Here is a 72,089-nt window from a genome sequence, read left to right as displayed (position 1 = left end):
CTGTTATGTAACAGGTATGTTATATAAGCACTGGCTTTGTTTGTTGTACAAAACAGGAAGCAGATATTGTTGAAAATTCTTGCTTATCAGCAATATGCAGACTGGCTATATGCATGAAGTTCACTCAGTCCCAGAGGATTCCTAAGCAAGCAATAGTGACTAAAGCAGGGATAAGCAATTTGAGCCACTCCATCATCATCCCACAACATTTTAACATTGGCTATGTGTGCTAGGCCTTATGGGAACTGTAGTCCAACAACATCAGAAAGGCTACAAATGCCAATCTCATATTTTTACTGATTTAATCTTGGCTTTCGATTCAATTTTAAAAAGTGTTCAAATAAACAAAGATTCAAATAAAGTATGTTTCTAAGTATGTTTCTAAGAGGCTGTGCAGACTATCCCTAAGGGGCGGCCTTCAGCCACCTCCAGCTACACTGGATCAGGGCCGTGGCAACTGCATGCCACGGCCCCAATCTGGCCTTTCCAGGGTGCAAAAAGGAGTCACAAAAAGCTTCCGTTATTACCCAATTACACATTCATTACAGTTTACGCATGGGGCAGGAATGGGAGAAGCATGCGGAGGTGTGATAATCTTCCCCCGATTGTGCTATTGCTACAATTTAATCATGTTTTAATGACACTTTCCTCCAATGTGAAAAAGTCCACAGAGGTGGAGATTCAGGGCCTGAACAGACAGGCCAAAATAAAGCTGATTCAGGTCCCTTTGGAGGTATGCTGTTTAAATGACACACACATCTTAAGAAGCCAGAAGCTGCACAAAAGCTGCATTCCAGTCCTTAGGACTGGAGCATGGTTTTGGCATGGCTTCCGGCCTCTTAGGACGCATGCAGCATTTAAACAGCACACCTCCAAAGAGACCCAAAGCAGCTTTATTATTACCTGTCTGTTCGGGCCCATAGTTTCAATTTAAAACCAGTTCAGAGTTCAGACCTAATCTAACAAAACTGCACTGTTTGTTTCTAAAGGAAATGACTACAGCTGCTAGATATTCTCAAAGAACATTCATGCAAATAATGTTTTCTGATGATGGAGTCCACCATCATCAGTAAAGTCGGGAATGTGAGGACTGAATGAGTAAGTGAGCCAGCAAGTAAATAAGACAGCGATCCTCCCATCATTCACTCACTGACTTGCTTACTCATGAGGAGATGTCCATACCTACATCATCAATAGTTAAATAAAAGGTGGCCCAAGACTGATGGAGGTGGGAGAAGAAGGAATATACTGTACATGTATTTACTGGAGTAAAAAACAAACAGTGTTGATTGGGTGAGTAAAAATCGGAAAAACACTTGGGAATAGGGGAATGAAGAGGGAGGGGTGGCCCAATCTAACCCCTCACTTCTGATCTCATAACTGAGCATATACTGAAGGGCCAGACTGCTGGAACCAGTCACCACCCCCTCCAAAACAGCCCTCTTCCCATCCCCAGTTTTACACTGAAGCCACCTCTGAGTACAGACTAAACACAGGATTATCAAGATTTTTAAAGGTTAAAATGTAAAGTTTTTTTTAATCGTACCTCTAAACTGCATTCTCTGTAAATTGCCTGCAACTTCCCTGCAAATTCTAAAGAACTTCATGTGAATTGTTCACCGTGCCTCTGGAGTGAGGTTTTTGTTTTGCTTTTGTTTTGTTTTTTTAATGGCAGTGTAGATTAGTTTCCATCTCTCACCATGAGCTATTCTGGCTAGGACAGGCTAGGACTTGCAGAACATGCTTCTCAGATCTAATTTACATTGCCCTATGTTGCTTCTCAACACTGTTTTTGCTTCGTCTGTTGTGCTTTTTGATAAATTTTTAATAATAGTATAATGTAAATTAAGAATATAATCCTAATAGCCCTATTTCAGAAATTTGTGTTTCTATGATTAAATTAGGAAACCTACATACACCCGCCCACCCCAGCCCTGCAATGCTTACCTGGAATAGCAGATCCTGATATATAATTATTAAGGTTAGATGTATACAATAGAAAACCATGCTGGCTTTGGGGAGCTGGATAAGGTGGTCCTGGATATGCTGGAGGTGCAGATCTGTTGGCTGGAAGAATAATAATAAATTTGCATTATATCTACCTTCAGAGGAACTGAAATGAATGGAACTGGTACATTATTAATAACTTACTTATGTTTCATTGATTTTTATAAGTTTAATCTATGTGGGAGTCATGTTGAATTTAACTCTTACTAATTAATGCTGAACAAAAACAACATACACAGTAACAATGTCTGAAATATTAAAAAAATAAATATTTATTTTAAACTTGTATTGTAACCTTGAATTGTACTTATAATTTGTAATTACAATTGTAATTAGGTACAATTTGTAAGTCTCCAGACTGCTCAGTTGAAGAGGGTGTCACTTTCTTAGGAATTATGGAACCAGTAGCAAATTGTCAGGTATAGATTAGATGTTCTATCATGATATGATATTTCTAGTTCTGAAACACACATACTGAATATATAGTGTGCCCTTTCCTTATGTGGGAGATCCATTCCAGACCCCCTCCCCTGCAGAAGGCAAATACTGCGTATGTTTGAGCCCCACTGAAAACAATGCAGTTGTGCAAGTGGTGCGGCATGGCATGCGCACCATTGCTCTTCCATCGCATGACTTTCAGCATAAGCTGAAAGCTGTGTATAACACGGGTGCACTCTATCACAATATTTAAGATTTAAAATCTAAATTTTATGTTATTTTTATCAAATAATGGGAGTTGCTATCTAATATTACCTGTATTATATAATTTCTTCCATGGTAAGTTGAAAGCTTAGTGCCCCACCCCCCTTTTTTATTTTAGACAAACAATAATAGCCAGGCACAAGAAAAGCTTCACTGATGTTCTACTGAAAAATATACATAATGGATACACAAAAACATAATGTTACTTACATTGCATTTTTTGGTCTTCTATTCAGTGATTTCTAAAAAGAAAATATACATATATGTTCATTTATTTATTTATGTCACAAATTTATATACCAATTAGAAAACAGACACACACACCTAATCCTTTACCAAAATGGGATACAATATGAAAACACAGTAAAATTCAAAAGTAAAATTTCTACATGTAGAAGAGGTACTAACAACACATTGAGCAAAAAAATTAGTACTGTACTGGATGTTTACCTTATGCCTAAAAGACCTAATTTGGGGTGTAGAGATTAATTTTAGTTACATCTTTAATGTTTCTTCTATTTAAGGCCAGAGAGCATGCAGAAGAATCTGAAAAATATTCTCAAACAATCAAAGTGGACAAGTGGCAAAGTAAGAAATGAGGAGAATAATATAGGAGATTATCAAATGGGAATTATCCTGTCCTTGTCCCATTCCTGTCCCATCCTTCCTGCGCAATTGTGGAAAGGATATTCAGACAATGTTGAGCAGATGCTGTCATTAACCAGTCTGAAAAGTGTGATTGACCATGATCATGCAAAAGACTTTCAGATGACGTCATACAAATTCCGTCATTAACCTGTCATTAAAGTGACATTGGCCAGAATTTTGCATTAATGGAAGTTCATGTTTTTGCAATGCTGCTTTAAGGATGGGTTAATGGCGGGATCAGCACTATGATTTGAAAGCCTTTCATGCTATCACAGTCACAGATGGGTTAATGATGGGATAAGGATGGGGGAGTGATCCCATCCCTATCCTGTTTGTGTGTGATAATCTCCTTAGTCTTGAGATGTCAAAGGCCTTGCATTCCAGTACTGACATCTTAAACTTGGCTCATTAGAATAGATGTGGCCATTCTTCTTCTTCTAATGATTTCAAATCTTTCTGTTTGTTCTCTGACATCTCTGGCAAAAATGAAAAATATTGCATTTGATTGAATTTGGGGGCCAAAGGTATCATTGGTGTCTAACACATCAAAAGCAGAAGAGCACAGAGTGCCTGAAGCTGCAAAAGGAGTAATTAAGATAGAAAAAGAGAAGGAAGCACATACTGTTCCGCTTTGGTAGGAACAGTCCCAATCTATCCTCTGTTATCTCACTATTTCAGTTGCTTTTAAAATGTCCAATTTTCTCTCTCCTTCTACTTTCCCCCTTTATGTTCTACTTTACTTCAATTGCTGCAAATTGGGGCAAGCAAATCCATACTGCCCAGAATATTCTAGTACTAGTGAATGTAGTACTCAGAAATTAAATATATTTAAAAACTACAACCAGAATTTCATTTGTTGTACAATTTCTTGGCTCCCTGGATTTTCATAGGATATTCATGTCACTAGTCAAGTTGTGTCCTATTCCATTTCTGCTTCTATGTTTTTAATATTAGGCTGCTCATTTTCATTAAATATAGGCACTGCTAACCTCCATTCTACTGCTTTCTCATATGTGCATGTTTTTGTTGTCACAAGGCATCCAAGTGTTTTTGTCTCGTATGCTAATTTTTGATGTTAACCACTCTTGAGTTGATCTCAACCCATGGTGAGTCTGTGGATGAGACATCTCCAAGACTCCCTGTCCTCCATTGCATTGCTCCGTTCATTGCACTCCTCTAAACTCATACTTGTGACCTCCTTAATAGTGTCCATCCATCTAGCATGTGGCCTTCCTTTCTTTCTCTCTTCTGGTAGGCCTTTCGTAATTAGTCACATGCACACCTTGAGCAAGTCACCTGTTGGCCCTGCAAAGATAGATTATCCCACCCCTCTTTGTCTTTTATTATATTTGTTCTTATTTACTCTAGTTCCTTGATTGTAATTTTTTAATTGGGTTGGCGGGTTGTGGGGGAATTTGTTTTAATGGTAACTGATATTTTACTCTATTGCATTGTATGGTTTTTAAGAAGTTGTAATCTGCCTTGATTCCTTGAGAAAAGGTGGGCTATAAATAAATCATATTATTATTATTATTATTATTATTATTATTATTATTATTTCTACTTTCCTCCTTTACTTTCCTCTACTTTCCTAGCATTATTGTTTTTTTCCAATGAGACATATCTTCTCATGATGTGTCCAAAGTATGACAGCCTCAGTTTTGTCATCATGGCTTCCATGGAGATTTCTGGCTTGGACAGATTTGTTTGTCTTTTTGGCTGTCACAAAATCATCAGCATTCTTCTCCAGTACAGAAACAATGCAGTTTGACACCACTTTAAGTAGCTTGATCTGATGGAATCCTGGGATTTGTAGTTTTACATTGTTGTTAGCTTTTTCTGCCAAAGTGTGCAGGTGTCTCAAAAACTACAAATCTGAGAATTCTGTAGGATGGAGCCATGCCAGTTAAAGTAGTGTCAAACTGTATTATTTCTACAGTGTAGACGAACCCAAAGTTTGTTTACATTCAATTATCAGAAATCAAAGGTGTCACTATCTCAGCTAGTCATGAAAAAAGGTTTAGTTTGTGGAGTATTTAGGATTTTGGAATTCTGGGTGAGGGAGACTCCACCTGTACATGTTGACTTACAATTCATCAGTTGATTCAATGGGTCTATTCTTGTTGAAACTACAGTGGTGCCTTATCTTACATGAGGGATCCATTCCAGATCCCCCCACATAAGCCAAAAGATTAGTATACTCGAGCCCCATTCAATATAATGGGACTCATGCTCACAGCATGGCAGAGTGCATGTGCCATGGGTGCACACCATTCATTCCTTTCTTGCGCAGCTTCAGCATAAACTGAAAGCCATGTATAGTGTGATTGCATATGGCATGGGCGCACTGTAACATGATTCCAGCCACAGTATATTTCACAAGTTTTGAGAGTCAGAAAATGTTGGAAATGATCAGAGCAAGATAAGTGTCTGCATAGCTACACTCTGCAGATTTTACTATGCTGGCTATTCTTCACTGCAGCCCATCTAGAGGGTCAATGTTATTTTAATTTATGAACAAAATGTCCTACATCTAGTGTACCCCTAGTTCTGAATTGCATGGAGCCAAACTGGAGTGATTCTGCTTTTGAAATATGTGTTCACAAAGGTGCAAGGTACTTTGGTCCATTATTTTAAGTAAAACAAATATGTTTCATTCAGTGCAGTACAATATAGCACACATTTCCTCTGTAAAGTGGCCAGGAAGCCAAGGCCTGTTTTTTTAAAAAAAAAGATAGGCCAAAGGATATTGTACTTTTGAGAACAGGAATTTGAAAAATGGAACTGTTGCCATTATATTGTGAACAATTTGGCTTATATAGAAGTCCATTAAGACAGAATGGCTTAAAAAAAACATACTGACCACAGCGGCTGCTCAGAAAATGGGCAAATGAAATATTGTGCATTAATGCTAGAAGATATAGCACTGACTCAGCTGCAGCAATTGAGTCTGACCTAGCCAGACTCAATAGCTACAAAAACCACAATCACCAATATGAAAAAAATCTGAGCTTAGTAGCAAAACATTGTATTGGAAGCTAAGGTAAAGTGCCCTTTCCCCAGTAAAATTCCAGGTAATTTTAGGAATTTTACCTATAAATAAGGGGCGGGGGTGAAGTAGTATATTCATTTTCTATTTTTCATCAAATACACACCTTTACCCCTTTCCTTGCCATCCTCACCAAATTTTCCACTGCATGGTGTGTTGCAACAGTTGAAACAGCAAGTGGTGTGAAGCATGGTAGAAAGCAACAAGAGAAGGAGAGAGGGGAGCACAGTAGGAAGAAACCACACAGCATTGGCTTAGAATGCTGAAGCACACACAGGAAATGAGAGGAAGGTCTGTGTGTGCCAAGGATAGCAGGCACAATTGTTCCTGAGTCCCCTCATTGAATGGCAGTTAAAGTGGTGTCAAACTGGATTATTTCTCCAGTGCGGATGCACCCTTTGATTACATAACAGTTTTAAACTGCACCATCCAAAAGGATACAGTGGTCCCTTCCCATACCAGAGGGATCTGTTCCGGACCCCAGTAAGGGAAATTCCACATATGCTCGAGCCCCATTAAAGATAATGGGGCTCATGCCCACGATGGCGTGTGGTGGCATGTGGTGCGTGCACCACAGATGCGCGAGCCATTACTCTTTCTAGTACACAGTGTCGCTTCTTCCGGTATAACTTTCAGCATATGCTGAAAGTCACATATATCATGCCTGCATATGGTGCAGGTGCACTGTGTTTGTAAAATTTCTGCCACACACCTTTTTATTGTCAAGTTTCTTATTGTCAGGTGTTAAAATTCACTTTGAACTACAAGCTCATGGGTTACACTTATAGCAGCTTTCCAATCACCAAACGCTCAGCTGAATTCCTAGGTATTACATTTCAGTACAATAGCAATTGTAAGATAAGATAGTAGCATGAAGTAAGTTTTAAATTTGTCCTCAGGTATGAGAACTGGTTCATATAGATGATGAATTATTTTTTCCCTTTTAAGATTCTCCATAAAAGTACAACAAATGCCCAACTTTAACCAACCTGGGAGGAAAGTACCTGTGTACTTTTCTTGTGTACTTTGCAAGTGTGAGTACATCACACTTTTAAACATTTGTAAAGCACAGTTGTAAAATTTCTGCCACACATCTTTCTTTGGCAAGGGTCCATAGAACCTCTCAAATATTTCCGTGTGCCTAAGGAGACTTTTTCAAACAGAAACACACCCTCAGCCACATATGGTAGGCACACAGGGAACAAATTTTTAAATTGAGAATGAGAACGGATATAAGTCAAGAGTGGACAGATTTGTTCAGACTAAGGAAAAGCTTTACATGGTGTGCCCAAGCCTTTGGCCATGTCTGAGATGCAGAGTGTCCAGGAATGATGTGGAGGGTATCTGGTGGTAGAGGCTGTTAAGTTAGATTCTACTACTTTGGGGTCATTCCCAATGGCGAAATTACCTGCGTTCAGATTCGGCTCTGCCCCGCTATCTCAATCGATTCCAAAAGGTTCTCACAATGAGAAGGGGGCCTGTTTGGAAACTATTTTTCCCGTTGGCACACTTGTTGTTCCCATTGGAGTTGGGGAAGATGGAGCAGCCCTTCTGCTAGTGTGCTCCCCCCCCCCTGGGTCCCTTTGGAAGATCCCAACTGACCCCCTTCCCTTCCCTTCCCTCCCCTCTTCTCCTTTTCTTTCTTCCTTCATTCCTTCATTCTTTCTCTTTCTCCCCCTCTTTTCCCTTCCTTCCTACCTTCCTGCTTTCCTTCCCTCTTCCTGCTGGGCCTCCACTGCTTCCTTTTTTTCCTCCTCCCAGCTCCCTCCCTCCCTCCCTTCCCTCTTTCCTGCCGGATTTCTGCCACATGCCTGAAGAGACAGCTCTGTGGAGATTACCACATGGGGGGTGGAGGGGAAAGAAAAAGGCATATTCCCAGGATGATCGCATGATCACACATTAGATTTTCAAACATCACACTCAATTGGGGCGTCTCCTAGGAAGAAACAGCAATTAAATTGGAACAAACTAATTATAGGACATCTAGTGAATAAGCTTCCCAATACCACGATTGAAGCATGATTGCCAGGATGTGAAAGCCAATCACGCTTCAACCACAACATTGGGAAAACAATCCAGGGATTTTAAAGGGGCAGCACCAGCTGGGCATCTTTACATTTTAAAGGGAACTGCCCGGGGATTGTTCATTTTTAAAGCAGCTGTGGGCAGCAACTAGGGACATTTAAATTTTAAAAGGCTGCAGGAAGCAACCCCAGGAATTTAATATTTAATATTTAAACCACGAATGCACACAACAATCAGTTCCAATGTAATATCAAATCATTATCTGATATGTGCAGAAAGCAATTCTGTGGGTTTTGGCTATCCAGAATCCAGACAAAATGCAGGTACTTACAGTAGGGGCCTCTAAACCAGATATCAGGTTGCAACCTACAGTCCTAGAGGAGTTTACACTCTCCTCAAAGGACTATATTCACAGTCTGGGGGTACTTTTTGATCCATCGCTTCACATGAGAAATCAGGTGAATGTGACGGTCCAGAGTGCCTGTTATCATCTTCGGCTGATACACCAGCTGAGCCCTTTCCTGGAACCTGGGAAACCTGAAACTGTAGAACATGCACTGGTAACCTCAAGACTTGATTTTTGTAATGCGCTCTACATGGAGCTACCCTTGTGCCTAGTTTGAAAACTGCAATTGGTACAGAATATGGCGGCGAGGTTGATCACTGGATCATCTAGGAGCGATTATATAACACCAATATTAATGTCACTCCACTGGCTACCTATTAGTTTTCAGGCACAGAACAACGTGTTGGTTATCACCTTTAAAGCCTTACATGGCTTGGGCCCAACGTATCACCTACGTGCATACAATCTGCCCTTCGCCCTCAGGTCCTCTGGGAGAAACTTACTGCAGCCTATAAAGACAAGATTGATTGCGACCTCTCAAAGGGCTTTTTCTGCAACCACACCCAGACTGTGGAATGGCCTGCCGGATAAGATCTGTCAAATCACCAATCTAGATGACTTCAAGAAAGCTGTAAAGACAGATCTCTTCTGGCAGGCTTTCCAAGAATAAAATACTCGGCTATGTAGTGACCCCCACATATATCTTATGACTCTGCCTACTGCTATTGTTTTAATTGTTCATGTAATTTTAACCTTAAACTGTTTAATTCTTTTTTAAAGGGATGGGGGAATATTTTGTACAGATGGTGTATTCTTTTAATATTGTAAGCCGCTTTGATTGTTTTTACAAAAAGTGAGGTAGAAATAAAGTTTTATTTTTTTTTTATCTTTTCTGTGTTAGAGCTTCACTATGTGAAAATACTGAGGGCTAAAGTGCCATTATTCCTTTCTCTTTTCACTACTGCAATTATTGCTGCATTGGCCCTGGTGTGATAATCTCCTATTAAAAGAGGAACAAAACAGTAAGTAAACCCATGAGCCAAGCTTGGCCGAACTGCTTTTCCTCTCCCTCAGCCTCAGTGAGTATTAATAAAAGGAGCAACATATCAGAACAGTGGCCAACAAGAAGAAACCAAGCAATAAGAACTCAGAGTAGCACTTGCAGCCAGGAAGAATTATTAAATAATTATCCAATAAAGCAGGGATAGGAAATATGTTATTAGACTGCAGGTCCCATTATCCCTCTTTGCTGGCTATAGTGAGATTGAGCTGCTAGGAGCTGGAGTCCAGCAACATCTGTAGAGCCACATGGTACTCAGCCAGGTGGCTGGGAGACTGCCTTCCCCTCTATTCTTGGATAACACTAATAATGCTGAAAAGGATCCGACCAAACCAAAGCAAAAGGTCAAAATACCTCTCTATAACAATGGCGCAGGACAGATCGCCCCAAAAGGGCGGATTCCCGGTGCCTGTTTTTCCGCCAGAGGGAAGCCGCAGCTGCCAAACCGCATGGCTTCCCACCAGCAGAAAAAGAACCCGTGAAAAGTGGGTTCTAAAGCTGTGGCGGTGGCACAAAGAGTGCACCACTGGTGCACTGGTTACGTAAGCACCACATGGCACCGTGTGGACACCATGGCAGCACTAATATATACAGGGTGACACCATTGTTACACCCTTGTCACGTGCTAGTGTTGTGGAGCGTGTGGGCGCTCCGCCCCCAGGCAAACCTAGCATGTGACAGGGGCCTCACAAAGGGCCCGTATGTACAGGGCCTATGATAATCACTCAGACCTCTGATTGTGACTTGTTTTAGAAATGGGTTTGGAATCATGTGGACTTCCATACATTGTTGGACTGCAGTTCCAGAATTCTTTGCCAATGGCTAAAGTGGCAAGAGCTGGAGGGATAACAGCTGGAGGACCATATGACTCCGACCCCTAGCTTAGACACACAGGGATCCCTACCTGGAACAACTGGATAATAGACCAAAATCAATAGGTACAGCTTTTTCTCAGCACCCAGTGATAGAAAGAAAACTACCTGTCCTTTTTGGCTTGAGTCTCTGTGTCACACTAGAATTAAACTGGAACAAATATATTATACATAAAAAAAGAAGTTTCCTCTTCCCTTTGCATTCATACGCCTTCCTTTGTAGCTTTCTGGGACTTTAAAAGAAAGGCAGCATTAAACGTGCAACTGATCATTTGCAAAGTGAATTGCTTTTGGATAAATACTCTTAAGGTCCAATTTCAGGGTGCTTCCGGGTGAAACTTTTAAAGTGTACGTGACTTGCCTTGTTTTCCACAAAGTTATACTGAGAAGGATGGCGGTGGAAAGAGAGGCAGGAATCTTTTACCCTTTATATCAACTCCTCCCACTTATTTTCTCTCCTGTTTCTATGATCTTTCCATACTCAAAAAATAAAAATCCATTCTGGGAAACAGAGGACTTCTTCTTTTAGTATGTTAAGGCAGAATCCTTTAGAATCACAGAATCATCGAGTTGAAAGAGACCCCAAGGGCCATCCAGCCCAACCCCTTGCCATGCAGGAATACATAATCAAAGCAGTCCTAACAGATGGCCAGTCAAGGTTTTAAAAACCTCCAAAGAAAAAGACTCCACCACTCTCCGAGGCGAGTTCCACTGTCAAACAGCTCCTACCATCAGAAAGTTCTACCTAATGTTTAGGTGGAATTTATTTTCCTGTAGTTTGAATCCATTGTGCCATGTCTGCAGCAGCAGAAAACAATCTTGTTCCATCCTCAATCTGACATCCTTTCAAATATTTAAACACAGCTATCATGTCACCTCTTAACCTTCTTTTCTCCAGGCTAAACATACCGAGCTGCCTAAGCTGCTCCTCATAGGACATGTTTTCAAGACCTTTCACCATCTTGATCACACTCCTCTGGACACACTCACACACCCACCAATCTCTGCCCCCTGTACTGTACACTATTTTCTAATCTGGTGGAGAGGACAACAGTACCTTGCTACTCGTCTCTCTGATCCTTCTTCAGTCCCCAGCTGGAGACTATTAATAGTGAATAATGACAGCGGAGTCTCTTTAGATGACTCTTTGCCTTTGCCCTGCACTAAAAAAAGCCAACACTGGAAAAAGCCAGGGGGAGGCGGGGAGGGGACAAAGACCAGCCTCCAGAGACACGCTTGGAAAGGGAAGGGCACAAAGTTGTAGCTACTGCAGCTTTATACAGTTTACGAATGCTGGAAATTGACGTCCAATAATATTTGGAAAACTACATGATTCTCACTCTTGCTCAAAAAGAGTGCAGAAATAAGTGTTTATTATAACTGTGCAGATTTTTTACTCATCTGGTTTTGCCAGTTCTTTATTTCACAATGTTATTGGTGTCCTTTGAGATAGGAAGAGAGGGGAGTATGTCATACTCATCTGCTTTTGTCTGTGGCAGGGAGGTTAACAGTGCCAAATGAAAGCCAAAAACAGGGTTTAGCTAAAAACTTAGAAGGAACTGGATGAAACAATCCATTTTAAAGAGGTATCAAAAGCATTGTATGTGTTGGACAAACATGAGAATAATATTTTAGAAGAAAGCTATTTCCAAATAATATTCGTACCAATCCAGTAAAAAACAAAAACAAAAAACCCTTTAAAAAAAAAAAAGGCAAGTCTGCTTCTGAGTAAGCAAAACCAGCCAAAAACTTTCTATTCCAAAAAGAAAGAAAAAGAAAGAAAAAGAGGAATTCCTCAACAGGAACATTTTACTTGCAATGGGAACCAGAATACTCTTTCCATGTAATTTATGAGCTTGGTGCATCTCAATTAACTGTGTGTGTGCGTGTGTGTGTGTGTGAATATTTTTGAATTGTTGAGTGGTTGAATCTATAGATGCAGAAGCTAGGAATACAGAGGGTCAGCTGTATATAGACTACTTGAACAGTCTTTGCAGGTTGCAGCAAAAAACCAGTGAAACCCTACAAATTGCAGCAAGTTGCAGCTTTAAGATTTGTATACTGTCCTTTCCTCTTGCCCGGAGTTCAGTTCACCAAAACTGGCAAATTTATAATTTGGATTTAATAGAATAACATATTGTGTTTGTATGTGTGGTTTTTAAAAAAGCTTATTTATGACTAATTTATCATCTGTTATTATATATTGTTTATTGTTTAATAATTTATTATGTATTATTATTATGTAAATAATAAATTTAACAAGGAAAATGGTGTGGAGCAAATGGTGCAATGTGGAGTCAAAATAATGGGAAGGAGAGAAAAAAACACAATTGGTACTATAAATACTATAAATTGGTACTATGCTAAAAAAAACAATAGGAGCCCTGGTGGCACAGTGGTGAAATGCCTGTACTGCAGCCACTCTCTCACAAACCATAAGGTTGCGAGTTCAATACCAGCAAAATGGCTCAAGCTCGACTCAGGCTTGCATCCTTTTGAGGTCGCTAAGATTGTTGGGGGCAATTAACTTACATTTTGTAAACCACTTAGGGAGTGCTTAAGTGCACTGATACACGGTATACAAATATACTTGCTATTGCTACTAAGGCAACCTATGTCTCACTGTGGGGCTCTTACATTTATGTCACTAGTGGGAAGGATTAGAGCTTCCTTAAAAAAACTTGGAACAGTCCTTTTAAAAAACTATATCTGCCAGTATCCTTTGGCCAGTATGGCCATGGCTAGCTAATTCTGACAGTTCTAATAATAATAATAATAATAATAATAATAATAATAATAAAACCCCAGTGTTTCCAAATTCTATTTTCCTAGTTGCCCAAGCTGTTTTTATTGGAGGAAGAAGTAATTTTTCAAGAATATTTTTCCAAAGAAGCTTCCTGTGTGTGCAATCCACCATACATTTGCAATATTGTATAAGATTCAGATTTTTAAAAAGTTACAAATGTGTTTATGTAACTACATTTTCCGATAACTTATCAGACAGTATATACAACCCAAAATATTGCTATAGCTCAGTTTAGTACAAATTCAGAACATGCTATTGATTTGTTCACATAACAATGGATGTTCACATAGGCCAACCATGTCAATGTCTTACCCAGGGCTATCAATGAAACATGCACTGGTGATGAAAAATCAGTAACAAGTACTTCAGTACCTTTTGGTGTGAATTCACCCTTTCATCTTGGCCAAAAAACCACTATCAAGACAAAAAATGTATTACAAATGTCTCTTCTCTCTCTCTCTCTGTTTCATCAAAAGTTATTGGATGCTGGAAAAATTTATGAAAGTCTATAGCTACCAGCCATCAGAACTAAACTATGGTGGGATACATACCACCCCATTCCCTGACGGATCGAGTCCTCAGCTTCCACATCGGCAGCCCCGGATGCCCCGATCCACCGCTTTTCCTGGCCTCTGGGAAGTGGCAAAATGCCGCTTCCCTGTGGCCTGGAAAGGGGTGTCCTTGGGCTTCATGCCCCAAGGACACCCCAACAGTGGCGGGGGAAGGGAGAAAGGGGCCAGTCGGCCCCTTTCTCTCTGTATCACTGGCGTGGCTGTTCAAAGGCCGCGCCAGCGTTACGCGCGGCAGAAGGAGCTCGAAAACGGAGCTCTTTCTGGCTCCACTGAAAGGGCACCACAAGGGCCCTGCAGCGGCGCCAGGATATCACGTCCACGCCCCACCATTTGGCTGTGGTGCAGCTGTGATGTCATAATGGCGGTGCCCATATAGAAAGGGCGCCGCCATTACCACAGTGCGGCTACGTACTAGGGTTGTGGGGTGTCTGGAAAGGACGCCCTGAGGTAATCCTAGTACGTATCCAGGCTGGCGCTTTGCACCGGTCTGGATACCGCCTATGATACAATTTTAGAGACAGCATAAATACGACTTACAATAAAATCTTGCAGTGTACAGCATTCCTATGAAGTCTTTGTATATCATGCCTTCTTTCTGAATATTCCATTTAATCCTTTTACCAGTTCTCCCTTTTTCCCAACCAGGCATAAACTCCACAAACTAAGGGCATTGAATATATTCAGTCCTCATTAGCCTGGTTTTTTTTTGTTTGTTTGTTTGTTTTGGGGGGGGGGAGGGAATTGATAGTTTCCCCACTGCTTGCAATGTCCCCACACACATGCAGTTCTACAAAACTTGGGCTTCTTTTAAGCATGCTGATACTCTCCTGTTCTTTTTCAGTAGCAACACTTTGACTATATAACCATAATAATTCAACACTAGAATTGACTAATTGATAGAGCTTACCCAAATACATTAGAATCTTGATTACACTGTTACTTAGTTGTTGTTGTTTTTTTAAAAAGTCTTGTATGATTAATAAATGCCCTTGTCTATATCTTTCATTTCATAAACCTAGTTACCATGAAGCTGTTGTTTTTGTTACTCACTTGCAAGTTGATACCGACTCATGGCAGCCCTGTAGATGAAACATCTCCAAGACCCCCTATCGTCCACTGCACTGATTAGGTCTTGCTAATTCATACCAGTGACCTCCCTAATAGAGTCCATCCATCTAGTGTGCAGTCTTCCTTTCTTTCTACATCCCTCCACCTTTCCTAGCATTATTGTCTCGTCTAATGAGTCATGCCTTCTCATGATGTGACCAACTTGATAATCTTGGCTTCCAGGGAGATATAGGCTTGATCTATTCAAGGACAAATTTGTTTGTCTTTTTGGCTGTCCATAGTATCCTCAGCACTCTTCTCCAGCACCACATTGCAAATGAATTGGTTTTCTTCTTATCTGCCTTCTTTAGTGTCCAGCTCTCATATCTATATGTGGTAATCGGGAATACAATGGCTTGGTTGATTCTGACTTTAGCGTTCAGTTGTATATCTTTAGAAACTTTTCTACTTCTTTCATAGCTGCCCTTCCCATTCCTAGTCTTCTTTTGATTTCTTGACTGCAGTCTCCATTCTGATCAATATTTGTTCCAATAACAAATAACAATATTAGATTCTATGGTTGCTGCAGTCTTTGGTCTCTCTCTCTCTCTCTCTTTGGTGCATGGGGATGTTGGCCACTGTTTTGTTTTCCGTTGTTGTTCACATATATAGGTTAACACGAGAGTTGATTCTGTTTGTGTGGATTGTAGCATTTTGATTGGAATATCATCTGTTCTTGGTGATTTGTTTTCCCCAATTTCTCTTATTGCAACTACCACCTCACTTTTTAGAGTCTGGGATTCATCTTCATATGGTTCTTCATCCCAAGTGTCTTTCATTTTTTAAATCTTTTTTATTTAACCCTTCTGTTTATTGCCTAGTTCTATATATTATAATTATTCCTGTTGGAAAAACCTGTATTACTGTGGTATATTTTACTGTGGTATATTTTCAACAGCAAAACATATTCAAGTGTGAGATCTGTACATGCGTGCACATGTATTTAATAAACATGTGTCAGAGAGTAACATTTCTAGATGTGCCTTTGATTGATACTGATGTTGGATTGTGGAAGTGATATAACCACTCTTCTGAGTTTCCAGTGAAAAAACATCAGTTTAGCACCAGGAAGAAATGAAGACCCTTGCCGATGAAGAAGGTACTGCCAGAGCTTTGAATTACAGTTTGGCTTACATTTCCCTGAATCCCCACTGGGCATGTTGAGTGGGACAAACTAGGAGTTATAACACCAAATATAACTTTTATAAGATCAGAGTATTGCACTAATTTGTCCTTATTGTTTTTTTAAATAAGTTTTTAATTGAAAGAAATGTAAATCAACAAAATTTAACAGAACAAAATACAATTTACAGACTGTCAGCATTCTTTAACAATGCACACATATATTTTGTTTTGTAGCATTTAAGATGTAATTCCAAAGACCAACATGAGAACCAGGTTAATCTAGATTACCTCTGTTTCTAATAATAAAAGAAAAACACAACAACAGTCTGTAATAAAGGAGTCATCATGGAGTTTATTCCTTCAGCTGTGAACCTGTTGTGCCAGTTTTTCCACTAGAGCAAAAGACCACAACTTCTAACACAAACAGTCCAAAGTGAAATTATGCAAGCTTTTCCATTTTTGAGGAATATGAGCTGTTAGAATACACACACACACACACACACACACACACACACACACACACACACTTTTTTTTACTAATACGATTTTTGTTTTCTTCCATAAACAAAGAGTTAATCCAATGTTGGGTGAAAGTGGTGTTGGGAGGGTTATATCCCCCCACCATTTCACTGAAAACCTCCATCCAAGATTTTTGGACTTTCAGATAACACCCCTACATGTGAACGAAAGTACCCATAGCATTACAGTGTCTCCAACATTTGGCAGATATTTATTTATATACAGGTTGAGTATCTCTTATCTGAAATGCTTGGGACTGGAAGTGTTTTGGATCTCCGGTTTTTTCAGATGTTGGAATATTTGCATATACATAATGAGATATACTGGAGGTGGAACCCAAGTCTAAACACAATATTCATTTATGTTTCATATACACCTTATACACATAACCTACACCTTATACACATACCCTGAAGGTAATTTTATACACAATATTTTTACTTATTTTGTGCAAGAAATGAAGTTTTTGTACACTGAACCAAGCAAACGTGTCATCAGTGGTGTCCCCACAGTTGGTGTAACTTGGTGCAGGGAGAAGTAGGGGGAGAGTGGACTGCCACTGTCTCCAGAGTGCCTTTTGCATTCTGGCATGGCTGCAGCCACGCCAGAGCCAAAAGGGAAGCTCCTGCCCACTCCCCACCAACAGCCTGGGCTGCATTTCTGTTTCCCCCCAAAATGATTTTGTTCATGAACGTATTTTGCCTCCTGGGCGGGATGAAAGTGGCCCTAGGGGAGCATATGTGAATAATGGGCCAGACTTTATGCACCTCTGATCTTAATCAATTCCCTACCTATATAGTATCCAATATAGAGATTATCACAGTGCTGATCATGTCATTATTACTATGCCTCCAACTAAAAAAAGCATTAGCAGATAATTCTGTATAAAACACTAAATTTGGCATATGATGTGCAAACCTTTTGGACAAGGAGACAACTTTATATTGAATAGGAAACCTTGAACTGCACCAGCCACGGAGATGTTATAGTGAAGGAGATGGGCAGCAAGGAGCAACCTCTGGCCACTGCAGCCACAATCAGGCGGTAATGTAGGCACTCCATGGCCCACTCTTAAAGCAGGCTGCCACCACAGTCCCAAATGGGCTTCCAGCAGAACTATTTTTTGTCATTCCTTTTTCCAGTGGCTTCAGGCCACCTTTGGTAGCCTTGTAGTAGTTTCCGGCTGCTTTGGGAGCATACATTATCTGAACACCACTCCCCTGAAGTGGCCAGAAGCCGCTTCTTTTAGCCCATCTGTTTGAGGCCATTGTCATCATTGTGGTAGTCCCCTAACAACAAAAGCAACAGCAGCAAGACCAACATTATTTTATATCCCACTTTTTGTCAAGATCTGAGATTCAAGGTGGCTTACAAAACTAAAACATGTTCATATAAAAACACAAGAAAATAAAAAATAGAATTAAAACCATTTAAACATATACTTTAAAAGGCAGAATAAAAACACTGGAAAATATTATTAAAAGCTCTAGTACCCAGACTCCAAAAGCCTGTCTTTAGGGGAAATAAGGAAGGAGAGGGAGAGACAGAGAGCTTTAATCTTCTGATCCCGAGTCCTTAACAAGGGAGCCAGTTTCCAGGTCCACACAAAAGAAGAAAATGGAAAGTATGATAAATATGGTTAGTGATAAATCTGGTAAAATATGTAGACCGATGAAAGAAAAAATTTAAAAATTTGAAGAATTTTATAAGGAATTATATCAGGCAGGAGAAAATCATTTGGATAAAATACAGAAATATGTGGAAGAAAATTGGGGGCAAAAATTAGAGGAAGAAGATAAAGAGTTACTGGAGCAACGCATTGAGAAGGTAGAGATAGTGGAGGTAATAAAGAAATTGAAAAAATGGGAAAGCTCCGGGGATGGATGGATTGGGACCAGAATATTATAAAGTGTTTGAAAAGATATCAGTCCCAAAATTGTTAGAATTATATAATGGAATAATGAACGGGGAGCAGATACCAGTATCATGGCATCAAGCATTAGTAATCTTAATACCAAAGGTAGATAAAGATGTAACAGACCCAGGATTATATAGACCCATATCATTAATAAATCAAGATGCAAAGCTTTTATCAGCAATAACAGCAAATAGATTGAATAAATGTATGTATAAATATATAGAAAAGGATCAATGTGGATTTGTGAAAGGAAGACAAATGTCCAGTTTAGTAGGTAGAGTGTTGAATAAAATACATGTAATAGGGGAGGGAAAAAAATAAGGGCAGAGATTTTGGCATTAGACATATTTAAAGTGTTTGATTGTGTGGAATGGCCAAGATTAAAAATAATTATGAAAAGATTTGGAATGGGGGATAGAATAAGAGGATTAATAGACCAATTATATCTTGATAAAGGATGTCCACTATCACTAATATTATTTTCAATTGTTATTGAGTTGTTAGCAAATGTTATAAGAAATTAAAATAGTTTAGAAGGAATAGGACTTTAAAAAAAACACCATAAAATTAGTTTATTTGCCAATGATACTTTATTAACTATTAAAAATTTATTGGAAAGATTGGGAAAAATAAAAGAACATTTAAAGATATTTGGAGAAATGACAGGGTTACAGATTAATTGGCATAAATCAGAAGTGATGATATTTAATTATACAAAAAAGAGGAATCTGAGTTTATAAAACAAAAAAGTTTAGAGATAAGATTAAAAAGTAATATAAAATATTTAGGAATAAATATAATGAAAGATTTAAATGAAATGGAAGATAAGAATTTGGTAGTACTAAGGAAAGAAGTGGAGAAAAAATTGGTAGAATATAAAAAAATCCAGTTATCCTGGTTTGGAAGAATTGCATTAATCAAGATGAAAATATTACCAAAATTAATTTTTTTATTCAGAACGATACCATTAAAAGTGTCGGAAACCAAACTGAATAAATGGCAAGAGCTAATAAATATATTCTGTAATGGAGGGAAAAGAACAAGATTAAATAAACAATTTTGGTATAAAACACAAGGAGAGGGAGGGTTAGGCCTTCCCAATATAAGAGGATATTACGAGGCTAACCAATTGAGATATGTGATAGAAGGCATGTTGGGTGGGATAGATTTAGGGTGGTTAGAAGTAGATACAGAGGAAGTAGATATGAGAATATGGAATATCTTTTTTAAGAACTTTAGTAGGAAAGAAATAAAAATTATTGGAAAGCCATTTATGAAAAAGATAATAGAAATATGGTATAGACATAAAAAGGACTTAATGAATGAAGACTCAATAATAACACCAATAATAATGGAAAAGAAATTCCCAAAGAACTTGAGAGGATTGTTAGGTAAGGAGTTAAAGGAAAGGAAATTAGACAGAATAGAAGATTGGATAGATGTAAGAATAGAAAAAGGAAATATAAAAGAAAAACTTATGGGAATAAAAATGTCATGGTTTCACTATATGCAAATAGAACAATGGATTAAAAACTGGAGGAAAAGGAATGTAGGAAAGAAAAAGTATACACAATTTGAACAAATAATTCAGAAAGGAAGAGAAATGGAAGAAAATGAGAATATAAAAGGAATTACTAGTAAAATTTATAAAATGTTGATGGAGAATAAAGGAGGAAAAATGAAAGGAAATACTTTAAAGGGACTATGGGAAGAAGAATTAGGATGTAAAATAAATGATAAGGAATGGGATAGAATTTGGGAACAAAGACACCTGAAAAATTTATCAGTTCGGATAAAAGAAAATTATTATAAGTTGATTTGGAAATGGTACCTGACTCCAGTGAGATTACATAATATTAATAAGAATAATTCAAAAAATTGTTGGAGAGGCTGTCAAGAAGTAGGGTCATATATCCATATGTGGTGGCAATGTAAATATGTACAAAATTTTGGGGGAAAAGTGCTATTAGAAATAGGTAATGTTATGAATATAAAAATAGAGAGAAAAACGAGTATAGTTTTGTTATTGTTATATAATTCAGAGAAATGGAAAAAAGAAAAAAAGATTTGGTAACAAGTTTGCTTACAGCAGCGAGATTAATAATAGCAAGGTGTTGGAAAACGAAAATAGATGTAGAAGTGAAGGATTTGTACAAAGAGGTATGGAAATTAGCTATTAATGATAAATTGACATGTAAACTGAAAGTAAAAAAAGGACTATGGAAAAGAAATGACTTTGAGGGGATTTGGAAAGAATTTGTTGAGAAAGTACTGAGAAAAGAAGATGGAAGATTACCTCCAGAAGACGAACTGAAATTTTGGATGGAATATAAGGATGGAAATGGCTCCGGGGAAGGGGAGCACTGAAGGGTATATAAAATAATTTGTTAAAATGTAATAGAATGTAATATAATGTAGAAAGATATTTGTTTATGGAAATACTATAAAAAATTAAATTAAAAAAAAAAGAACGCAAGGGAGCCAGTTTAACCTCTCTAGAAAGACAGATCCAGAGTCTGAGAGCAGCCAACAAGAGAGCCTTCTTCTGTGTTCTCCAAACATGCCTTTAAAGGGGCAGGAGAAAGTAGGAAGTCTTCTGAAAATTGCCAGCTTCATATAGGACAATATGGTTCTTCAGATAGCATGGGCCCAAACTGTGTAGAGCTTTATCATTCACAACCAGCATTTCATTCTTGCCTGAAGTCAGGCCATTGATCATCAACACTGTTGCAAAAATGAAGCAATGTTTTTCATCAGCCCCTGTTAATGTTATTTCTGCTTCTGACATCAAAGTTTCTGTTTAAAAAAAGAACATACAGGAACACAACACATCTGCTTGATTAGTCAATTGTTTATTGTTTTTGACAAGAAGCAATTACAAATCCAAACCCCATTGCAAATCCAATATGTACATCCATATAAAAAAATCAGATTAGTGAATCCCCTGCACAATCTATAGCAATGTTTTTCAGATAATTAGCACAAATACTTTTAACAGTGTTAGCAAATAAGGCTGTTTTGTGTAGAAAATATGGATCACAGTCTGAAAATAACCAGCATATTTTCACATAAGAGGTCTCACTATGCAAAGAAGCCAAGATCTGGGGTTTTCATAAAGCTGGCAATAGATAAATAATGTAAAACATCCTCTACCTCTTCTACACAACAAATGCAGAGCTTTAAGTTTCTCAGAATGTTTCTGTGTCTACGATCCAAGACAAATGTTGGCATAGTTTGGAAATGTAGTTCTGTAAATGCAATTCTTAGAGGGGCCAGGGAAAGTGTTTGTAGATGATAACCAATGAGAAAAATTTGATGAGCTGACTGAAACTAAGTCCTGGTCATATAGATCCAGTCCCTCAGCTTGTTTTTACCTCCAGGAAAGATTTTAAAAAATCTGTTATAAGGGTTTCAGAGGTTAGTAAATCTTGAACTAGCTTAGCCCAACCACTTCCTTTCTATTGTTCATTTAAGCAAAGCTTAGGGAGGTGGTCATCTGATATGCCCAAGACCCTCTTACAATATGGAAAGACTGCCATCTCAGCCCTAGCTTTATAGATACTGCACCTTTCTCTGTCCTGAGGAATGTAGCTTGAGTTCCTGGAGGTACTGTGAACAAGTACCTCAAAAACTTGTTCTGACAGACTTCTAGGTCATGCAAGTGATTGTGATTTATCCCCAGATCTCAGTACTATGTTGCATTTGAGCAGCTACTTTCCCTAAAAACACTTTCAATGATGGAATTATGAGCCTGACACATCTATAGCAGAAAATATTCAGTATGGCATGGACTGACTTATGTGCTGCAGTTTTGATGTTTTGTAGCTGAGTCTTCCAAGAGTTTTTCTCATCAAAATATACCCCCAAGTATTTAAAAGAGGGGATCTGTTCTATCTTATTTTCTTTTACATTACAATTAAATTTAGGTGATGGTTTGCCAAAGACAATCAGCTTTGATTCAACACAGTATATTCTAAGTTGTTTTATTTGACAGAAGTCAAAATGTATACTGAGGGTTTGAACAGACTGGCTGTGAAAACTGGCTTCTGGGCAGCTTGGGGCATAGTGTTTTGATGCTGAATGCCCCAGTGCCCCCAGCCATTCAGACAGGCGCGGCATCAATCTGCTCTGGAGAAATAGTGTTTTGACGCTGCACACCCCTGAAGCAGCTTGAAGCCACCCTGGGGTTGGGTCAGGGCTGCCTAAGACAGCTTTTTACTGGCCAAAATAGGAATGGATCTTTTCTGCTCCTATTTGGGCAGGTTCTGGGTGGATTGTGGCCATAGTGTGTGGTTGTCCCTTTTGGGGCGGTCTGTTTTGCCCTTTAGACTTCTTTTCAGCCCAATTTTATTCATGGATAGTAACACAATGTTGTGCACATAAATCAGGATTGCCATTTTTTCAATTCCTTATTGAGGGAGAGAAGTGATCAGGACAATTTAAGTTACAGTGTTATCAATATAAGGTTTAAACAGGAGGGGTGTTAACAAGCAGCCTTGTTCTTTTGTTGTACAAATTTCTTCCATCATCTTTCTCTCTGTACCAATCCTTATCCCCATAGTTGTGTAGAGTGTATAACTCCTGAATTAGGAGTAACAAGCCTCTTATCTATATTAGTCCCAGCAAGCTTACCCCACAAATGATTCCTATTGATTGTATCAAACACTGAGATGTCAATAAATGCAGCAAAAAGCCATTTGGAAGGCCCACTAGTGTATTTATGAATTAAATGATGTAACACAAAAATCTGATCCACTGTACTGTGACCCTTCCTACTCCTGTTTGTTCCTGATGAAGAAAATTGTTCTCCTCATCCAATTTATCAGCTTATGGAGAAGATAGTGGCTGTAAATCTTAGGGCTAGTTTTATTTATTTATTTATTTATTTATTTATTTATTTATTTCCTGCTCTTCAGCCAAAAGGCTATCAGAGCGGCATATCCAATAAATTAATTGGCTGGGGTTTTTATTTATTTCCTTTTGAAATAAAATTATGCTCTTCTTCCTCAGGGAAAATGCCTTTAGAGTTTATATACGAAAAAAGTTTGGCTAGCAGGGGCATTGGGGGGGGGGGCACCATTAAGAAATCTTCTTGTAGACCTCTGCTAGAATCTTTTCTTCACTAGGTGTTTTGACAGATAGGGCTCACTTCTTGTACTGATACTGAAGGCCACTCTGGTATTGCCATTAACAAAGCCTAATTATTACTGCTTAATCCATTACTGCTATCCATATAACATATAAAATATTGCTAAATTAAATACACCAAGTATTAGCTGGAAAGTATGCAGCTAATGTGGGAGTAAAGCCTATGTCTGATACTGAGGCGGGTTACAGACCGCCATTTAGTACGTAATGAATACGTACTAGGGTTAGGAAGGGGCGGTGCTTCCGCACCCCCCTAACCCTAGTACGTATTCTGTACGTACAATATGGCGGCAGTCGTTCCACACGGCCGCTGCCATATTTACGTATCGGACGCTGTGTGTCTGCACGTGTCGCGGCGTCTATGACATCGCGAGTCCACCCCTGGCGCCTCGCGACGTCATAGAGGCGCCGTTTAAAGAAGCTCCATTTTGGAGCTTCTTTTTTGCTCCGTAATGGAGCCGCGTGGTTTGGCTGCAGCGGCTCCCTTACGGAGCAAACAGCGGCAGCGGCAGACCGCCTCAAAGCGGCGGTCTATAACCCGCCTGAGATAAGATCTACTTTGATCTACTGATATTGAGAACATCTACTTTATTGACCGAGGTATACCGGTATCTATAAACAAACACAGGATGAATTACTCATGGCTACAATGCAGAGCCAGATGTATTATTAATAGATATAATAGTTCGGGTTTCCTTGTCTTTTACTATTTCAGCAAAATCTCACAGATGGCAAAGCTTGCACCATTTTTCTACATTAATGGAAACTACAGTCGCCCCTCCTAACTCACGAATCTGAGATCCTCAACTTTGAATATCCATGGAAGGGCAACCTGTGCTATTTCCAATGGTGTGCACACCTGGGCTGCATGCACGAGGGTGCACCCTATTCAAACCTGAGGCTTGAATATGCATAAGCCTACATTTTCATGGTGTGTGTGTGTGTGTGTCCAGAACAGATCCTCTGCAAAAATGGAGGGCCAACTGAATATCATTTAACCAATCCCCATTGAAAACTCTCATGTTGACATTATCCCATTTTCACATACATGAAGAATTCTATGCTTCATAAGGCTGAAGGAACTACTGCAGACTACTTGCATCTTCTTGCAGCTATGTTGCTATTCTTTGCTATTTTTCTGAGCCTTAGGCAGTTTTTAGAAGACTTTTTCACACCTATCTGTCATGCCACTTATATATATAGTACCCTAGCATAGTATATCATGTGAACTGGTATTCCAGGCTTAATAATCCTCATGTAAAAATGGAGAAAAGAGTTATCAAAATTAGTATTTATTTAATAAAGAAACCACAAACAGCTTGGTCATTATTGTTGACTCCAGAACATTCAAAAAACCCTCTTAAAATGGTGTTTTCCATTAGAATTCCTGGTTGGAGACTTTCAGAAGCAGCTTCCTACCGATAGGTCAGAACAAAGATAATAATAGCCTGACTCTGGAGATGGCAAAGAAAATACAAAGTGCTCTGCATGTTCACAGCACACAGCAAAATCCTGAGGAGAAATTAACTTGAGGGAAGACCTGTCAGAGGAGGCTTCCCCCTTCTCTGGGAAAAGTTCCTCATCTTCTCCATCCTAGCATAGGTAGGAGGTAGATATAGACTCCTCTGCAGCTCTTGTTGTAGCCAAAACATACCTGCATTTTTCTTGGCCTTTGTTTGGGGATGCACCTCTTGTGCATCCTCATTACATGCATATCCAGATTACTGGACATCTGAAGGTGATGCTGAAGACATGGAGGAATGAACTCTCCTGGATCTCCTAAGGTGTGAGTGCCTTCTAGTGTCCTTCTTGGAGCTTGAGTCCCCATTGGGCATGTTCTGGTGTTTTTTGTGCTCTGCATACTAACAGTACACTATTTCTGGTCTAGTATTTTGCTAAGTAAGTGCCATAGCCACCACTGCCACCACCCTCTCCTCTTCAGCCTGTTAGGCCAGAAGAGAATTCCATCAGCAGAGCTCCAGATGGAAAAGCTACCCTCCTACAATGAGACACTGGAGGAAAGTGGGTGGTTTGGTGTCACTTACCCATGAAGCCAAAACAATCTCTGCATGTATAATCAGATCTGCGATGTGAAGTATTGCTATGCACCTCTACCACCTGAACTAGCACAGAGTCTATTCCCCCTGCAATGATGGATTAACCTGCCTTCTCAGTGTGCCAAAAATTCCCACAAGGTAGGGCTGTCCATGTCACCCCCATTTCCTTGTTTGAGGACAGCTCAAGGCTCAGAGATCTATCTAACTCCCAAACATGGGCTAAAATCTCAGTGAAGATGGAAGAAGGAATTGAACCAACAAAAAGTTGGTTTTTCCTTAGAAATGAACTGTTTTCTTAGCTGGAGAGAAGCAACAACCCTATTCCTCAATATGCAAGGTAGGACAAAACTGGAGGGAGAGTCTAGCTCTCCTACTTAAGGTGGAGGGAGAAAAACACCGAACACCTTGCTTCCAGAGGAGCAAGACCTAGTTCCAGGATGTCTTTCCCACACTACAGGAAAAACTGCCTCCTTCAGATTGGCAGCCTAGATTTATCCATCCTAAAGTTTGACCCTGAGGTTAAATGCCAGGCAGACACAAGTTTCCATTAGTTTTCAGTCTGTCATTCTCCCTGTTCACAGTGTTTATATCAAAATGTTAAACAGACCTTATATCATATACATCTTTGCACAACTGACACAGGTATTTTCATCAGTTTATTATTTTTACTACTGTGTGTGTGAGTGTCAGAATGAGAGAAAAAACTAGAGAACCTTACAGATTTATCTTTCACACATTATCGGACCATATTCACTGTAAAGGAAAGTGTTATTTTATTTAAATAAAATGCTGGAAAAAACACATTTCAAGTTTGCTTTATATTATGTCTGCATATAAAAAAACACAGTTATGATCTTTGATTTAAATGTTACAAGGCACAAAGTATTATTCAACACATGGCAATGCCTGATGGCACTAGCACATGAAAGAGGAAAGAGCCACTCTATATGTATACACTTGACATATAAAAATAATAATAACAATATAAACAAATATAGAGCAGCCTTCATAAATGGGATTAAGGTGCTATAGGTGCAAGAGATGCAGCCAGATTACCAATTTTTAAAATGAAAATTTATCAGAAGCTCCATTTAAGGTAAGCAAAGACAGAATTAACACAGGGATTTCCTCTGTAGTAGTGCAAAAGACAGCTGTTACCAGACACCAGCTCGCTGTTGATGATCTTGGCTATGCTCAAAAAACATGAAATCCTATAAAGAAGGAAGCAAATGAAAAAAAATAGTAATTAAACAAAATCCAAACTAAAATGTAGATTTTTTTTCTCCATTTTAATTTTGGTGGGTTTTAACAAGAGATATCTTTAAAGGAAAGCTGTTTTAACAAGAAAACCTTTAAAGTGAGACTCATAGAACCCAGCCTACTGCAATGCCAGCAATCAGTTTCAAAACATTTCATATTCCAAAGCATGGCAGGCTTCTATATTGATTGCAGTTTACAGAGCAAAAATCTGACAAAAACGGTCAGGGCACAGCTGTGCTTACACTGTGCCAATTAAACTCAAATCCAAACCCTTGTCAACCTAGTAATGTTGGAAGTTTCTTAGGATTACTTTCACGATATCCAAACTTTGTGCAAGCATTTTGAATGTGTCCATAATCTGGAAGAAGTCTGGATTTGCCATACATTATCAGAAGTTAAATTTTATATATTTATAATTCTGTCAGGAGATTGCTCCACTCACAAATCAGAAATTTGGCTGAAGAGGGTTTGGACAGAAAATGAGCATTTCTGCTGGTAAAAGAGGTTGCACCTAATCTAAAACGCCTAATAAATTTTTGAGTTAAGACAGTATTGTCCAAATGAAACCTAGCAAATGGTTAATTCCACCATTTTAAGAATTCCATTCAATCACCATACTTTCTCTGTCCATCTATCTAATGGATCAGAAATTTAATGGATCTCTTCAATGTCTGGTTGCTGAGTAGTTTAATTTTACAGATTAGCTGATAGGATAGCAATGCAAGCAATGATTTATGCCAAAATTAAATTGCTTATTGTAATTTTAACAAATACCAGCAAACTTCCTCTGTTTTTAATTAATCAGTCAGACACTTAGGATATCTATATCACATTCTCTCTCAACCAAAAGGAGCCAGAGTCACACAGCTGCAAGTGAGGGGAGAAAAATTCAGGGGTAGCAAAGCAAGTATTTTTTTTAAAAAAATAAATAAAGCTGCTTGTGAATATTTTTTTCTGGATTTCAAGATTTCAATTTAGCCACAATAGGGGAATCCTAAACAAAAGAGAAGCAAAGGAATGGGACTTAATTCTTTGAGGTTTTTCACCTCCCAACAAAAGTAAAATTCTTTCAGTTGACTACAATTTAGCAAGTTGCACCTGTACAGTACCTGAAAGCTTTTACACATGCAAAACAGATACTTGGAGAAATTCAGTGTTCTCTAACTAAGAAAGGAACAGTCAGCTTCTCCCAAGGCAGGGACATCTGGATCGCAAGAGAAGTTACTTTTCTGTTACTAATGGGAGCTGAAATTTTATTACCTTACTTTTATTGCTCTTTGTCTCTAGTCTTCACTCGGCAAGTAAGAGGATTGGCCTCTGCCTGCACTGGAACCCCTGCCTGCACTAGAACTTTCCTTGGAGGTCTTTAAACAGAGGTTGGATGGCCATCTGTCAGGGATGCTTTGATTGAGAGTTCCTGCATGGCAGGGGGTTGGACTGAATGGCCCTTGTGATCTCTTCCAACTCTATGATTTTATGATTCGAATACCATCTTAGCTAACAAAATTGCAGAAAGAATGTAGGCCTGTGACCTTAACATTGTCACCATTTTTCTCCTGTATGATTTTTAACATCCTTGCCTGATGTCGAAGCCAGTGAAGTTTTGAAAGCTTGCATTATTTATTTTATGTTTTGGAGTTGGCCCAAAAAAAGTATCACTGCTTGTGAATTTTGGATTTTATTGTATAGGGCTGCAAGTGTTGTTCTGTAAGGAGCTACAGGTGAGGCCTATGCCTTAGGCAACTATCCATGGACAACTATTTCAGCTCGGTAAATCATAAGATTACTAATAGCACAGGTCGCAAGACCATTAAACTTACTATAAGGAAGCAAGCCCCAAGCATGACAGCTTTCATTTTAACATCGAGGTCCAGTGGGAACTGGATGCCAAAGTTGTCAGCATCTGTAAATGCCTCCTTCACAAAGCCAGTCCACTGCTTAGAGATTCTTCCCACTGTGTTCTTCTCATCTGTTGACATCACCTTTGAAGAAAGAGGGAAAGAAGGTGAGAGAGGTAGTGAGAAACAGATAAAGATGTCTTTTACAACAGTAAAGACATATATTTAATATTTATGAAGCGAATGCCAAAATATGTTACAGGTAGAAAAGGGACGTTGTACGCAAATATCTTATGTAGGGATCATATATTTTATTTATATATTTATTTTCTTGATTGTTTAATAATCTATCTTTATAACATTGGCTCTCTGGGTAGTCTACTACTCCATTAAAACATTATTTTAGTCCACGAGCGGCGGCGGCGGCAAAGGGAGGAAGCAGCGGGCCGGAGGACCCAGGAAACACCACCCTCCATGGGCGGCGGCTGAGCGGAGGAGGAGCGACGCGGGGAGGCATAAAGCCCCCGCCAACACCACCAGCCCTCCATGAGCGGCGGCGGCGGCGGCAAAGGGAGGAAGCAGCGGGCCGGAGGACCCAGGAAACACCACCCTCCACGGGCGGCGGCCGAGCGGAGGAGGAGCAACGCGGGGAGGCATAAAGCCCCCGCCAACACCACCAGCCCTCCACGAGCGGCGGCGGCGGCAAAGGGAGGAAGCAGCGGGCCAGAGGACCCAGGAAACACCACCCTCCACGGGCGGCGGCCGAGCGGAGGAGGAGCGACGCGGGGAGGCATAAAGCCCCCGCCAACACCACCAGCCCTCCACGAGCGGCGGCGGCGGCAAAGGGAGGAAGCAGCGGGCCGGAGGACCCAGGAAACACCACCCTCCACGGGCAGCGGCCGAGCGGAGGAGGAGCGACGCGGGGAGGCATAAAGCCCCCGCCAACACCACCAGCCCTCCACGAGCGGCGGCGGTGGCAAAGGGAGGAAGCAGCGGGCTGGAGGACCCAGGAAACACCACCCTCCACTAGCCTAAATTTCTTTCTTTTATTTTTTTTCTCCTTACAGGCTTCCAGTATGGACAAGTCACGGAAGTAGGAGAATTGTTATTTGATTCACTACTTCGCAGGGAAGGCTCTGGTAGGAACGGGACTGAGATTAGCCCGTCCTTAATTTCCCCAGCAAGGGGGATTAACTTTGGGATTCAACTAGGGTTTTTTTTTTCCCCTTTCTTTTAAAGAGAAAGGAAAGGACTCTAAATAGGTCCCTTCTGAAAGTGAAGGTTGGCCTGATAGAATCCTGACTTCCTTCCTATGCCACCCCTTGGGGGGAATGTAAGTTGGCTACCATATAAATAACAGTCTATAGGAACAGAAGGATATAAAAGGACAATTATTGAAGTTTTGTGTTTAGGGCTACAAGATAAAACTGAAGCTTACTAATTGGAAGAATCAAGGAATCTTGAAATTATATTGGTCTATTCTTTTCTTTTTTCATTCTCTTTCGGAGGCTTTAAAGTTAAAAGGTTCTATTAAAGACAGAGTCTGAAATATATTGTCTAATAGTTGAAGAATAGGTTGGTAAAATTTAATTGAATATAATTGAAACAGAATAGAATTAGAAACTATTATTTATGGAAACAAGGAGTTCAAAGAAAAATATTGAAAAAGAAGGGAAAATAGAGAAAATGGCATTGGTTAAAAAAGGTTTTGTACAAACACAATCTCTCCTACAGAGAAGAGGTTCGGGGGGTACAGGAGAAGACACATTGAAAGTGGTAGACCCTGTAGTAGCACTAGTGGAAGAAATTAAAAGTTTAAGGCAAGAATTAAGGGAAAATAGACAAGAAATGAAGGAAGATCTGAAAGAGTCTATTAGAGATATAAGAGAGGAAATAAAAGAAGCAAGGATAGAGATAAGGAAAGATTTAAAAAAAGAACTGGAATGTATGGGTAAAAGAATGGACAAATTTTCTTCTGAACTAAATAAGAATCAGAAAGAAATAGAAAAACTAAAAGACAAAACTAGTTTAATAGAGAAGACAACAACAGATTTATCAAAGAAACAAGAAACGCAACAAATAATAGACTGGATGAATGAACTGAGATACAGAGATAGATGTATAAAAATAAGAGGATTGAGAGAAATACCGGGTGAAAACTTGGAAAAAAGAATAGTCAAGCCATTAGCTGACTTTCTTAAAATTGAAGAGGAAATTATGAATATGGAAATTGATAAGTTATTCAGAGTCAATTCACAACAAGCAAAGGACAGGAAATTACCGAAAGATATAGTAATTTGTTTTGTAAGAACTAAATTTAAAGACCTAATTATTCAAGAAAGCTATAGTAGTAAATTAATTGTAGAAGATTCAGAACTTAAAATCTTTAAAGATATTCACCCACAAATCATGTTAGAAAGGCAGAAATATAAATCTTTAGTTCAAACATTAAATGAATTGGAAATAAATTATAGGTGGGATAGAATAGAAGGTTTATCTTTCTATTTTAAACAAAAAAGACATAAAATTGATAACATAAGTAAAGCAAATGAGATGGAAGAAAAACTAAAAAAGGAATTTGGTGATATGAGAGAAGAGAAGAGTAAGGTGAGAGTATGGAAAAACAGCTCTTACAAAAAAGAAGGAGAGAAAAATAAAGAGGAAAAGGCTGTAATTGAAGTGGAAGAAACCATTAAAGAAAGGGAGGAACTTATTGTACTGGAAGAGGAAGACATAGAAAAAAACTAAATTAAATAAATTAATATTCAGTTCAATTCGGTTATTGTAATATACTATAAGAATCTGGTGTATAATAAACTTTCTTTATCTCTGAAAAAATGGTTAAAATTATTTCATGGAATGTGAGAGGTCTAAACTCAAAATATAAGAGAAATATGATTTTTCACCGATTAGAAAAAACAAGAGCTGACATAATATGTTTACAGGAAACTAAATTAAGGCAAGGAGAAACAAAATACATTCAACATAATAAATTAGGAACTTGTTTTTCATCAACATCAAAAATCGGGGGAAAAAAGGGAGTCACTATTTATGTTAATAAGAAATTTCAGTCCAAAGAAATACTAAATGATAAACAAGGAAGATTCCTAGGAATAGAAATTAAAACACAAAATCAAATATTACTGGTAATAGGGATATATGCCCCACTGGAAGAACGAGAAACTTTTTTTGATAAATTAAACCATGAAATGTTGGGGTTAGATTATGAGAATATCATCTTACTAGGGGACTTTAATGCGGTAGTGGAACCAATAAAGGACAGGAAATCAAACAATAACAAAACAATAGGAAAAAACCAGGGAAAACTACCTAAATCTTTTTTTAAAATGATGGAGGACTTTAATTTAACTGATATTTGGAGATACAAATACCGAGATACAAGAGAATTTACATATTACTCAGGCGTTCATGACTCTTTCTCAAGAATAGATATGATCTTAACATCAAAGTCTTTATTACAGTTTATTAAATCTATGGAAATCACATCTAATTATGAATCGGACCACAACTTGATTATATTGAATACATTTGAAAAAACCAAAAAGTACTTGTGGAGATTACAGGAGGATATATTGAAGGAGGAGGAACTATTGGAGAAAGTTAAAAAAAGCCTAAAACTGTACTTTATAGAAAATAAAACGGAGGAGGTGACAGCAAAAACTATTTGGGATGCTGGTAAAGCAGTAATACGAGGAATATTTATAAAAATGCAATATGAAAGGAATAAGTTAAAGAACGAAAAAGAAAGAAGGTTGATGGAAGAGTTAAATAGAAAGGAGGAAGAGTGGAGAAGAAAAGGGGACAAAAGATTGAAATGTGAAATAGAGGATATAAAGATACAGCTTAAAATGTTAGTTACGGAAGAATTAGAAAGGAAGTTAAGAATATTAAAACAAAGACAATTTGAGTCAGGGAATAAAGCGGGGAAATTAATGGCATCCAGAATAAAAAAAGAAAAAGAAAAGAAACTAATTACAGAAATATATGAAAAGGGAGAAAAAATAACAGATTGTAACAATATAAAGAAGGCATTTACAGATTTTTATAAGAAACTATATAGAAAAGAATCAATGGAAAATAATTCAGATAAGATTCAAAAATACTTAGAAAAAAATATTAATGTAATACTGAATGAAGATCTAAAAAATCATTTAAATAAGACATTTACATCAGAGGAGATATTAGAAACCATAAAAAAGTTAAAAATGCAAAAAGCCCCAGGACCTGATGGTCTGCCGGCAATATTTTATAAAAAACTGGAAGATGTGCTGTTAGAACCTTTAAAGGATACCCTAAACGATATACATTACAATGGAATCCCAGAATCATGGAATGAAGCTTATATTTCATTGATACCCAAGGGGCAACAAGAGAAACCATCAGTGACCAACTTTAGGCCTATCACCCTAACTAACACAGATTATAAAATCTTTACATCAATCTTATCAAACAGACTAAAGAAGTGTGTAGATATGTTAATTAAAAAAGATCAAAATGGAGTCATACCAGGTAGACAAATAAAAGATAACATAAGAACTGTCTTGGATCTAATAGAATATTATGAACATAACAATGAAAGAAAATTTGCAATGATACTGATTGATGCTGAAAAAGCATTTGATAGGGTAGAGTGGTCTTTTATGTTGGAAGTATTAAAAAAAATGAACCTTGGAGATATGTTTTTGAGCTGGATTAATGCGATTTATAAAAAACAAAAAGCTCAAATTTTGGTTAATAATGATATAACGGAATATATATCAATCTCAAGAGGGACCAGACAGGGCTGTCCGCTCTCACCTCTGTTATTTATACTAACTATGGAAGTATTAAACAATAGTATTAGGAACGAATGTGACATAGATGGAGCACGGATAGGTAAATTTAATATAAAACTCAAAGCATTCGCAGACGATTTAATTGTATTCCTGGAAAATCCTAAAAAATCATTATTACAATTAATAGACAAGTTTAGTAAATATGGTGAAATGGCAGGTTTCAAGATAAATATAAATAAAACGGCAATTATAACTAAAAATATGACAGATACCGAAGAACAAGAATTAAGTAACATTTCCGGTTTCAAAGTGGTCAAAAAAGTCAAATATCTGGGTATATATCTTTCTAACAGAAACATAGAACTTTATCATAATAATTATGTAAGAGTATGGAATGAAATCAAAAGAGACTTACTGAAATGGTCAAGATATAATTTGTCATTATTGGGAAGGATGGAGATTTTGAAGATGAATGTACTACCAAAGCTCATTTTTTTATTCCAAAATTTACCCATTCTATGTAACGAATCTTGTTTCCAAAAATGGCAAAAAATCCTCACAAACTTTATTTGGCAAGGAAAGAAGGCAAGAATTAGATGGAAACTACTGACAGAGGATAAAAGAAAAGGGGGATGTAATCTACCTAATTTGAAACTCTATTATTATGCGGCATGTATTCAATGGATAGAAGAGTGGGTATTTTTGGAAAATGATGAACTATTGGAATTGGAGAGTACAAAAATGAGATTTGGTTTCCATGCTTTTCTTTGGTATGAAAAAATAAAAGCAAATATCGATTTTTCCCATCACTTCATAAGGAACTCACTATTTAAAATTTGGTTAAAAAATTAAAAAAATGTTTTATAATCAGTGGCCACTATGGATCTCAAGTCAAGAGGCATTTTACAAAAGATCTAAACAGGAAGGTAAAGGTTGGATAACATATAAGGAACTATTAAAAAAGGAAAAAGGGAAATTAATAATGAAACCCCAAAATGAAATAACACAATTGACCAACAAGAATTGGCTATTGCAAATACAACTCATGGAAAAATTTAAAATTGATAAAAAAGAACATGAATTAACAGATCAAAGAAATGAGATTGACAATATTATTTTTGATGGGAAAAAAGGGCACATATCCAAATATTACAAAATATTAAAGCAAAGAGATCTGGAGTTAGAAACAGTAAAAGAATGCATGGTTAAGTGGTCACAAGATGCAGGAATAACAATCGATATGGATTTGTGGGAAAAATCTTGGCGTGACACAAACTCTTTTACCTTATGTCAAAATTACAAAGAAAATTATATTAAAATGTATTATCGTTGGTACCTGTCCCGAAATAGGTTAAATAAAATGTACAAGGCTGGGAGTGGTACGTGTTGGAAATGTAAAAAACAAAGAGGCACCTTTTACCATCTATGGTGGGAATGTGAAGAAACAAAGAAGTTTTGGGAAAAAATACAGAAATCTATGTCAAAAATATTAGAAATTAATATACCAAAAAATCCTTTATTGTTTTTACTAAATATGACTGGTATTCTAGAGGAAAAAAAGGTAGAAATAAAATATAGACGATTAATTTTATATATGATTACGATTGCCAGAATTATATTTGCTAAATATTGGAGATCACAACTGACACCCACATTAGAGGAATGGTTAGAAAAATTAATAGAGGCAATGCAAATGGATATACTTACAGCATGAATGTGTGATTTGAAGTTGGAAGAAAGAATAAAAGAATGGGAATGTTTAGAAAAATATAAGAAATTGTATCAGGGACCAGATGCATGAAAAATATAAAAAGAAAGAAAAAGGAAGTTTATAACTTATATTAAGGAGAACATAGTATTAAAGTATAATAAAGTTTATTGCATATGTTAAAAATGACAAGGTAAATACAAAACTTCATGGAAGCCTATGTTAACAGATCAATGAGTAATCTTAACAAAGATTTTTGTTTGTATTGGAAAATTTTGTTTGTAATGTCTGTAATGTATTGTAATGTACCGTATTATTTGATGTGATTGTATTTATGTATATTTGTTGTAATAAAATAAAATTTAAAAAAAAACAACATTATTTTAAAGCACTTATTAAAAACAAGTCAGTCCAGAATTCTAAAGGCAATCTGATTCTAAACCACTGTCCTTTCTAAGCGATTTAAGAAAGAAATGACAGTTCTAAGAATGGATATTCTTAGAATAATGGATATGGATATTAAGCTCTCTTTAAAATTTCAAACGAAGGGAAAAGACTTTGCCTGCTATCTAAAAAAGCAGGGGAAGGCTGTGTCTTGCCTTACATGCACTCTGCAATCCTAAGAGGAATGGTAAGAGATACCTCAGTTTTCCCTTGATTTCCAGAACTAGTCTACTCTTCACAAATAGTGAAATAGCAATATTCACATAGCTTTCCCACAAGACTGAACATCCAAACTAAATTATATACCGCAAGTTCAAATGAAAATGTGTATACTTCTAATCTAACTCTGAAAATCTAATCAATAGATCCAGAATATCACTTAGGTGGGGGACACACATATCTACAACTGGGCTAGCATGTGCCAAGGGTGGGAGCACACTGGACCCCCTCAGCATCACACTCACTTCTGGATTAAAAGAAACATTAAAAAGGGAATCAAAACACATGAGGCATTATTGCTATGGGGAAGGGGAGCTATTGGCCGTAAGACCAGCAAGTTCATAAATTGGAACATTTTCTGTTTTTCTTGCTTGCAAAAGAAAGTCCTTACTAAAGAAAGTTCTGGGCTTAAAGGACTCCAAATACTATCCAAAACATTGTGAAACTGCTGAAGTGGGGAGGGGAAAAGCACTGGGGTCACAAAAATGATACTGGGGCTGTATTCTTCCCCACTTACACACTTGTTGTTGTTGTGAGCCTTCCAAGTCATTTTTTAAATACTTCTGACAACCATAAGGTGAACCAATCAGAAGGTTTTCTTGGCAAGATTTGTTCAGAGGGGGTTTGCCTTTGCCTCCCTCTGAGGCTGAAAGAGTTTGATTGGCCATGGTCACTTAGCACATTTCTGTGGCCGAGTAGGGACTTGAACCCTGATCTCCAAAGGTGTAGTCCAACAGTTAAAGTATTACACCATTCTGGCTCACTACCATATTTTAAGAACATTTTAAAAACATTTTAAAAAAAATATTGGATTTTACCCTATTTGTGTCTCCCGCCTCTCAATGACAGAAAATTCTTTGATCTTGTTATTGCAATTGGGGTGGGGGCACATTGGTTCTGCATAGTCCCCTCACACAAAGCATCACCATATCCCTCTGTCTGTCTGTCTATGTCTGCCTGTCCATCATTTTGTAGACAGGACATGGGAGGGGGGAGGAGCGATTATTCTGCCATGGTATTTCCTCCCTCTGGTCAGGAGTGGCTTTTTAAAAATTAAGACAGAAATTGTGGAGAAATAAAGAACAACAAGCAATGCAGGAAGTAACAATGTTCCACATATGATAATAACAAGAAGCTACAAATAATAGTTTTTTATTTTTTCCCCCATTACTGGAGAACAGAAGAGGTGGTTTGCTTAATTCCATAGGCCATGGAAAGAGTGAAAAATGTGTAGCTCTCCAAATATTGGATTTTAACTCCCATCAGTCCTCACACCATGGGCTATGTGTTGGCTAATCATTTACGGGAGTTGCATTTCAACAACATGTAGATAATCATGCATTTCCGATGCTTGTAAGAACAGAATTTAGGATTCTAGTGTTTACTTACCTCAAAATTAATATCTGCACAACAGCTGCATACTACACAGGGTCCAACAATTTTAAGTACATCCTCTCGAGCTTCATTCTGGATAGTGAATTTAGGCAAACAGGGATTCCAGATCTGTTTAATATATCCTATAGGTGTGCCTGGAGGGGCATGAACTTCAAGCTGAGAGAAAATAACAAGGCACTGCTGAGTCAGAAAGTAAGATTGTATTTCAATTTGTTTTCTTATTTGTTCAGATAATCTGCAAAAGAGACAGTCAAGCACAAAGCAATTTGCACTTGTTTTGTAGGCAGCTGAATTTTTGGAGGGGCATTGAGCCTGTTAGCTGAAAATTAGGTAAAACACAGAAGACATGATAGAGGATCTACAACTGTACTTGAGTTGTACAAAAATTAATAGAAAGGACAAGAGCAGGTCTAAAAAGATGTTCGTACTTTCAAATGATCCATGCTGTGCTATGCTGACATACATACATTCTTGAGAAGAGTGGTTCCCAACTTTTGGTCCTCCAGATGTTTTGGACTTCAACTACCAGAGGCCTGAGCTAGCTTGGCCAACTGTCAGGAATTCTGGGAACTGAAGTCCAAAATATCTGGCAGACCAAAGGTTGGGAACTACTGCTCTAGAGGCATAACTGCATAGTTCTACCCTTGAGTACAGACCCCCCCCCAATCAATCCAATCTGAAAAAGTATATTAAAATGGAAGACGACTTGTTCCCTCTCTATTGTTGCCCAATTCTGATTAGAGTTCTCAGCCCAATATTTTACATTTAGGTAAGTGTGTGTGTGTGTGTGTGTGTGTGTGGATAGATAGATAGATAGATAGATAGATAGATAGATAGATAGATACTGCAAGCAAGATAAAGGCGGAAACCTTCCTATCCCCTCCTGCTAGGATCCCAGTGCAGATTGTTTCCCCCAATACATTGTAAATACAGTGGACCCTTGTTATATGCTGGGGTTTGGTTCCAAGATCCCCCATGGAAAACAAAATCCATGGATGCTCAAGTCCCATTAAATATAATGACATAGTAAAATGGTGTCCCTTATAAAAAAATGGAAAATCAAGGTTTGATATTTGAAATTTATACATTTTTTTAACATTTTCAGACCGTGGATGCTTGAATCAGTGTATAAAAAATCTGTATATAAGAAGAGCCGACTGTATATGGAGGAAGGACCTTACAATCAAGGGTAACTTGTATTCAGTTAACGTCACACGCAGGCCAGCATTCAGTTGTAGGAGGTAGGATCGGGTGCCTTATCCTGCCTCTTGTTGAACTACAGATTCCATCATTCCTTTTCACCTGCTGTGACAGTTTGAGCTGATAAGAGTTGTAGTCCAGAAACAGGGGTTTTTCCCTCCATTATTGGAGAATAGAAGGCAGGGGTTGCTTATAGAACAGGTGAAAATTTCAATAAAAATTTACTTTTTACTAAAAAAGGACATTTTAGGGTGGGTAGTGTCACAGAGGCATTAATAAAGATATTTGAGGGAAGGAGTAAGAGCGGAACCATGTAAGGGAGACCTTCTTATTTTGCTCAGCATATTAAAGTTATAGGCAAGGCCTGCTATTATCAGGCTGGCCAAGGCATTCTGAGAATTGTAGTCCAAAAGAAGTAGGTTTCCCAAGCTGTATATGAGTAGCAAGATAAGGGTGATGGACAAAGCTAGGGGTAGTCTGGAAAAGAATAGTGAAGAGCAAGTTCAGGAACCAGAAGAGGATATGAAGCAGTGCATGGATCACATCTTGATGAGTAAGTGGGCTTTCCTAAAAAAATAAATAAAAAAAGAACTTGAGGAGCAACAAGCAATTTACCTCTTGCAAACAGCAAGGGAAGCAGCAACTAGAGCATCTGAGAGGTCTCATGAGCTCTATGACTTCCTGGCCCATATTGTCCATGATTTTTATTGTGAATGGTCGTGATGGTCCACAGCAATTGCGTGTGCAGCAGTCAGTCTCCTCAGCCGCAAAGTAAACTCTTTGCCCCAATGCATTTTTTATTTCATATTTGTTGCATGTTTCAAAGCCAGTGATGACTGAAAAGAAGAAAACAGAAAAACAGCTGTCTGTTTGACCCAAACATTCTCTCACCTATAGGCCCTTTCTCAGTATGGCTTCTCCCTAACTGCTGAAAGATAATACTTGCAGAACCACACTATGTTCTACTAGATGCCAGCCAGATTTGATAGCAAACAAATATGTTAACTATCTAATTTAACATCCGCTTTAGCTTTTAAGAAACATGTTGCTATTTAAAAGAAACATTTTTGCCAATAAACACAAAACCTCAATTTAGAACAGGCATAACATTAAATGTTTATATGGGAAGAGGGCCTGGCTTGGGTTTTAGCTGGCTCATGGAGGGAGCCTGTCTGTCAAGAGACATGGTGGTGAACCCTAAATTATGGAGAAACTCCAACCAAGAGTCCCCTATGAGTGACCATTATGTCTGCATACAGTGGCATAAAGCCACTAGACAAAAACTAGGCAGAACTTCTGGCCATAGTGTTGATTGGAAAAGTTCCTTTTTTGGACTACTATTTTTTAAACTCTCCCAAGCACCATGACTACTGGGAGTCGTGGTCCAAAAATAACTTTTACACCCTGGCCAAAAATATTAATTACTGTATATACTTGACTATAAACCAACCCTCATGTATAAGTCAAGGTTATATCTTTTGGGGCCAAAATTCTGGATTTTTCTATGTCCCATGGATACGTTGAGGGTCAGATGTAGGGAAGCAGCCCAGCAGGGGAGAGGCTGCTGGCAATCGATCACCCTTCCCAGAGTCTCCCCAGCTGGGCTTCATTGGGGAGAAGCTCCAAGGTGATCCATCCTCCTTCGTAGGCTTTCTTCTGTGGAGGAAGCCCAGCTGGAGAGAGTCTGCAGAGTGATCCATCACCTTTCCCAGCTGGGCTTTCCCCCATGGAGAAAGCCCAGCTGGGCAGAAGCTACAGAGTGATCGATCGCCCTTCCCAGCCTTTTCCCAGCTGGGCTTGCTTCCATTGAAGGGGCCCAGCTGGGCAGAAGCTACAGGGTGATCAATCGCCCTTCCCAGCCTGTCCCCAGCTGGGCTTCCCCCTGCGGAAGCAGCACAGCTGGGGGGAGGCTACAGAGCAACCCATCACCCTTCCTAAGCTCTCCAGATCTGGGCATTCCCCCATGGAGGAAGCCTAGCTGGTCAGAAGCTGCAGGGCAATCCAGTGCCTTCCCAGCCTGCCCCAACTTGGCTCACCTGTGTAGAGGAAGCCCAGCTGCGGAGAGGTCACAGAGCGATCGGCTGCCCTTCCAAGCCTGTCCCCAGCTGTGCTGTGCTTTGTAGAGGCAGCCCGGTTGGGGAGAAGCTTGGTCGAAGTACTGTATTGCCCTGTGTATAAGTCTACCCAGGATTTTAGAGTTCATTTGGGGCATACATTTCTTGACTTACAGTCGAATATATATGGTATGTGATTCCAGAGAATATTGGCTTCTTTTCTTCTGTTCCACAAATTAAATATAACCCAACTAATCACTCTTGTTCATTTCAAAATTTCTTTGAGAAAATGTACACCTTGAGTTGAGCACAATTACACTGGTGTGGCTTACAGGATGCTTCCCAGATATAAAATGCACAGAAAGCAATTGTAGCTAAAAGGTGAATAGCTGAAATAAACATGAAGAAGCATACTTTATTTAACAGGGAAGTTGAGTATATAAGGTAGGCTGAGTAAATAAAAATATATACTATTACAGTATATACATTGGGAAAAATTATAGTAAAAATTGCACATATTTCAGTGGGGGAAGAAAAAAGTGTTGGAATTTTACATGAAAAAAGAACAAAATGAAAATGCATGTATGGTTTGGAGAAAACTGAACTGGGGCTAGCAATTTTATATATTCCTATTTCCTGTGAAAAGCTAGTGTGGTCTAGTGGTTTGAGTGCTAGACTAGGACTCCAGGAAATCAGGGTTCAAACTCCTGCTCAGCCATGGTAACCCACTGGATGACCAAGGCCAAGTCACATCCCCAGATTCAGAGTAAGGCAATGGCAAATCTCCCTTTAATAAAACTTGCCATGAAAACCCTATGATAGAGATTCCATAAGTCAGAGATGACTCGAAGGCATATAACATACCCACAAAAAATTCCCTTCCATCACCAGAAAAAAAGTATAAGAATCAGGAGCATCCTATAATTCTGGGACAGGAATTTTGTTGGACTGCAGCTTCCACAATCATAGCCAACATAGTCAATGGTGAGGAATAGTGGGGGTTGCAGGTCAACAATATCTGGAAGGCCTCATTATTCCCAACCTTGTCATAAATATAACAATTATGCAGTTTTATACCTGTCTACTCAGAAAAGTTCCACTGAATTAAACTAGATTTACACCCAGATAAGAACGAATATAGGATTTTACTGTTAAAAATCCCTAATGTTTTTAAAGAAGTGATGAGAAATGTATTGTTCTTTATACATAGCTGGATAGTAACTCATATCAAACCTAGGCAGCACAGCAAATAGCAAGAGCTGTTGGAAGTTGCCAGCCAAAAAAATTTGGAAAGCTACACATTTGCCATCCCTGCTTTAAACATTAGAAGCTCAATCATTTGAAATGTTTTTTAATGTGCTAATAATATCAGGTAGAATAAGATACATACTTTCCAGAAGTTCAATCTGCTGATGAATCAATATCTGATCAACCTGTAAGAGGGTTAAAAATAGATGCATAAATTGCAAAACTGAAATGGAACAGAAACATTGTTTTACACAATTATCAAGCATTTTGTTTGCATGATTTAAAACTCTTTAACTGAGTTTTCTCTGCAAGTTCTTAATCCAATCCTGAATACATATATTTAGAAACAGCATAAACAAAACACACAAAGAAGACAAAATAAAAATCAATCTAACTCACTTCCAGGTAAATGTGTCAAAACTTGGAATTAGTAAATCCAGTTCAGTATCTGTTCAAATATGATGGCTCCAAGAGTGTCTTTACAAGTGATATATATTGTGTAAGCAGAGTTCTGGGCCTGCTTGTATGGATGCCTCCCTTCATACAGGAAAAGTCTGTGTGTGATTTTAAGTCAGTTCTGACAGCTGCTACAGCCATCCACATACAGTCTGTTCAAGCCATCCCTCGGTGTTGCCACTGCCCATATTTTCACCCTTTACTAACTGTCATCTGATTTTGAACATCTGAATACGATGACCTGATTTTTACAACTGTAAGCAATACTGTAACAACTCTTCCCATTTTATTTCTGATTGATGTATTTTGTATTATCTATGGCGGGCTACAGACCGCCGCTTTGCGGCGGTCTGCCGCCGCCGCCGCTTGCTCCATGCGAGAGCCGTAGCAGTCACACTGCGCGGCTCCCGCGCAGAGCAAAAAAGGAGCTCCAAAATGGAGCTCCTTCTTGTGGTGCCTCTGTGACGTCGCGAGGCGCTGCTGGCGCATTCGCGTCATCATAGGCGCCGCGACACGTCTGGACACTATGTGTCCGATACGTAAAGATGGCGGCGCCCATATGAACGGGGCACCGCCATCTTGTATGTATTCTATACGTACTAGGGTTAGGGGGGTGCGGAAGTACCGCCCCTTCCTAACCCTAGTACGTACAGAATATGTACTAAATGGCGGTGTGTAATCCGCCTATATATTTTATGATGTTTTTACTGCTGTAATCCTGCTTCGATCTGAAGGGAGAAGTGGGAAATATAAATAAAAATGTATTATTATTATCATCATCATCATCATCATCATACCTAATAATAAAAAAGTAGCTAGCAGCTGCAGAAAAAGCATAACTCCTGCACATCACTGATAAACTGCCATGAACTCTGACAAGTGGAGCTGTGTGAAGGGACATTCCTGTTTTAACATCTGATCCAGGATAAAGTCTTTGCACAGTTTTTGAAGGATATAATGCACTTCTAAACTTTGCAAATCTGGATGAAAAGCAACAAGCAACTCTAGTCAGGGAAATGAACCTATGTAATGCTTTTAAACACACATTTCAACCTTCACAGCTATCTTTGTGGGTAATAAATCAATCCTGAACTACTCTATTTATGGCTGGATCTATGAGATAGAGAATCCATAGATCCACCCTTCAGTACCTACAGGATTCCCAACCTCTTAGAATAAGTTCTCAGAAGAAGAATGGAAGATATGAATGATATGCTTTTCAGTTATCAGACAGGAAGAAAAATGAACATGGAAAGAGAGAGAAAGAGAGATACCTGACTTAAATACTCCAATCCAGGTGGGCAGTTGGCAGGTGGAGGTGGTGCTGGCATCCAAATAGCACCAGGAGGTCCATTTGGCTGACCCTGAACTGGGGGAGCCCCATATGCTCCTTGATAGTGCATGGCTGTATATGGTGGTTGTCCTGGGGCAACTACATACACAGAGAGAGGGAGAGAGAAATGTTGTAACAAACATTTCTAACAGCTATTAGGGACACTTAGTTCATTAATTCTGTCCACAATAGAGAGATAAGAAGATACACATACACGTATGTACACAAATGTATAGTTTGAAGTAGTTTTTCCCACCCCACTCAGTAAGATGTCGCCCCTTTCTGCCCCAGATGGAGGCCGCAGCAAACACTGTGGCCTCCGTGAGGCTTAAAAAGAACCCGCTCCCGGTGGTTTCTTTTTCCGCCGCACGTGGGGCGCCAATGGTGTGCTTGCATGCAATGCTGATGTCCATGTGGCGCTGTGCTGTTTAGGTGCTGTGCCACATGGATGTTGTCATTGTGTGCCCCGTGTAAACAGCAGCACGCCAAGATGGCAACCGTGGTGCACAGTAGGGCTTGGAAGTGTGCCGACGCTCTGCTCTCCTGAGCTCTACTTTTGGCCCCAGGCCAGCGCAAAATGCTAGTAACATATATTGGGAAAGAATTTTGTGTCCTGGATTCTTACAGCAGAGTCCTATGACTACACAAAAGTAAGGTCCATTAAGTTGAATAAGAGCAATGTATAGAAGGCTCATCTGAATCTGGTGGCCTTCCACATGTTGTTGGACTTCCACACCCAGTAGCAAGTGTTTATGAGATGTACAATCCAATGTGCAGTCACAATTTGTCTGCCTCTTATCTAAAACCTCTCCTAAGCAGCCAGTAAAATATTCTCTATGTGATTCAATCTTCAACTCTGAATCATTAAAAACGCAGAAAGTCCTATTACATTTTTTGAACCAAATTTTTTTTTAAGTGTTCAGCCGTAATGGTTAGATCCTAGGATGTCAACAAACATTTAATATAAAACATAGTCCAGATCCATACTTCCTTCTTTCTAGTCTTCTGTTTCCTACTAGAGAGATAACTCAGATATTTTGCAAATGAAATTAACTCCCTGTATTACTCTCTGTATTAGTAATGTGTCTAACTTTCCCGTTACAGCTGCGATTTTGTACTAAATAGATTACAGGTTTCTCATTAAAACATGGATGAAAGCAGACAACCAGGGAACCAAAACTCTTTTTATATAAAGTTTGTATCTTAAGAGCCTCCCTCTCCAACTAATCCAGACAACAAATGGATGTTGTCAGTAATGTAAAGAACAGGCTCAGTTTCAGGGAGTCAAAAAGGCTAAAGCAAATGTATGGATTAAGGGTGCACTGATATTTGCTCCTTCTAACAATCACAGTGGCTGGATATGTCAGTGTGCTTGTATAAAGTGCATGTATGTGTACAAACAATATGAAACCATGGCTTAGCACAGAAGCACACAATGTATCACCCTGGGGCTGCATACAGTCCTCCAAAGCTGTTTTGAGCCTCCTGGCCTCCTCCCCACCCCCCGCAAACCAAAAACATGGAAGATGAATTCCTTCTCTGGGGGATTGTTTGCCCTACACAATTACAGCACTATATTCCACTTCAAATTGCCAAAGCTACATGCTATGGTATCTTGGGCTTTTCAGTTTGGTGAAGAATTAGAGCTCTCTAGCTGAGAATTCTAAATACTACTCTCTCTAATGCAAATTCCAATATTCCATAAGATATAACCATATATAGTGATATAAACGGTGAGGTATGAAGGGGCCTTAGGTCTTCTGGTGGACCTAATCATCTCTTAAATAGTTTATATGGTCTAACATTTTCAAAATTCAATTTTTCAAAATAAGAAGTGAATTTTAAGAAATTTTCTTTTGAGTGGGGGCATTTTTGATAGCTTAAGAGATCCCCAGAGTGTCTCAGGATGAGAAAAATGGTCCATGTTGTTGTTGCTGTTGTTGTTGTTATTATTATTTTTATTAACATTTATTTATAAAGCGCTGTAAATTTACACAGCGCTGTACATACAATCTTTTTAATTAGACGGTTCCCTGCCCTCAAGCTTACAATCTAAAAAGACACTACACAAAAGGAGAAGGGAGTGGTGGAGGGGAAGGGGATGTGGTCCAGCAGTTCTTCTCAATCTCTGAGGCCTGGATCAGGGGAGATGGACTGGAGGGAGGACTTGGCTTCTTGGAGCTAGCCTGCCTCTCTCCCCCTCAAGATGGTGGCTGAAGGGAGGGCTTGTCTTTTTCCAGGAAGGCCTGGTGGAGCTAGCCTGCCTCTCTCTCCCTCAAGATGGTGGATGAAGGGAGGGCTTGTCTTCTTCCAGGAAGGCCTGGTGGAGCTAGCCTGCCTCTCTCTCCCTCAGAAAGCCCATGGACCCAACATTGTTGCCCAACAAACTGTTTTGGACTCAGTGGGGGGAAAAGATTATTGTAAAATGTATCTACAGATTTTAAAGGTAAACTTATAGAGGTTACTGATTGACAGGAGGTTATAGCTTTACAGGACACATACAAGAATGCATACACAGAGAATAAGAAACATGTGAGCTAATATTTTTCTCTATCTTTAATAGGGATTTTCAATAACAAGCCTTTAGGTGTATAAACTACACATTCAGTCAGCTCTCCTTATCCATGGATTTTTTTATCCATGTATTCAAGCATCCACGGCTTCAGAATATTTTTTTAAAAAAAGTTTAAATTCCAAGTAGCAAACCTTGATTTTCTGTTTAATGTAAAGGACACCATTTTGCTATGCCATTGTATTTAATGGGATTTTGTTATCCATGGGGTGGGGTGGGGTGTCCTGAAACCAAAACCCAGCATATAACAAGGACTCACTGTTCCTTCACTAATATACGTTCAAAAGGATTTTGAAGTCATCATTTAACCTCATTTTAGTGTTAAGATTTTACATCTAAAAGGAAACTTTTGCAACAACAACCATTATCCCTCGAGAACATTTTCTCCTCTTGGGAGCTAGAACCAAAATAATGCTGAAGAAGCCCCAGTAGTATATGTATCCTATATCCTGGAAAAACCCAATGGTATTCAGAACAGGAGATGGCTGTTCTGGTACCCACCAGACCAGTTTGGGGTTTTCCATGTCCCCCTTTGAGCCAGTCAGTGGCCTGAGCAATGGAGCAGCACCTGACCAGCAGGGATAATGGACCAACTGTGGAGCTGCTCTTGTACAAAGATATATCAGATGACTCCTTCGGCATGGTTTTAAAAGGTCCAGACTCAGGGTTTACAAGTGCAATGTCCCAATTGAACCCTGAACCAATTATTTTCTGTTGACAGAAAGTTGGTTGTATGTTGTTGTTCTCATTGAAAAACATATTTTGAGTCAGAGAAAATAAAAGTTCCTGATCTTTAGATCATCCCTACCTACAAAAATTAAGCACATTTAGAATCAAAAGAAGAAGCTGTTGTGTCATTGGGTTATAGCCATTTTCACAACCAACTTTCATTTCTTTGGTCACCTGCACAGTTTGCTTAAATAATGACCTGTTTACCTGCAAAACCTGGTCCAGGAGGATATTGGCCCGGATATTGGCCCGGTCCTGGGGCATACTGAGGATATCCATATTGTGGCTGAGGTCCAGGGTATCCAGGAGCTGAGTTCTTTGCTGAAAGAATAAAATGGTATTTCAAGCATCTGTAAAAACATCAATTCATTCTCTATGGACTAAGCCTATGTGATTCTTCAACATTTACAAGGTATTATTTCCATGAAGGTGAATGCCTACTAAAGCCATTATGAGTTTGCATTATTTCTATTTCCATATTGTTTCCATTTATGTAGACTGTAGAAAACAGCAAGTAATCTCTCTCTCTCTCTCTCTCTCTCTCTCTCTGTGTGTGTGTGTATAAAACTGAAGGGATTACAGGGTGAACAAAGTAGTTTAGCAGGAAGAGAACCTCATGGTTTCACCTCAAAAGATGTTTATCTTCACAAAGCAAAGACTTCTGTATTTTCTTGACCTTTTACAGTTTTCTACAGACATAGTTAATGTCTACGCTGATTGAGTTTTAATTTCGTTAAAAGCAAAATTGTCATTTTTCATGCCTTTTTAAAAATTGTAAAGATTTTGAGCATTGTATAGAATGGTAGTATAAGAATAACTTTGATAAACTAACAAACATTTACTCTACTGAATTAATATTCAGCTCATTAATACCCATTACAGTTTATCAACTTTTATAGAGATGTTTCAAATCAATATATGTATTTAATACAACATTAAATTTAATTTTGCAAATTTTTAAAATGGTAAAATTCATAAAGCAGTTCAATAAACATGAAGTTTATAAATCCAAATGTGTATCGTTAGGAAGAATGCAGCAACAAAAATATTTACTTGTATAAAATGTATACAGTTAAGATTAGGGAACAACCAGGTCTGAAATCCAATTTAGCAGCATAATTGGCCTGATTCAGTATAAGACACCTTCCTATAACTGCATCATATAATGCTCAAATTCAAAACGTATGATTCTCAAGATTATTGTGACCACTCACTTACACCAATGAACTAATATGTACAGTACTTATTGTCTCTGCCAAAGTCTATGAGACTTTTAGCAAAGCTTAGAAACATTATTTTTTTAAAAATCCTATAGCCAGCAAGGCAATTAGAATGGGATGAGGGTATTTGAAGAGTTGCCTAAACTGGGCAGTGGAAGTTGTGCAGCCCTGAAGATGTTAGCAGCGCTAGTCAGCACAGCCCAGGGGTTCCCAACTAGGGGGTCGTGACCCCTTGGGGGGGTTGCTCAACCCTTTCTTGGGGGTCGCCAGGTTGGGAATCCCCACTGCCTCCCGCCTCCCCTTCTCCCCGCGGGTGCTGGCACTGGCACAGGCACTGCTTGGGGAAAAGCAGATGGGGATGTGTCTGCCTCCTCTTCCCCTTCTCCCCGTGGGTGCTGGTGCTGGCATCCGCAGGGAGAAAGGGACGGGGACGGGACTCCTTCCTCCTCCTCTTATCTCTGCGGCTGCCAGACAACCACGGAGAGAGGGGTGGGGACGGGACTGCAAGCCCCAGCAGCCTTTGCAACCGGAAGTCCCAACCCTTCTCTCCCCCGGCAGCCTCCGTAATTGGTTGGGAGGCCGGGAAGGGGCAGGACTTCTGGCCACAAAGGCCGCTGGGGCTTGTAGGCGGCCAAAAGTCCTGCTCCTTCCTGGTCTTCCAACCAATCAGGGAGGCCGCGAGTGGGACTTTCGTCCTCAATGGGGGTCGCGGCCCAAGAAAGGTTGGGAACCGCTGGCATAGCCAATGACAAGGAATGCTGGGCACTGTACTTCAAGGACATGAATCCCACTCTTGTGCTAAAGCTGAAATTATGACAGGAAAAAAAAATTGCCGGCAAGCTTTGTGACACATTCTTCATTTAGTGGGACCAACCCTACCATTAGGTAAATCAAAACTATCATGGACAGCAGATTTTGAAATGAAGAAAGTACTGTAGGTGCCCCACTCATTATGTTCTGGGACTCCTAAACAAGCCTGCTAGTCTCAGTAATGTCTCGGCAATGCTGAAGACAGAATAAACTCTCAGTTTGATAAGGAATTAAAAAAGAGGGGGGGTACTATCTTGTGCTTCAACACAGCTCAAATATCACCTTCAAGTACAGCTGGTCTTAAGATTTTCTCCTGCAAGTCCTATCACTTTCCTACCATCACAAATCATTTTATATTAAATATTTCAGTTTATTTGTGGCTTTGAGGCTGCAACCCAGTATGGGAGAAAGAAAGAAAAAAGAATTGCATTGTGAAGTTGAAGGCATTCATGCCCAGAATCCATAGATGTTTGTGGGGTTTTCGAGCTATGTGGCCGTGCTCTGGAAGAATGTATTCCTGACATTTCACCAGCATCCCTGACTGGCATCTTCAGAGAATGCTGGTATGGAAGTGAGTGGGGTATTTGAAAACACTGAAATTCTGGACCATGTGTGATAGTTTTCTCTGCTTCCTACCCTATCTTAAATTTCCACTTAGGGAAAAAGACAGAAGCAGAGGAACCTAATGCCAACATGGAAAGGTTCTCTATGGTCCCACTCCACTCCTGCTGAACTGGATGGGACCTCTTGAGACCACCTTAATCCCAAAAACAAATTACTGCCACCGCCCAAGGATTAACCTGATCCACCCTAGCAATGCATTGGGGCATTGCTGGGCCTTCTACTGATAACCGACAATAAGAACAAACAATAGCCGAGCTAAGGCCATTAAAAGGAATGAACAAAGTGGCAGAGTACTGAAGAAAAAGATTTATTATGAAGTCAAGAACATTAAGAATAAGACATGGAGGACAACTGGTCCTCCAGGGACAAACTTAAAAGATAAGTTACAAAATAATAATAATCATTTCAGCCAAACAGCCACACCTGAATCCCTACCTAAAGAAAAAGCCAACAACTGAGGCTTTGCTTTCCCTTAAGCCTTCTTACTCTCACTGCCTCAACGGTATCTCTCCATCAACCAGCCAGAAGGTTCTTTTCTAACAGCCATCTGACTGGCTGGTTGCCCTCACACCAACAGTGATGCCATAATTCCTCAGATCTTACAGTAGCCCCTCCCCTTGGGAAAAATACCCTGATCAACGGAGGGACTCCCATTTATCACATCATGCCAACAACTGTCAGGTCAGAATGTACAGGGAAGCCATTCAAAACCACAAATATCTGGACAACTTCAACAGGAAAGAAGAAATCCTTAAAGTAAACCAAGGTTGGCTACCAGTCCTGAACACCAAAATCAAGACCCAGCCCATGCAAATGAAAACCGCCCAGGGTCAGGGGGATTTCCTAGCAGACAATGGATCACTAACTAAATAGATAACCTGAGACCTTGACTTCCAACAACAGAAGAATACACAGATTAACATGTAAATCACTTCCTATCAACCAAGGGTCACACAGTATGTGTGTGTGTGTGTGTGTGTGTGTGTGTGTGTGTGTGTGTGTGTATATATATATATATATATATATATATATATATATCCCACTCACTCCCATGCCAGCATTCTCTGAAGATGCCAGCCACAGATGCTGGCGAAATGTCAGGAATAAACTCTTCCAGAACACGACCACATAACCCAAAAACCGTATAAACCTAAAAATTGTATTGTTTTTCTTTGAATAATAACAAAAATATAATGATATAATCTTGATTTTACTGGCAGTGCTCCAGAATATATTATGACAGCAATGGGAATATTAGTTACAGCCTATTCAAATCCCGAATTAACAATATTCTATGTTTTATGATGTGGTCATTTAAGAAAAAGAAGAGGAAGAACTCCTTAGTTTGCTACCAGATTGTTGTTGCTATTGAGGAGGATGAAAAGTAATAAAAATTAATTACTAGATATAGCCAATACTGTATGTTAATGGTTAGAGGATTTAGAAATCAGGGCAAAAGACTATTTAGACATAGATGACTGAGCAGGTCAGAGAGGCCTTCTGTACCCATCCTCAGGCACCAGAGGGTCCTTATTAGGCAAAATAAAGAATATTTTGAAATGCTAAGCTAGGACATTGAGTTAAAGCAGGCCTCATAAGTAGGATTGCCATATCCCAGGAACTGGCGGGACAATAACGCTTTTCTGACCTTGGTCCCAGTTTTGTGTTATGGCCCGGGGGCCAGCCAGCCTCCTCATTGTTGCCTCAGTCTCTGTCTCCAAAGGCTCCTTCCCAAAGCAGCTGCAGCCAGGCTCCCAGCTCCTCCATCCCCATTGGCCAAGCAGAGGAGGGGGATGAATTTTTCCCTGCAGGCAGCCCAGCAAGCGGAGACCTGAGAGAGAGCTATGGAGGAGACAGGCAGAAGGCAGGGGTTTCTGCAAGGACTGGTAGGACTCTCTCTGAAGGGAGAGCGGGAAGGAAGGGTTTCCCCAGGGTTTGGCAAGCTTTCTTCAGGGAGGGGTTGCCATTGCCCTCCTCTGAAGCTGAGAGAGAGTGATTTAGCCCACTGGGGTTTTTTTTATGTCCAAGCAAGGGATAGAACCCTGGTCCTTTATCACTCCTCCTAATGTTCCTTAATTCTATTATTATTATTATTATTATTATTATTAACTGAAAGAGTCTGCTTCCTCAGACGCATTTAGTCTGAGGTGCTCCAAAATCCCCATGTCCCTTAATTCTATTATTATTATTATTATTAACTGAAAGAGTCTGCTTCCTCAGATGCATTTAGTCTCAGAGGTGCAACAAGATCTCTATGATATCAGGATTTATATTAATGTGGTTTTTTTTTAGATACATTAATTTTTTTGCTTTTAGTTGGTTGTGTCTGCCATTTCTTTTGAATGTCCTACATTTTGGGCTGAATTTTGTCCTACAATTTGTCCTACATTTGCCCAAATTACATCCTACATTTTTCTACATTTTGTCCCAGTTTGTTGGTAGTGAATTTTGGCAACCATACTCATAAGGGGAGATTGATGGGTACCCATGAGGGATAGAGAAATGTATGTTTGGCATCCAATGAGTGTAAAGGGGTGTTTGATTTATAATGTAACCAATTGAATGTAATTTGTAGTTTTCTTTGTTCAAAGTACTATAAAAGACTGGTTCACTTGTGAATCGAAGCTTCAGAATTTGGAAGCTTTTCCTCTGGAGACAGCTGCAGCTAAAAATAAACTCTGTTTCCTTTTCATTCGTACTTCTGGTTTCCCTGTTTTTTTATCTGAAAGGAATCTGCAGCACTATGGACCCTTTATCTGAGTGCCTCTCTCTTCAAATAATAGGCATGAAAACAGAAGCACTTAGGCAAAAAGGTTGGTTTTACTGACAGGCCTTGAAGATGCTGGACTATTTGAGGCAGGCTTTTCCTACAGATATGTTCAGCTAGAACTCTCATGATTCTGGGGCTACAATCATCCCAAACCAAGAAAAACAAGCAAATTGTTCGTAGCTGATGTGGATCAGTCCGACATATTCTGTAGGTGACTAGTTGGAGAAGGCTGTCCTAAAATATGTTCTGAAGTATCAATATAGAGGGGGGGAAATACTTACAGTCCATTTCCACTGGTCTGTGTCCAATTGTTTCTGGAAGAAAAAGGAAATTCTTTTTAGCTATAATGTATGTACTTTCACCCAGTCCTCTGCTTCATTTTCATATTTGCTAGTTAAGCAATAAACAGAAAATGGCATAGAACCCTGCCCATCCTTTTCCATGACTCCCTTTCTTCACAACATACAGTTTTATAAATCACCATGATGTCCAGAGATTCTTTTAAATATATATATATATAGATATCAATATAGATATAGTCCAAGAATGTTGGCTAGAGGATTCTGGCAGTTATGGCCTAAAAAAGCAACTTTCCTAAGATCTGATAATGAGCCTAATCACATGGAGGGTTTTGCAGCTCTGTTCCGACGTGACTGTGGGTCCAACCATGCGGATTCACACTAAAAAGTGATGTATTATCTCACGTGATTGCTTTCAATGGGGGGGGGGGTGTTGCGAGGCACTTCTGCAGGCAATCCAAAGTGACTCCTCATTTTGGTGAATTCGGTAACAAGCGAATTCACAAAAATTGCTTCTAAGCTCTCTGAATTGGTCTGGTGTGGAATGCAACTTTATTACATCCTGGTACACCCCCCCCCCCCCGCAAACCTCCAAGGTCCCACATTTCCCATGATGCTGTGCTGCAATTTTGCCCCATTTGCTTCTGGTGCCTGGAAGGGTAGATTTAGATGTAGATGACAGGAATGAAGGGAATGAAATGGAGGGTAGATTTAGGTCTAGATGACAGGGGTAGAGGGAATGAAACGGAGGGTAGATTTATATGTAGATGACAGGGGTAAAGGGAATGAAACGGAGGGTAGATTTAGATTTAGATGACAAGGGTGAAGGGAATGAAACGGAGGGTAGATTTAGATATAGATGACAGGGGTGAAGGGAATGAAATGGACAGTAGACTTAGATCTAGATGACGGGGTGAAGGGAATGAAACAGAGGGTAGGTTTAGATGTAGATGACAGGGAAGAAGGGAATGAAACGGAGGGTAGATTTAGATGTAGATGACAGGGGTGGAGGGAATGAAATGGAGGGTAGATTTAGATGTAGATGGCAGGGATGAGGGAATGAAACAGGAGGCTGGATGGAGAGATGGGAACAAAGGAGGGGGCCATCAGGAGCTCGATGCATTCAGACCCCCATTGAGCGTGCACAAGGGTACCAGTTTGAATCATTGAATCCGCATGGTATGTACCGGTGTGGTAATTCAAAATGCTCTCGCTCCGCTTTGACTCAGGAATCACCACAATTTCGTTCTTCACATGTAATAATACATCACGTAAATTGCCTTGGATTCGAAATGACCCTGCTTCCCCCTTGCTACAGAAGGGCTGCGGAAAGGCCCCAGACTGGAGTTCCAGTTTCACAAGTGATAAGGGCCAATGTCTTCCTCTTAGTTTTCTCTTGCCTGTACCAATAAATCCCAAATATCTTTATCTGACCTTGAGAAGTAGAATCTCTAAACTACCCATAGTTCTTATCAATCTTTTCTGCTTCATGATATGCTTTTCTGAAAAGGATCAAAACTAAATAACACTGAAGGACAGCTATCGAAATGAAACCAAAATACTGTACTAAAAAAACCCCAAGAACATCCAACTGCAATAAGGATTAATAAAAATGTACAATAACATGGTAATGAATAGAAACATGGTAATGAATAGATAGATAGATAGATAGATAGATAGATAGATAGATAGATAGATAGGACACAAGCTGAATGTAACAACAATTTTTAATTTAATTCCCCCCCAAAAAAAGATCCAGAATAAAAACAGAATAAAACCCATTATGAAACAAATGAAATTCAACTAGTTAGATAACAACAAAAAACTGGAATAAACAACAGAATAAAAGCAGGCAATGACTAAAGCAAGCACAAACTACATTGGGAAACAGTAATTCCACTGTTGTTGTTGTGTGCCTTCAAGTTCTTTCTGACTTACAGCAACTCTAAGGTGAACCTATCACAGGGTTTTCTTGGAAACTTATGCCATTGCCTCCCTCTGAGGCTGGAAGAGTGTGACTTGGCCAAGGTCACCCAGCAGATTTCTGTGGCCAAACAGATATTCAGATCCAGATTTCTAGAGGTACTACACCACACTGGCTCTCAGACAACAATTGCATCACCCCAAAACTGAACAAGGGGTGAAACAAACTGTCCCTGTGAGCTGGCTTTGATGCATTTCTATTTCAAACTGTCTTCTTCAGGTAGGCTGAAACCTCTTGTACAATGGTGCAATAGTTAAGATGCTTCTCTGACTATTTCAAGTTCAAGGCACAGGTACCACATGACATAGAGAGCTCCCGTCGCTAGTCTCAGCTTCTGCCAACCTAGCAGTTTGGAAGTATGTAAAAGTGCAGGTAGATAAATAGGCACCACTTTGGTGGAAAGGTAACAGCGCTCTGGGAAGTCATGCTGGCCACATGATCAGAGAGTTGTCTTTGACAACACTGGCTCTTCAGCTTAGTAACAGAGATGAGCATGACCCCCTACAGTTGGTCACAACTAGACAGTCTTATCAAGGGAAATCCTTTATCTTTACCTTTGAACATCCAAGTTATTAACACTGCAAGTCCCAAAGTGATGCATTCCCATGGCTTTTGTTTGTTTGTTTGTTCTTGAATCTGAAGACGTTCTTTGAAAATGTTCACAACATCCTGGCTCTTCAAAGGCAGGGTATACTTGACATTTTTAAGACAGTTTTCTCCCAATTTTCCATCTTGGAAGTGATGGGGAAAGCAGATGTTGCACACGGGGGTATGTGAAGACACTGTGCCTTCCATTTTTTCTTTGAACATCTGCTGTTAAAATCAACTGCGAAGTCCATCCATATAATATCCAAGAGTTTTCTGTTGTTCACATGCTTGGTTACACCCTCAAAGACTTCCAAAAGGGTTAGCAAGGCAGAACTTCTTTTCACAAAAGCTACACTAATTCTTCCTCTGAAAAGTTTGTTCTTCTTTATCCAGAGAGGGGTACCTCTGACATACCATGCCTTCCATCCAGACTGTCAAGGCCTGAAAAAGGGGGGCAGGGGGAATTCCCTTGTTTGCACTTGTTTGCAAGCACCAACTAAGAGTGGTTATAGAATTATAGAATTTCAGACCTGGAAGGGACCACCAGGTCCATTTGTTCCAAGTCTCTGCTATGCAGGAATACATAATTACAGCACTCATAAAGACAGCCAAAGACGGTTAGTCCACCCTCTTCTGAGGCAGTCTATTCCACTGTTGAATAGCACTAACAATAAATAACAAACAAACAGAAACTTTCGTCCTAATTTTTAGATGGAATCTCTTTTCTTGTAATTTGAACCTACTGGTTCAAGTTCTAGCTCTGCAGCAGCAGAAAGCAAGCTTGCTTCATCTTCTACATGACATCCCTTCAGATATTTAAAGGTGGCTATTATGTCAACTCACAGTTTTCTATTCTCCAGGCTAAACATACTCAGCTCTTACAATCATTCCTACTGAGGCCTGAATTCCAGACCGTTGTTAATCTTGGACAGAAAACCAGCTCCAAGCAGTCTTGGATGACACCAATTATCTTGATCCATTTCAAACTGGCTTCAGGTTAGGATACAGAGTGGAGACTGTCCTGGTCACCTTGGTTGATGATCTCTGTCTGTGCATCAACAGGGGAAGTGTGGCCCTGTTGGTGCTCTTGGATCTCTCAGTGGCCTTCGAAACATAGACCATGGTATCCTTCTGGAAAGCCTGAGAGAGCTAGGAATTGGAGGCTCTGCTTTGCAGTGGCTCCATTCCTACCTCTCAGGCAGGTTCCAGATGGTGATGCTGAGGAACAGCTGCTCTTCTGAGAGCTGATATCTGGCATCCCTCAGGACGCCATCCTGTCCCCCATGCTGTTTAACATTTACATGAAGCCACTGGGTGAGATCATCTGGAGACATGGGGCAGGGTGTTATCAGTACGCTGATGACAACCAAATCTATTTCTCTATGTCTCGGACTGTTTCAGTGACCCCTCTGAATGACTGTCTGAGGTCAATAATGGATTGGTTGAGAGAAAATAGACTTAAGATGAATCCAAATAAAAACGGAGGTACTCGTGATCCTGTCATCTCGACTTCTGCAATGCGCTCTACATGGGGCAACCCCTGTGCCACGTCCGGAAGCTTCAACTGGTGCAAAATATGGCAGCCAGACTGGTTGCTGGAAAATCTAAGTTCAACCGTATCACACCAATTCTAAAAGCATTACACTGGCTGCCCATTAGCATCCTGGCACAGTATAAGGTGTTGGTTATTACCTATAAAGCCCTGTATGGCTTGGGTCCAGCTTACTTGAAGGAATGCGTCCACTTATATAGTCCTTCCCACACACTCCATTCCTCTGGGAAGAATCTTTTACAACTGAGAAGAGCTAGATTAGTGATAACTTCCCAGAGGACTTTTTCTGTTGCCGCTCCAAAAATCTGGAGCAACCTGACAGAAGAGATTCGCCAAATATCCTCTCTTGAGCCCTTTAAGAAGGCAATAAAAACTATCCTTTTCCGGCAGGCCTTTCCTGATTAGATCCTGAATGAAGAAATCTGTCCATATTATGCTCCCGTATTAGCTGTCACTTGTTTAATGACTAACACCTTTTGATAGCATGGTTATGTATGTATTTATGTACGATTTTATTGTTATAATTTTGTATTTTAGGGAGGGTGGGCTGAGGTGGGTGGGGGGACTCTGTTGTTTTTATCATTTTTGTATTCTGTACCCGCCTCGATCCCCAAAATGGAAGAGGCAGGATATAAATAAATATTTTATTATTATCAGCTTATCAGTATCCTTCTTGAACTAGATACAGTATTCCAGGTGACATCTGACCAAAGCAGAATAGAGTAGCACTAATGCTTCCCTCAATTGGGGCATTACATTCCTGTTGATTCAGCCTAGAATGTTGATTCATATTTTGTTCATAGTCCATTAAGAACCCTAGATTCATTTCACATGCACTGCTTTCAATCCAAGTGTGAGCCAACCTGGAGTGGTACATTTAATTTCTTCTGCCTAGATGTAGGATATTACATTTATCCCTGCGGGAATTCATTTTGTTAGTTTTGGAACAGTTCTCCAATCTATCTGGTAATTCCAATCCTGTCCTTTAGGGTATTCACTTTCCCCCACATTTGGTTTCACCTGCAAATTTGATAAGCATGCCTTCTATTCTCTCATCTAAGTCATTTATAAAGATGTCTATCAATACAAGGCCCAGAATAGAATCGTGAGGCACCCCACTGGTCACTTCTCTCCAGGAGGAAGAGGAGCCATTTATGAGCAATCTCTGGATTTGATCTATCATCCAGTTACAGATCCACCTAATTGTAACACTATCTAGGCCACACTTCACCAGCTTGCCTGCAAGAGTATCAAGGGGGACTTGCCAAAACCCTTACTGAAATCAAGATATACTACATTCACAGTACTTCCCAATTTACCAAGCTTGTTGTTCTATCAAAAAGGGGGAGAGAAGATTAGTTTTCAATTACTTGTTTTTGAAAACTGCATGTTGGCTCTTAATACTATAGCCACAGCATTCCTTTCTAATACACACAGACTGATTGTTTAATTATGTCTTCTAGAATCTTTCCTGGTATCTACAAGAAAATGACTGGTCACAGTAGTTGCTTTGGTCCTCTCCCCCCACCCACTTTGAAGATGAAAACAACATTTTCCTTCAATCTACTGGGTCCCCCCCCCCCCCCGGTTCTCTGAGAATTCTCAAAAATAATTGAGTGGTGTGAGATTACATCTGCAAGTTCCTTTACTGCTCTTGGATGCAGCCCATCAAGCCCGGGAAATATGAATTCATTTCAAGTAGGTAGGTCTTCATTTACTACTTCTTTACCTATTCAGGGCTATATTCCCCTTACTGCATGATTTATCCTGTTTTCATCACTCTTTTCATCACATAGCACTGTTTTCCTTTTGGGAGAAGACTGAGGCAAAGAAGTATTGAACAGTTCAGCCTTCTTTCTGTTCTCTGTTAGCATTTCACCATCTTCTCTATGCAGGCCCTAGGATTCCCTTGTTCTTCCTCTTGTTCCATTCCTTCTTTCCCTTCTCTGCATGTAAAATGATAGAAGTGAAGCCAGTCTCTGCTGAAGTGTCAAGTTCAAAACAAAATGAAAAACCGCAGTCTGACACTTCAGTCAGGGACCTGATGAACACTGACATCATCTAGCCTACACAAGGACTGTGAGGGACAGCTGGTCCATCACAAAAATATTGCCCCATATCTGTAGTATATTTGCATAATAATTCTCTTTCATAATGCTTTTTCACAATTGATGCAGAATAGATATGGTCTTCCTGTTTCCCTTCTGCCTACAACATTACTGAACAATCTTGTATGTGTTGTCTCATGATATGTCCAAAACATGACAGCCTTAGTTTAGGATTCTAGTGACAGTTCAGAATGATTTTCTGTTTTTGGATTTGTCTTCTTGTCAGTTCTTGTTATCCACAGAAAGCTCTTCCAACACCACATAGTGAATGAGTTCATTTCCTTGTTGTCAGGTTTCTTCACTGCCAGTGTTTAACCATGGCATGGACAATTCTGCCACAGGTATTTAATGCTTCTTTTTGTCTAGGGCTTCAAAATATCTAGAAATTTTTCTTCTCTAGGAAAGCATATCTTTGGTCTGTTTTTTATGCTCTGCACAAAGCATAGACAAGATTCTAAAGATAAGATATATCTTTCAACAGTGGTTTTTTGCTTATTTTTCCTTCTCTTGCACACTCTTCACCTCTTCCCCAATGGAAGGAAAAATAACTATATCAGCTCAAGGGCTAATTGTTTCCCAAGTCAAGACAGGGTGGCTGGGTTTGGATTTGTGGATCCAAAGTGGGGATGTAAATCTTCACTTTCAATTCTTCAATGCAAGAATGAAGTATTTCAAGAGCTTTCTCCCTGCTAGCCGAGATTCTAAGAGATTTTGCACATATTAGTACTGGCCAGTTGCTTTTTTAAAAAAAAGTTTTTCTTTGTTATTATTCTGAGGAAAATACATTTCAAGTAAACTGCAACTTGATAAGATCAGTTATACTGCTCTTGAAAACATTTCACACATGTTGATCCTTTCTTGATTGGAACAATTGGGTACACATCACACATTATGTTTTTGTGTTTTCTTTTCTAGTTGAAACAAATGCATCAATGAAAGAAAGAACATGAGATCACAAGAAAACAGCACACAGAAAAACTGTAGGACTCAATAGCCTCAGGAGAAACTACAAATTAGTTATTTAAGCATTATTAAGAGTGGTGGAAATGAGAAAGATTTAAAACCATAATTACGACATAGAAATATGTTTATGAGTGAAGCTAGAGGTATTGTAATTTGCATCTTTAGTCTTTTAAAAAATTGAAAACCACAAAACCACAGAACCACAATGAAGCCATTTCCACCCATGGCACAGTTGGAAGCATGCCATAATTGGATATCAGTCTTAACCCTGTGCCTAAACCACTGTCTTAACCCAGACTACATTATTTATTTGCAGTGAGTGAAACCCCCCATTGGTATCAATGACAGAATTTCCTACTACTGCAATTTAGCAAGTTCTAATTTGGATCAGGACTATGCTACCACATAGTCCAGATCCAGCTTGTTACTCTTCTTATTTCTGATAATATAATTTTGGATCTGGTATCCAGAATATTCATACATCCCAAACCATCAATGAATTCATGTTGGGTTCAGTGGAATTTGAAATAAAAGTAAGATCAGGACTGAAGATTTACAGCATATAGGCCAATATACCTAGCTTCTCAGAAGAATACTGATTCCATTTAAATAAGAATACTGATATGATATAAACAATGATTTATATCACTTCTCTGAATGATTCACAGATTTAAATCACCAGTGAGGAAGATTCTATTTTATCATCATTATTAGCAGAATTACATTATTGACTAATATTGCCTTAATACATATTCACAGCTTTAGCTTTCAATCACTAAACTACTACTCTGAATCTTTATCAGATTAATTTTCAAAAATTGGGATTGCTTGTGTATATATCCAGATGCCTTTTTCTTGTCCAAATCGACTCCACTTCATTGACTTTTTTTATTTTTGCACTTAGAAAAAGGTGAGAGAATACGTCTGATCAGTTGTTGCTGTTACTGTTGTTGGTATACTGTACTTATTTGTATACCACTTCTCTCAAAAATTGGAACTCAAATATAAGAGAATGCGAATTAAAAGCATAGAAAAGGGGGGCATTGAAAGAGAATTATTCACAGTATGAAAATAATTCAAACTTCAAATTAACAGAATAAAATGCAATTTAAAAAGATAAAAAGCTATTAAGAACAATTCACCTAAAGTAATACCCCACCTTCTAGCCTACTCTTTAGAAACCATGGCTTGTTACAGACTGCCAAAATAAAGCTGCTTCAGGTCTCTTTGGAGGTATGCTATTTAAATGATGCATGGGTCCTAAGAGTCCGGAGGTCGCGCCAAAGCCACACTCCATTCCTAAGCACTGGAGGGCAGCTTTGGTGGAGCTTCCGGATTCTTAGGGTGCATGCATCATTTAAACAGCATACCTCCAAAGAGACCCGAAGCAGCTTTATTTGGGCAGTCTGTAACAGGCCTTTGTGTTTCAAAAGGCTGCTGGAATAAAAAGGTTTTAGTCTGCTAATGGAAGGAGGAGGGACATTCTAGTCTCCCTGAAAAGTGAGTTCTAGATTCTAGGGGCAGCTACCAAGAAGGCCCTCTAATGTGTCCCCACTAACCGTGCTTGTGATGATGGTAGGACTGAGAGAAGGGCCTCTCCTGAAGCTTTCAAAGTATGGGCAAGATAATAAAGGGAGATGTGGTCTGCTTTATAGGTCATAACCAGCCCTTTGAATTGTAAACAGAAACAAACTGGGAGCCAGTGTGAAGCTGTTTTAACAAGGCTGTAGTATAGTCTCTGTAATCTGCCCCAGTTAACAGTCTGGCTGCAGCTCCTTGAACCAGCTGATGTTTCTGAACACTCTTCAAAGGCAGCCCCAAGTAGAGTGTATTGCAGTAGTCTAGATGGGAGGTAATTAAGGCATTACTACTCTGGCCAGAACCAATCTTTTGTGGAAAAGGCATAGCTAGCACACAAACTTTAATCGTGCAAAAGCACTTTTGACCACCACAGAAACCTAAGCCTCCATGTTCAATGTTGAGTACCCCCAAACTGTGAACCTGTGTGTCTTCAGTAGAATTGTAACTCTATCTAACACAGGTGAAATCTAGTTATCTCCCACCTTTATAAACTGATGTTAATTTATTCATAGAATACAATCAGGCATTGTATAATATGTATTCAGAATAATATTTTTGAACTAGGCTACTGCTTTACTAATTAATTTTAATAGGTTTTGAAATCTGCTTTGATATTTTTTTAAAAAAAATCTAGTTTAAATAAAATGCTTTATTTGTAAAACAGCTGTTTTTTTTAAAAAAAAGTGCGGTGTATCAATATAAACAATTACAGCATGAACCACTGTAGCCAAGTTTCACTTTCCTATGAGGGGCTGTCATTAATTTGTAGTGTATATAGATTATCATGCATTCCAGTGTATTTAATTTTGCAACTACACCATGCCCTCCATCTTTTCAAAGCCCCAAACCAGAACATGTGTGGTCAAACAAGAACAGAGTGTGGTCATGATGGCAAACATTAAAGGAGAACAGACAAGTTAGCAGAGACTACAGCATATTGGTTTTGCCTGAGTCTACAGGAAATGCAGTGTTACATAATTCATCTTTTGGTGAGGGACGTTTTCCATTGAGTCTAAAATTAGCAGTAGTCAGACCTCTGCTAAAAAAGCCCTCCTTAGACCCCCTGATACGAAATAACTATCGACCCGTCCCGTTGTTGCCTTTTTTGGGGAAGGTGATTGAGAGAGCAGTTGCTTTCCAGCTTCAAGCAATCTTGGATAAAACGGATTTTCTAGACCCATTTCAAACTGGCTTCCAGGCGGGCTATGGAGTTGAGACTGCCACGGTCGCCTTAGTTGATGATCTCCGTCTGGGCATGGACAGGGGAAGCGTGTCCCTGTTAGTGCTTTTGGACATCTCAGCGGCTTTCGATACCATCGACCATGGTATCCTTCTGGAACACCTGAGGGAGTTGGGTATCGGGGGCACTGCGCTCCAGTGGTTCCGTTCCTACCTCTCGGGTAGATTCCAGATGGTGCAGCTGGGGGACTCTTGCTCCAATAGAAGGGAACTCACATCTGGTGTCCCTCAAGGAGCCATTTTGTCCCCCATGCTATTTAACATTTACATGAAACTGCTGGGAGAGATCATCCAGAGATACGGGGCGCAGTGTTATCAATACGCTGATGGCACTCAAATATGCTTCACTGTGTCTCCGACTGATGCAGTGACTAGGGATGGCATCTCTCCTCTAAATGCCTGCTTGGAGTCGGTAATGGGCTGGATGAGGGAAAACAAACTCAGTCTGAATCCAGAGAAAACAGAAGTACTAGTGATAGGCTCCCTGGGCCCGGGTAGTGAAATTTGTCCACCTGTCCTGAATGGGGTCACGCTCCCCCTGAAGCACTCAGTTCACAACTTGGGAGTGCTTCTGTACTCGTCGCATCCAAGTGGATGCAACAGTCAGAAGCACCTGTTATCAGCTTCGGCTGATACGCCAGCTGCGACCCTACCTGGGCCGGGGGGACCTTGAAACTGTGGTACATGCTCTGGTAACCTCTCGATTGGATTTCTGTAATGCGCTCTACGTGGGGCAACCCTTGTACCATACCCGGAAGCTTCAATTGGTGCAGAATATGGCCGCGAGATTGGTCGCTGGTTGTTCCAGGGCGGACCACATAACACCCATCCTGCAAGATCTCCATTGGCTGCCTATTCGCTTCTGGGCGCAATACAAGGTGTTGGTCATTTCCTATGAAGCCCTAAATGGCTTGGGCCCAGGTTACTTGGAGGACCGCCTCTCCCCCTACAATCTGCCCTGCACACTCAGGTCAGCCGGGAAGAATTTGCTAAGGGTTCCGACTGCGAGATATGCGTCAACCTCGCAAAGGGCCTTCTCTATCTTGGCCCCAAAAATTTGGAACACCCTTCCCGATGAGCTCCACTCCACCACCTCCCTGGATCTCTTTAAAAAGAGACTTAAGACCTTCTTTTTCCACCAAGCTTTCCCCCATGTGCCCTGATATTATATGGTTCCCCCCCCCCCCCCGATATGTATCTGCATCATTGACATCAACTCAGCTGGCTTTGATTTGGTTATATAGTTTTTTAAATTGTAATTGGTAATTTGTTTTATTGTTCTATTTTATTGTATGTACATATTGTATTTTTGACATTTATTATTGTATTCTCTGTATTTTTGTGCACCGCTTTGATCAATGTGGAAAAGCGGTATATAAATAAATTTTATTATTATTATTATCTCCTCTTTTCTTCAACACCCTTTTTGGTTGAGTGCAAAAGCAACTAACTGCGTGCAAACTATTTTTGCATTTTGGACTCAGTTTGCAGCAACTGAAGTAAGCTGTGGGGGGGGGGAAGGGGGAAGTGGAAAAAGGGGAGGGAAACTGGGTCTTTTAAAAGCAGCTGAAAAACTGAGATGACAGATTAATCAGAACTGTCCCTGCCAAATGAGGAGAGTTGGAAAGTACACTGCAGCACTGCTGGAAACTTTATTTTGCACTCTCTATTTCCCCCTTAAAGTAAGCTTCACATCTCTAAACTCCTGACTCCATGATGACAGATGCTTGAATTGGGAGCTCTTCCCTTTCCAGCTATTTTTAACTGAGTTAGATAAACTATGACCCTCCAGATATAGTTGAAATCCGGCTCCAATCAACCTTAACTTGCACGTACTGCAGCAAAGGATGATGGAAGTTATAGTTCAATCATATCTGTGGAGCCACAGAGACACAGATCCTTCCTCCCTCTGGCTGGCACTGATAACATTTTATGTTGAAATTGACTACGAAATCCTTCCGTAATGTTGTTTGCTTGGGAAAGATCAGGGTAGGTCACGTGGTATGGCTACAGCTTCAAGAGGGCTGCTGAACATAGTTCCATGAAGACATCACAAGGAAAAATTCCTGTTTTGAGCAAAGAAGAACAATTACTGTAAACTTGTGCTACCAGTACATGTAGACTTTCACTCAAAAGGGCACAGGTCACTTTCACAAGGCTGAAGTTTATTCTATCCAAAATGCTTTCTAATAAAGAACCAGCTCAACAGCAGAGAAACTGATAGTCATCTCTATACAAACATTTTGTAATTCATACAGTGAAGTCTTTGAAGAAATGAAAAAAAAGTCTGATAGCTTTCCATTGTCTAAAATACAGATATTCACTAGAATGTTGTTTATATTAAGTTAACATTAATTAAACCCACAAATGCATAAATTCAAAAATTACATAGGATGAGAGCCAGTGTAGTGTAGCTGTTTGGGTGCTGGACTAGGACTATGTAGACCAGGGTACAAATCCTCACTTAGCCATGGAAACCCATTGGGTGTCCTTGGGTAAATCACATTCTTTCAGCCTCAGAGGAAGGCAATGGTGTATCCACTTGGAACAAATTTGCCAGTAAACCCCCAAAATTTGGGAATGACTTGAAGGCACACCACAGCAATAGGACATCACCCAGCCCACAAACTAGATAATTCCTACAACAAATCTAAAATGAGAAATCCCTGATAAAGTACTATATTCACAATACAAATTAACTGCACAGAGAAACTAGAGACTTGCTTATTCTCCCAACCACATATAGGTAGATATGTTTTTAAAGTAAAGTGAAAAAATAAAAACATATCAAAATGGCCATGCTGCTTAGGGAATTTTGGGATTGGTGGTCCAAAAACCCAGCACTGTGTAGTGGTTTGAGTGTTTGAATTCCCACTTGGATCTGAATTGCCACTTGGCCAACCTACTGGGTGACCTTGGGCAAGTTACACTCTCTCAGCCTCACAGGAAGGAAAAAGCAAATGTCATCTAAACAAACTCTGACAAGAAATTCCCATTATAGGGTCATTTTAGGATTGCCTCAAGTCAGAAATGTTCAAGTCCAAAAGGGGGAAGACTTCATCTAGTCTACAAAAGCTTATGCTGCAACCTTCTTCTGCACAGTCAGTCTCAAAGGTGTTACAAGATCCTTTCACAAGTCCTATAAAGCAATATTTCCAAGCAATACATAAGAAAACAGAACTGACTGAAACTATTTCCTATATTGTGCAAAGAACCAAGCAAAAGTGAGGAAAGATGTATGTCAAAATTGTCTGTTCTCTCCTTCCCTGTTGAACTCTTTCCTCTTCTTGGGAGTGTCCTACCATTTATGAAGCAGCCCTTATCCAACTCATTTGCATTGAGAGAAGGGAAACAAAGTTCACACAGTCACACAGTATCAGTTGTCACTGTCCCCACCACAACCCTAGGTCCTAAGACCAGAAGATATTGACTTACTTGCTGTACCAAAGATGTGCAAATATATGACCAAGAATAACATCTGTTATTTTGATCATTTGGAAGGGGAAAGACATTCCTGTATAAAGAATTAACACTTTTGGATTGCAAAATAAAGGATCCTCATGGAAGGACAGTATTCTCCTCTCCTTGCCCCTCAACAGACAATCACATGTACATTCCTTTTGCCAAATTCCTGGGCCACACCTGCCCATAACTCACCTGAACCACTCCTATTTTCTCTGATATTTTCCATTGCCAAACCTTAGGGTACATCTACACTGCAGAAATAATTCGGTTTGACACTGCTTTAACTGCCATGGCTCCATGTGATGAAATTCTGGGAATAACTTGTTGTGACACTAGAGCCACAAACTACAAAGTGGTGTCAAACCGGATTATTCCTGCAGTGTGGATGCAACCTGAGTACTCTTGCATCAGGAAACGGCAATGGGGGCCCTCCAGATGGTTTCAACTGCAGCACCCACAATTCCTCAGTGCTACCTATGTCAGCTAGGCCTTAACTGGAGTTGCAGTCTAATAACATCCGAAGGACACATGAACCTATCACTCTGCTGCCAAAATTTTTCACCTGCCATTTTCATGTGATGCTCCTCTATAAATCTTTAACTGTTTTCCCATCTGACTCTTGTTAAGTCCTCATCTTCAAAGCCCTTCATAGTCTTGTCTATGTTTCTGTTTTGTTTAGCAAAACAGCCTTGTTGTTGTACTCATATTCAACTGTTGTTGTTGTGTGCCCTCACGTCATTTCTGACTTACGACGACCCTAAGACAAACCTACCGTAGGCAGGGTGACCAGATATCCTCGTTTTTCCTGGACATATCCTACATTTCAACCTTCTGTCCAGGAGAAATTCCAAAATGTCTTTCATTTTGAGCATGACTATGAAGCATGGATTTATATTTACATAAGTATTTTTAAAAGCTTTTATTGGAGAATCGCCTACATTTTGTGGTGCCTTGTCCTCCTTTGAGGTTATGACATCTAGTCAACCTGGTTGTAGGGTTCTCTGGACAAGGATTGTTCAGAGGGGGGTTGCCATTGCTTTTTTGAGGCTGAGAGAGTGTGACCAGTAAGGTGCTAAATGTGCTGTCTGCAATGGGAGATGCATTCCAGATGTTCTCGGCTACAACGACCATGATGGCTGGTGGCATTAAACAGAAACCTTTGTGACTGGAACTGATTCTTTGTTTAATGCTCTCTATTAATCTCTCTCATTTCCTGATCCACATCCTCTTGTATTCTGAACAGTGCCAATGTGCCTTAGTTAATAAATAGTAATGACCTCCACATATGATTTCAAAAGACGACCTAAACAGCTTTTATTTTTTCAGGTGACTATTTGAATTTGCTGGGGAAGCAGGTAACAGAAGACTAAGGCTGCATCTGCACTGCTGAAATAATCCAGTTCGACACCACTTTAACTGCCATGGCTCCACGATATAAGATGATGGGATCTCTAGTTCAGTGGGGCACCAAAGCTCTCTGACAGAGAAGGCTAAATGTTCCTACTTCCTATAGTTCCCAGATTCCCACAGCATTGGATTATATTTATATTAGTGTTTTTAGTTTTTATTGGGTAGTGTCCATCACACACACACACACACACACACACACACACAAAACCCCTACCATTTCCAGACTCCCATAACATCCCATAGTAAACAAAGTACAGTTCCCAGCATCCCATAGCATTGAGCCATGGCAGTTAATGCGGTGTCAAAACAGATTATTCCTGCAGTGCGGATGAAGCGAAAGATGAGGCTGCACCATCTTTCGCCCAGTTCCTCTCCAAGGTGCTACAAGATCCCTTGACACACTGTTATTCCAGGCAGCTATGGCTCCACTTTGGTGGTTTGAGTGCTGGAGTAGGACTTTTGGTGACCAGGGTTCAAATCCCAGCTTGGCCATGGAAACCCACTGGGTGACCTTGGGCCAGTCACACTCTCTCAGCCTCAGAGGATGCCCAAGGCAAACCCCCTCTACAGAAACTTGCCAAGAAAACCCCATGATAGGTTCACTTTAGGGTCACAGTAAGCCAGAAACGGCTTGGAGGTACACAAGAGCAACAACAGGCTCCAAATGGAGCACCTTCAAGGCACACGACAGCCACAAATGAGCGGAACAAGTTGAAGGCAAACAACAACAACAACAACAACAGGCTCTGAGTGGAACACTGAAGGCATACAACCACCACCAATGGCTCTGAATGCAACACCTTGAAGCTACACAACCACAACAGGCTCTGAATGGAACACCTTGAAGGCACACAACAACAACAACAGGCTCTGAATGCAACAGATTGAAGGCACGCAACAACCACAACAACAGGCTCTGAATGCAACACCTTGAGGGCACACAACAACAACCACAACAACAGACTCTGAATGCAACACCTTGAAGGCACACAACAACAACAACAAATGCTAGTTCACTGATAAAGTGGTAGAGAAATGTAGATACTATTGCTATTGCTATCACTATAATTATAAGTGGCTCTGAATGCAACCGTTTGAATGCACACAACAACAGCAACAATTGGCTCTGAATGCAACCGATTGAAGGCACACAACAACAGCAACACCTGGCCCTGAAGGCAGCCCCTTCCCCACCTGGTTCCCTTCAAGGGCTTCGTTGCTTTCTGGTTCCCTCTCCTTGCTCCACGACCACGAATGACCCAGGAGGAGAAGGCGAAGGGGCCGGTCGTTGACGGGAAGAGCCGATCTGGGGGTAGAGAGGAGGAGGAAACCAAACAATCGCAGCGAAATCCGGAGCCTGGAGGAAGCGAGCCGGAGGAGTCCTGGGCGGAGGCAGCAAGGCAGGGAGGGAGCGAGGGAGGGCATCGCCCAGGAAGGGCCCTGCATCTGCACTGTAGCAAGTATTAGTATTATTAGTATTGCTTGTATGCCACTTCGTTTCCCAATTTTGTGTAGGAAGTGGGATATTATTATTATTATTATTATTAAGCTGATTTGTGTCCCAATTTTGGAGGGAAAGTGAAATAATAATAATAATTTGTAAGTCGCTTTGTGTCCCAGTTTTTTGGGGAAAGTGAAATATAAATTATATTATTATTATTATTATTATTATTTGAAAGCTGCTTTGTGTCCCAATTTTGGGGGGAAGTGGGATATTATTATTATTATTATTATTATTTGTAAGTCACTTTGTGTCCCATTTTTGGGAGAAAGTGGGATATAAATAATAATAATAATAATAAATAGTAATAATAATTACAGGCCACTTTGTGTCCCATTCTTATCTTGGAGGGAATGTGGGATATAAATTATTATTTTTATTTTTACTATTATAAGAAATAATTGGTGGTGTTATCATTCTTATTATACCACTCTGATACCAATAATTACACCAATATAATAATAATTGCCATAATAATAATGGTATAATAATAATTATTGCATACTGATAATTGGTATCTGCTATTATTATTATTATCCCACTCCCCCCCCCCCCCCAATTTGAGACACAAAGCAGCTTGCCAGGCAGTTAAAAGGGTGTCAAAGTTATTATTTCTGCAATGCAAATGCATCTGGATAGGGCCAAGGGAAAGGTTACCTTAAGCTTGTGCAGTGCAAACTGTGGTTGGCCATAGGTTTTGGGACTGTGCAAGTGGTCAGCCCTGGCCAAAATAATGAAGTGGAGAAAACGTACTCAAGGGCTTTCCAGGTTACACAGTCCAATGCTTATTCAGAAGAAGGGTTTTCATCAGGTGTTGCTTGACATATAGCCAGGTAACAAGCAACACCTGTTGAAACGCCTTCTTCTCCACAATCCTTAAAGACAGAGGAGCCTTCACCTGTTGTGAACTTGGCAGCCCTAACACATACACAGCGAGAGGGAGCAGCAGTGTCCATACTGCACAGTTATAATGGTTCAGAAACAGTTAAACAGCCATGCCAAGATCCTGTGAAAAGATGGGAGTGTAGTTTGGTGAGGTATTTAGAATGCTCTAGTTCAGTGGTATTCAAATTTTTATCCATGGGACCCTTCTTTACATCTGCATGAGGATATCACACATTCCCCCCTCCACTTAATGGAGTGAAGAATGCTGGGAATTGCAACAACACATGGAGGATTTCATGATATCTACTTCATCCCTTAATCCAGTTGCTAATCCCATCCAGAGTAAACTCAGTCCGCCCTGGCCTCGCATCGGGAGGCATGGAGATGCACTATCCACAATGCTGCAGCCTTTTTTGAAAGCTCATGCCAAACGAGTCTCGAAGAGAAACGACAATGCAGAAAGAACCATAACTTAGAAATATCACCCAAGGAGACATTCTGCTGTGCTTTCTGCAACCGGACTTGTTTATCTCAGATTGGCCTTTTTAGACATCAACACGCTTGTAGACAGCACGAGATGTGTCCTTCCTGAATCTTCGTTTGCGAAGAAAAGCCAGAGAGTCCCATCCAGAGTAAACTCATTGAATCAAATGTTGGATGGCAAATCAAGAGTTCTCTAAATCCCATTGTTTCAATGAATATGGTCTAGTGAGGACTACATGGCTAAGGTGTTTCATGCTAGTCAGAGACTGGCAAAATTATTTTCTTTCACTATATTGTTGCTCACTCACTTCCAGCGTTCCTTATGGGCCATATTGGCTGTGGCTATTGGCCATATTGGTGCTGCAGAAGCACTCTGGGAGATGTAGTTAATAAAAGTAACTTTGCCATGCTCTCCTGCTGGTACATCTGTTGACGTTTAAAGGAATTTACAGTGAGTCCTTGTTTCAAGGATCCCTTGTAGATACTAAAATCTGTGGATGTTCAAGTCCTATTATAAATGATGGCATAGTAAAATAGTGTCCCTTATAGAAAATGGCAAAATCAGGGTTTGCTTTTTGGTTTTTGTTTGCTTGCTTCCTCCACCTTTTTTGTTGTTGTTGAGGGGGGATTTTTCAAGCCATGGATGTGAAATCCATGGATATGGAGGACGAACTATACTTATTCAACTGGAAGCAATTCACAAAAGATCTTGAAAACAGTTGCTTACCTGACAAATTTAGCAATACCTTCTTTCTCACCCAATCAGTATTTTTTTCAACTTGTTTCATTAGCCACAGAGGTGGAGACAGGTGTCACTCTTCTCTATCAGTGACTGGTGGGGAGTGGTGTGTTATATAAATGTTCAGTACAGTATGAGATAAATTGAATGGATATCATGGGAGAAACTGACACAGTACTGCCATTTGGGAAGGCAGGGACCTATTTCTTTTTCTTTCTTTCTTTCTTTTTTTGTAATGTCTTCTACATTCTATGATTGGTATGTATAAATGATAGGGAAGACAGACTATAAAGCAAAATGTTGAGGCACATCCACTTTTATACAGGTTTTGGAAAAATTACTTTTTGGATTATAATTTCCTAGTCTTACTGGATGGGGCTTCCTGGGAGCTATAGTCCAAAAAGTAACTTTTCTAGGGTTTGATTTCTAGCAATGTTTCTTTGCTCTATTCTGCCCATGTTTTTCCCAATTCAAACAGCTTGTAGCCAGCTGTCATGTTTTTACAAATGGAGACTGGGCATGTGTTCTTTGTGTCCTATGATGCATTGCTAGATGCATCTACCAGGCCATTCATATATGGCCTAATTCTTGCCTCCCCCTGCTTTCTACTTTTCCTAACTTTCCCATACTACTACTACTACTACTTCTTTTTTGC

At 39.7% G+C, this 72,089-nt stretch overlaps 2 protein-coding genes across 6 annotated transcripts in view; both read right to left on the bottom strand.

Annotated features, from left to right (window-relative positions):
- The window catches only part of LOC149318148 (phospholipid scramblase 1-like), a 23,813-nt gene extending 11,967 nt beyond the window's left edge, over nucleotides 1-11,846 (bottom strand). The window contains exons 1-3 of one of the 3 annotated variants that reach the window (XM_089509088.1): nucleotides 11,767-11,846; nucleotides 2,920-2,951; nucleotides 1,948-2,067 (exon numbers count right to left, since the gene is read on the bottom strand). In XM_089509088.1, coding sequence (XP_089365214.1) covers nucleotides 1,948-2,067; nucleotides 2,920-2,926 — 127 coding nt within the window. In that variant the 5' untranslated portion in view covers nucleotides 2,927-2,951; nucleotides 11,767-11,846. Of the gene's footprint in view, nucleotides 1-1,947; nucleotides 2,068-2,919; nucleotides 2,952-8,104; nucleotides 8,126-11,766 lie in introns of those variants that run through there. The other 2 variants (XM_089509089.1, XM_089509090.1) reach the window with 2 other exon arrangements.
- A 9,746-nt stretch (nucleotides 11,847-21,592) lies between these two features.
- On the bottom strand, nucleotides 21,593-69,172 carry LOC149318147 (phospholipid scramblase 2-like). 3 transcript variants are annotated; one of them, XM_089509087.1, is made up of 10 exons: nucleotides 69,021-69,172; nucleotides 64,788-65,017; nucleotides 52,919-52,951; nucleotides 47,421-47,534; nucleotides 43,854-44,011; nucleotides 42,266-42,308; nucleotides 39,437-39,657; nucleotides 37,616-37,777; nucleotides 29,042-29,203; nucleotides 21,593-27,172 (listed from the first exon to the last, which is right to left on the bottom strand). In XM_089509087.1, exons 3-10 carry the CDS (start codon nucleotides 52,923-52,925, stop codon nucleotides 27,116-27,118), a joined length of 924 nt encoding a protein of 307 aa, XP_089365213.1. In that variant the 5' UTR covers nucleotides 52,926-52,951; nucleotides 64,788-65,017; nucleotides 69,021-69,172; the 3' UTR covers nucleotides 21,593-27,115. The 3 variants fall into 3 exon arrangements, with proteins under 3 accessions (XP_089365213.1, XP_089365211.1, XP_089365212.1); XM_089509085.1 differs by lacking the exon at nucleotides 64,788-65,017; XM_089509086.1 differs by lacking the exons at nucleotides 64,788-65,017; nucleotides 69,021-69,172 and having other exon boundaries at nucleotides 52,919-53,156.
- Between the last annotated feature and the right edge of the window lie 2,917 nt (nucleotides 69,173-72,089).

This window comes from Sceloporus occidentalis, unplaced genomic scaffold (genome assembly GCF_023333645.1).
Source record: "Sceloporus occidentalis isolate IW3139 unplaced genomic scaffold, rSceOcc1.0.p SCAF_2, whole genome shotgun sequence".
Taxonomy (NCBI): Eukaryota; Metazoa; Chordata; class Lepidosauria; order Squamata; family Phrynosomatidae; genus Sceloporus; species Sceloporus occidentalis.
The sequence above is the reverse complement of the archived record's forward strand: the minus strand, read 5'-3'. Positions and strand labels throughout refer to the sequence as shown.

Coding starts and splice junctions, on each gene's coding strand:
- LOC149318147 (XM_089509087.1), bottom strand. Junction 42,309..43,853: donor GATTGGAGTATTTAAGTCAG/GTATCTCTCTTT, acceptor ACCCTCTTACAG/GTTGATCAGATATTGATTCA. Junction 27,173..29,041: donor TTGGGGCTTGCTTCCTTATA/GTAAGTTTAATG, acceptor CCTTCTTTATAG/GATTTCATGTTTTTTGAGCA.